Here is a 72,089-nt window from a genome sequence, read left to right on the forward strand (position 1 = left end):
TCCTTTAACACAATCTGAGAAATCAAATGGGGGAGGGCGTGAATTTTACGTGAGAAAAACTAGTAACAGAAAGCAAAATTAAAGTGGCCTTTAAAGAAAGCAAGAAATTGAGGGAGCAAAATATGAACCAAACCAATGATCTGAATGCGTAAGTAAATGAACAATCTGCACTATGGTTGCAAGTGTTACTAAATCTGTATGTGAGAAAAAAAAGGAAAAGGGTACCATTAAAGAGAAAAAAGAAGAAAGCTAAATGCTTGCATAGTATGAAATGTTACGGAAATTCACCTGTTGTCCCCATTTTCAATAACTTAAATGAATATCACTTAAAACATCACACAGATTAAAGACATCTGTATATATTTCAGATTTCAATATTAATGCCAAAAATACATAGTATGATTTTACATAGGATTTATGCTACATTAGAACACTAAAGACAAACATCACTTGAGTATTAAATGAAACATTAAATATTAAATAACTGAAAAATAAAATAAAAAGTGTAAACACTAAACTAACTTGGGAATTTGCTATTGCAACACATCCAATGAAGTGGTTTTAAACAGTACAAAAAGATTAGATTTAAGTATGTTTCCAGTCTACTTGGAATACACAAAGCTCATTCCAGAAACCTTTTAAAAACTGGTCCAGGATCACATAAGAACCTTCTCTCTCGAGCGCTATTTTCATTCCTTTACAGACTTAACTTCATACTGTCATCTCTACCAATCTTTGTTTGTAAGGAGTAATCAACAGTAAAACGAATACTTTAGTTTGCCATTGTTTGCTAGCATCTTGGTGAAAACTGAGGATTTGTTGGAGATTCAGTGTAAGATTTCAGTTCATATGCAGCGCCGCTATCAACTTCCATGGATTTCCGAGAGAATAGGAGCCTTACATCTCTGTGGAGGTAGATCTTTCCAGATTTAGAACTCTGGAACCTGAAAAGATACAAGTATCTGTATTATCTAAAACAAAAGATCGATCTTTAAATATTATTGAATTAAATGTGCTCCTTTAAGAGATTAAGGCCTAAAAACATTTGAACATAGAAAATTAGTCAGTTAAAATGAAAGGAGAAAGAATAACCTAACAATTTCAATCTACTTTGTTTCCTTCAGCATTTAAAGCTTCTGTTCCTAATTGCCAAGGTAGTGCACAGCTTTGAAAGTGGCACGAAATATTTGAAGTTCGCACTGCAATTATGCACGTCGGAGATTAAAGTTCTCAGCAATCTAGAAAGGCAAAAAGTGCTCTTCAGTGAGCACTCCTGAAAATGCCCAAAGGGTGGCCTAAGCACACAGAAAAGGGAAGGTTCAAATATCAACAAAGGCATATACAGGTATCAAATACATATTTCAGTGCTAGCTATCATACAGATTTCATTGCTCTCTTTATGAACATACCAGCAAGAAGTTTATTACTGCTTTATACCACACACCAAATTTAAGTCCAACTCGAGAAGCAGTAGGCATGGGGATCTCTGCAGGCAGACAGAAGTTTTTTGCACAGAATACAGAGCTACTTCAAAGAGACTATAGTTCACTGGCCCAATCACCAAAGTAAACAGCAGCCAATTCCTGTGCCCATTTATCTTTTATGCTGCAGCTGAACAGCCTAATTCAGGTCCTCCAAACCTGCCAGCAATGTGCCAGTTCCACTTCCTCTGAGATTTAACAACTATATATTGAGAGACGAGATCTGCATTTCAGAGAACTGTATTCTATAGTCTTCATCTGGCAGAGCTTCTTAATTTCCTTCCCTCGACCAGTAAAGGCAGGAGAGCCTAAGGAGCATTTCTTTATGGCAATTGAACTTAACGTCACTATCGCTACGCCATGGTAAGGGAGAAAAGCTATTGCTACTGTAACAGAAATAGAAACAGAAAGCTATTGCTATTGTAATGACAGAATGACACCATTACAAATGCTGAGAGCAGTGCACACTGTTATTATCACATGTATTACAATTTGCAGAGATTTTTAATAAGCATTCGCACTGAACCCCCTGAAGTGAAAGTAGTATCTCTAGAATAAACCTAGCCATAGTCAGACTGAAATTCTGAGAGGTGAGAGAAAGACAACAGAAGATCCACCACAGTTTCATCATCTGGGGCAGGCAGGTTGTAGAAAGGGATTCTGTGCCACCATTTCATTCAGACAGGTGATGCAGAATAGCTTGTAGTCATCCCCACAGCCAGACAAAGGAAAATTCTCCTCTCCTAGATACAGCTGTCAAGGGCATTAAATGTGGCAGGGTCCAGCAGAATGCTCCTACTGGCTCCCACAGAGCTTCCATCCATCACTATTTATTTGCTCAGTGCTGTCAGTGTGAAAGCCCTTTACTGGGTAGGCAAAGGGGAGAAGATTCTATCTTAAGAGAAGACTCTGGAGGAGAGCACAAGAAGGAAGAGTGAAAGAGGTGACAGACAAACTGAACACCACAAACAGTTAATTCAGCAGGTAGCTTATAAGACATTTTAAAATGAAAAATTTTATTGAAAGATCTTTTGCAGCAAAAGTATGATTTAAGTTAATTCATATAGAATAGATAGATCTAGTTATCAAAGCACCATCATGAAGTAGAGCTCAATTCCCATTTTACACATGGATCTATCAGAAAATAATTAGCAAGGTCTATTTTTAAACTTCTCAAGCTTACTATTTTCTATTAGTGAGAATCCTGCAAGACTCCCTTTGCTCAGTAAATAATGCTTCCCTGTAACATGGCTTTTGTGAGCATATTTAACAAAGATTGAAGGAGGATGAGTGGGATACAGCAACAGCATTCAGGAGATTCTTCTCATCTCAGCTTCCATCACCTAATTTTTTCTTTGAGAAATGTTTATTGTAGTAATCGGAATTTAGAAATGTTGCTTTTCATACATGCAAATGCATTGGAATAATCAAGAGACAACCATTACATACACTTTTGTGGGGTGGTGATGGAAGCGGCCAGCATGGGACTGACTCCAGAGCTGTGGCAGCTCCAGTAGTTTTGTGTAAAGGAATCAAGAAAAACACAACAGAGGTCTCTGACAGATGGTGTCCTAAGAACAGTAACAATAGACAAATACAGGAAGCCTTAAACACACAAATATCAGATAAGCTAGAAAGTCTGGCAGAGGAAAGAAAGTGATAAACATTACTGAAGAAATTAAAAATACAAGCACAAAACCCCTATATCATGTTTTGCAAGTAGAAAAGACTACACAACACAAGCTATAAAATCTGTAAGTAAAATCATTAGGACAAGGATACAAATTTCTAGATCAGGAAAAATGCTGAGAGATCAGAAAGATCAAAAAGCACCTAGTAAATCAGTAATAGCAGGTATCTTCAGCTTCCACCAATAAATGTATCACATGCCACATTAGGGGAAAAAAAAAAAAAAAAAGGTGTCTCAACACCTTAAGGAATCACTACTTTAACAACCAGTTTCAAACTTACCCTCCACCTAGCCTTCAGTAACAACCCCTGTTTAGCTGTTAAGCAACAACAGTTGTGCTCCATGCAATTAAAAGAGGCAATATGTCAGTAACTAAAGCTGTTGACCAAGCTTTAAAAACTTGAAAAATGCTGAGCTGTGGGCAGGTTAACTGTTTAATTGCCTTTTACAGGGGTGCCAGAATGTGACCTAGAAACCATCGATGGTCATCACCCTCACAACACTAGGCAGAAACGAGGCGTGAACAGAGCTGGACTCACAGCTTTTTTGCTCATGTAGATTAATTACAATGCAAAAATCATTGCTTCACATGTAACAAAAAATTTATCCCCAAAGCATCTTCAAGAAATTACTTAAACTGCCTGTGCAACTCCTGATTTTCTTGTAGTGAATAAAGCTCTGCTGTCCGTGCAAGCTACGTTTTCTATCTCAATACTGTAGCTGTGGGTACAAATACAGTCTAATGGCATATTGAACAGTATCTCAAACATAAAAACTGCATGCAGAAGCTGCATACACAACAAATCTGACACTTTAAAAGAGTGTTGTAGAAAATCTAGCCGCCAATGTTAAGTTCCAGACCTATGCAAGCATTTTTGCTGAATTACCACTTGAAAAGAAGCTGTCATGATGTGAGTGCTGACAACTGTGATTAAGGCCTTGCAAGCAGATGCGACCACAATACATCTTACTGGTGGTGACTTCATTTGGGTTTTTTGAGCAAAAGTTCAACATGTAAGCTTAAGATGCCTGTTTTCAACAACTACTGCAATTAAAACTGAAAGGCTGTTCTAAGCCAACTTGAGTAACAACAACAAAAAAAATCTTAATAGTTTAAATTTTTTAGGTTTGTATATAAGTTTTCAGTAAAATGGGTTTGAGGAAACATTGCTGCATTTAAAAATGAAATTTTAAAACCAACTTACATATGAATTAACATATTACCAAGACTTTTAAGCTCTCCTAATTAAAATCCATCTTTAGTAAAGAAGGCTACGAGATTGACAAGTCTTTTGTAAAATCTGAAGTACTCTGTATAATAAACCACAAAACAGATCAACGTAAACTACTGTAATATTTCAAGGACTTTTGCGGTTCTTCCATTATGAGAAAGGACCTGCTGTTTGGGTTAATGTCTGAAGCAAAAAACTTCTGGCAACTCTGCAGCTATTCACTTTCCAAAGTAAGCAGCTGAGCATCATAATTATCAGTTTGTTTTTCCAGCCAGAAATGGATGCATTTCCAATTGCACATTATAAATCCATGAGCTGATCCCTACCAGAGGTCTGAAAGCTGAGCTAAATTGTACAGGTATTTCAAACTCGTAGCATCAGAACTGCTACATTTCTGTCTCTCAGCAGGTATCAGAAATAGGAAGCTCATGAAAGAAGACTTCTAGCTATAAAAGACGACAGAGAAGAAAGCAGGCTTGCCTTCACATGTAAGTAATTATTGGGTCTGTCTACAACAAATTTACAAACTACATTAAAGCAGAAACTGAAAGGGGACACAAGTCTACTACTCTTCATGCCTGTACACCAGACCCAGCTGGCCACACATTTTTGCCCACCTCTGCAGCTGACACCTATCCCCAGCTCCTCTGCATCATATCAACATGACAAGTGAATAGAGCTTTTTATTTGCGCTACACACTCTTTTTCAGAATTTACCCCAGAAGAAAATTTTTGGAAGGCAGTTAAGTTAGACATGGCAAGTTAGTATGGCGTGAAAGGACGAATTTCAATCTAGGCTAAAATTCAGAATGAAAACACAATTCAACAGCCTCATCGTGATGCTGTTTTCACACTCCAGTAAACGAACACACATTTTTTTATGACTGTCAACTTTCATTTAACGGGAAAGCTTAACCTGGAATCGCTGCCCTAGACAAAGTTGTGTTTCAAAAGTCTGCTGGGTAGAAATCAATGCCGCTAAATAGGGAAAATATGTACCAGAAGGAATTCTACAAGAAGTTAAACGGAAAACTGTTAAGAGATTTGATTTTGTTCTCCTTGCTCACTTCAGAATGTCAGCTGCTGTTGGGTTTCCAAGCGCTGCAATGAAAGCACTGGATCTGGACGTACGTGGTTTATTTACTACAATAATGCAGGCAAAAGTCTGCAAACTGCAGGACAGAGTATATCTATCATTCCTCCTCTGTTTTGAACTGCAGTCTCCAGAATATCCCGAGAGCAGCAGCACAATATCTGGTTTCAGGCAGTGCTTTGTAAATCATTTAAGGAAGATTGTGTGAATATTTCTTAAAGTGAAAGGCATTATCAGTGGTACTGTGCCATGAAAAAGGTATTTACGTTTTTAGCACTAAAGACTGTATTTTTAGGAGTAACTCAGAATGCTTTTCCCATTATAAGCTATTCTGGTGAAGAGGCACATGTGTAGGACACATGGATCCTTAGTTTTGGCTTTTGCCCGTGTAACATCCACACTCACCATTTCCTGTAACCTCAGAAAAAGTACACTGACCCAGCCAGAACTAAATCTCTCTTGCTAAGAAAAGAATTAAGCTTTACAAGGCTATACAAAATACTTGAATGCCAAGAAAGAGCTTTATATTTTAACTTTATTTCTCCCAAGCAGAATCCAAATTATGTATTAGCTCTTCTTCCTCTACTGTCTAGCTTAAAGACCAAGTTAAAAGCATTCTTTTTTAAAAATAAGTCTGCATAGTGCAATGCTGGCTGGGAAAGAAATCATGAGATAAATTTTGGCAGGTACTTGGTTTTTGTGGTTTTGTTTGGTTGGTTTTGGGTTGGGTTTTTTTGTTTGTTTTGCTGTGTTGGGGGTTTTTGGTTTTTTTTTTAACTTTGAGGAGCTTACCTCAGATGTATGAGGTAGCGTAGTAGCCTTTCTTCAGTCTGTTGACTATTTTCTTTATTGAGAGTTCTCTTGATTTCTCGTCTCACAGGAACAGAAAAAGTTCTTTGCCGTAGGAATGTTTGATGATTAGCTGGCATTTCTCTCAAGTCATAGATCACCACAAACATCTTCACCACAGTTTTGTTAGGGTTAAATAAGGTCTGAAAAGACAAACAGTTCAATACAATATTCTTTAAAGATGACAAATTTAAAAACAAACAAACAAAACCAAAAAACCTCCACCTGTCAAAATAGTCACCATCCTCTATGCACTTGTTTCTGTATGGCACGAGAACATTTTATGTAAAAAACATTGTGCAGTTTTTCTGTTTTTCAACACTTCAGCTACTAGCAATTCCCATTTTTAAATATAATACTAAACACAACCTAATCTGAATGAAACACTACTATATGACTACTGTTACTTTGATAATCTGCATCTCTATTTTTGCATATTTTTCCTGTCAGCTTTTTTTCTAAGCTGTTTTCTAGATACAATATGCTCACAGGAAGCACAGTGGTGGGCTTCGCTTTTAAACCTGAAATTGCCAATGTGTTACCCTGGACTGGGTTCTTAAAAGAAAGAGGCAGATCATTGGTTCTAAGCAATGACTGTGATTTACTTTCTGATTTTATTACAAAAAATAGGTGGTGTTAAAATTTTACAAAATTTAGAAACAACTGAGTATTTAATCTTAATGCCTTTAGAACGATTTCAGAATTTGGACTGTAGCCTAATTACTTCTCTGTTACTTCTTCAAAGCCACCATGTCCCCAACTATTCTGAATCTTCAGTAACTGATTTTAAGTCTCTTCGCAGCACAGATGGGTTCAAAGGCTGGGAGTCTTTTTTGTCCAACAAATTACACACAGATTTCTACTTTGAACTAGAGTACCTACAGAGATGCACATTTCCACCACTAGCTTCATGCTCATCTCCAATAACCTCATCTCCTCTGTGTGACTTTCTTGGTTTTAGCGGTTTCAAGGCACCCGTATCTGCCGAGTACGTACCACTTGTATTGTTCCTGAAGGCGGTACCCGATAACCCCTTTTACCAAGGGACTCTAAAGTAATTACACCCTAGAAAAAGACAACACACATTTAGTTCACAGGGAGAGATATAAACAAATCAAAATGTTCTATTCATGTAATTGTATTTATTTGAAAAACAATCAGTAACGTATAAAAACTAAAAACAGAGCAGGCAACGCATTTAAAATGCAGTTAAAAATCAACAGTAGGGGCCTTACAGATACTTTGGCAGATCATTAAAAGCTGTGCAATAAGGGGTTCGCTCTCCTCTTGAAACAAGATCCAAGTAGTTTCCACATCTTCAAACTAGCAGTCAGGGAGCTATGGTGAAAGAGAGCTTTCTTTTCAAAATGGCTTGTAAGTTAATATGGAAGATTTGTCTCCTCCCTTCCATTTTCGTATCACCTACAATCGCACCAATAATACTCCGAATCTCACAGAACTAATTTCTGCTTTTCAGAGGCAGCAGATGCACTTAAATCTTCCATTCTAATCCAAACTTTAGCAACCACGACATCTGCTTTTTACCAGCTGTGATCTACAGAGCAGCCCAGTGTCCCACAGGGCACCGTAAGGCCACTGAGGCCACCCTCAGGGTACTGCCCCAGGGCACGCGTTCCATTGACCTGCAGCGCACTGCACTGGGCTTCACAAAAAAAAAAAAAAAAACAACCACCAAACAGCCAAACAAACAACCAAACAACAACAACAAAAAGACCTCAGAGCAGAGAAACTAGCTATACAAACAGAAACAATGTTTCTGATGAGGGAGGCACTACAGAAATGTTGCATTAATCCTGGGAGACTCAGCCATAATAGCATGTTTAGAGCACGTGGAAAAGCCTGAAACAATGAAACCCAGCTAGGAAAATAAGCAATGCTACTTTAACCATTTGAGGAACATCGGAATCCCTTCACCTCCTGGAAAATCATGTGAAATAATCTAGAAAGATGAAAGCAAAACAATAGATACTTCTTTGCAGTGGTTAGGAGAAGACATACACAAGTTTAAACTCTATTATTCAAACTTAACCTGCAAAACCATTTCGTTTTCTGAATACTTTTAAAAACAGAAGGTCAGAAATACGGTAAGTGCTACGAATTTAAAATCTAAATATTGGGATAATCAGATGTTCAATGCTTTACTCACATGTTTAAACAGACTATTTACCATATTTTAGACAAACACAAATGAAAACCTTTAAAAATTAGATCTATCACCTAGGTAATTAGATCTGTAACCCAGGCATTCAGAACATATCTAGCTGTCTGATTCAATGCTAGTATACAAGACATCTTTTGCTTTTTACAAGGAAGCACTTTAGAATCCAAAACGCATGCTGTTATTGTAGAAACATGCAACAGAATTAGCAGACAGATACCGAGAACACAAATACCGTGTCAGTGCGAACATCAGCAAACCACGCAGCTTGAGAGAGCGCCGCGTGTCATGCTAGCTCAGACAATATTTGCTTTCAAAGAAAGGGCTGAATAACTCCTGAGTCTAAGGTTGCCATCAGCAATTGTACGTTGGCCTGCACCTAAGCCACTTGCTGGCAGAGCGGTTAGTTGCCCAGGGCAGCTGCTTGTTGGGACAACAAAATGTATCCCATGAAGTCCAGCTATTGCGTCACTCCCTATTTTAAGTTAGATGGATAAAAAGAGATGGGGAGGGGGGTGATCAGTCCAGTGTGGAGGGAGACAAATATGTTCAATATCCTAAGATGAGAGCAGTTGGATAATGGGGCAGAGCAATGGGGGGAAAAGCACTAGTTAGGGAAAGGAAGAAAGGACAGGAGAACTCCATCGTAAGCAGTTGAAAATAACCCAGGTCCCTGCAGATCCCCATTTCCTGAACCCTCTACTCACCAACCTTTTGTTCTTCACCTCCACCTATCAGAATTTATTTAAAATAAATCCAGCCACACACTTACCATGTAAGGAGAGGGTGCATTATCATCTGAAACGCTGTAGAATGACACTTCAACTGGCAGAGTCATGTGCGTGGGACAAAAGACTCCACTTGCTCCCACTTCTGCTGTGAAACCCTCCACAATGCCAAGCGGGTCTAAGCGAAAATTCAGGACAGATTCCTGGAAAACAAAACACATACAGTTTAGGTTGGGAACACCTCAAATAAAACATAGCAAAACTAAGCCGCAAACAAGGAAACAAGTGTATATAAGAACTTGGGTCTTTCATAAGGTGACCTGCCAAAAATCAACACTGAGGCAAAAATTACAAAGAACAGCAGAATGTTTAGCAAGATGATAGTGGTTTAAGAGAAAGCATCATCCAAATCCAGTCTTCATCCTACTGAAACTGGTGCAAAAGCCCACAGAGAATTTTATTGCAGCAGGATCTATGCGTGATTTTCCTTGACATATACTATCTGAAAAAAATAATAATCTAAAATCTGTAACTTTCCTCAACATATTCATTCTATATCTCACAAATATGGAGTATGATACAACCCATTAACACACTAGCTGTTAGGTGTTGATAACTGATATGCTACGTGAAGTGAAAAGCTGGAGGCTACACTTCAAATACGTTCTGTTTTAACACTGATTTAACACAGCTTTTGTGACATATTAAGTAGACTTTAAGAGTGAAAATGTACATCCCTTTTTCTAGGGATATACATTATAAACATGAGCAATTACAGATTGTTAAATCTCATTTAAGTCAACAGAGCACCTCCCAACTTGATCATAGTGGGAAATAAAGGTTATAAGCAACTCATTGTATCTGAATCTCTGAGAGAGAAGATGTCTGGGGCATAAAATATGTGCCTTTACAGCTGGAAATGAAAACAAAGTTTGTTCAATTTAATTATGAACTTTTACATTGTAATCAGGCTGGAATTATTCACAGTAATGCGCTTTTAAAAGCAGTACAGAAGAATACTAAAAATACCACAAGAATTCTAGAGAATATGCAATACCTCAAAGTTTCCCAGAAGGCTAAGACTTGTTACAGGTGGGGCACTAGAACTTAGAAATGGTTTCCCATGGCTCTCTGGATCACTGTCTCTGTTTATACATTGTTGTGGGCTATTGAAAAAAAAAGACAGAATAAATATAAAGGATAAACACATTTGCTTTTGTCTTCTGGGTATAAACAGCTCTAGAAAGAATAATTTACTTACTGTATTACAAAATGTTGTCCTAAAGAAGTAACAGTTGAACATCGCCTGTTAATACTTTAGCAAAACATTTTCTAGTTAACTGAAAAAATACCTTCACAAGGTTTACGTTACAAGGGATAAAGACAATAAAAATTTAGGTTGTTCATTAACTCCGTTAGCAGGAACCAAATTATCAGATTATTTTCTCTTGTATGCAGATATTTTTGCCTCATATCCTGAAGTTTCTAACAGCAAACTACCATACTAAAAGCTGTTTATGTTACATGTATTAATGTGTAAAAGGTCATGGTCAATCCCTTTTAAAAGATAAGTTCTCTGAACAAGTTAAGGCAGAATGTTTAACCCGTTCAACACTAAAACCAAAACATAACACAAAAATAACACTGATTTGAAGAAGACTTAACAATTACTATCTTTTCTGTTTGAAAATTCAAGTGTATCTTACAGCATACCTACCCCTACACAGGACAGAGCTCGTCCTGGCAGCAGCTCTCGTACCATGGTTATGTCCTAGAGCTGTGCTAACCCGGAGATCCCTGGGGTAACTCGGCTGCCAAGCCGTATTTCAAAGTAAGGATTCTTTTGAAAGGCACCCATTTTTTATCTTTGCTAACACGCTTTGTTGTTGCATACAGGTACGTATATACATTACGTCTCCCCAAAAATTCTTAATTTTGGGGGGTAAATAAAACATACCTTCTTGCAGACAGACATTTTAACTGCAACAGTGATGAATCCAGATCAAAGCACCCAGACTGTGTTTTTCTTTGAGGAACCTCAAGAGGGAAAGATGATGTTAATTTGAAAACGGCACCTCTAGTAAGGACAATTTTGCCAAGTAAGCACGTTTGCCAAGAATTTTCATGACATTACAAAATTATAAAAACAGAGCAGAAGAGAGTAATTCCTACACATTCTAAACTTAGTGAAGAAAATTCTAAAATTATTAATAACAAGACTATAAATTCTGATTAACAGGAAGTACTTAAAGACTCATTCAAGAGGCTGATGTCTCTTTGGAATGGTACAGAACATTACTAATAAACAGGCTGTAACAATTCCCATCCAAGTTTCATGAAAATATGACAGCCTTTACAAGCACTGAAGAATAAAACGTATCATGTGTTGATTACAGAACATTACTGCTTCAGTAGTTTTAATTGGGACTGCCTTTTTGTTTACAACTCCCAACAACCTACCAAGAACTGTAACACTTCCCCAATGTCTTTCTGTCTTATCACAGCAGCTCTTTATCACTTAGTCATTCAATGACATCTCTGATTGCTGATGAATATACGGTACAAACTGTTCACAGAAACAAAAGCTTTGGAATAATAGGCAATCAGGCATTAATAACTCACACAAAAACTCTTACATGACAAAATATGTTAGCTTACACTTAAAACACTAATCTTCAAAATGCTTTCTTTTGTGCTCTAAAATAGCACCAAAGCATTTTTTTGCTATAGAATTTTCTAATGTCACCTTCTGTTAATCTTCATAGGATCTCAACAACTACCTCTTTAATATTTTCTTTTCCAGAATTATTGTTCAACTTCATTTGAGTGTTAACTCTCAAATTTCCACTTGCAAGAGCATTCACTCTGACATTGAAAGTAAACACACGCACTTCATCTAGGTAACTTGTCAAATTTTCTACCATACCCCGATATCAAAAGAACAAAATACTTCCTTTCTCATTTAAAAGATAAGTTATCATTTCAACAATAACTTACAGGACTTGAAAGCAGAGGCAATCCAGTTCTGGGATGAAAAGCTTTGGTTGAAGTTCCATCCAAGGATCGAAAATTATGTTTCCGCCATATATTTGTGTGTTTTAGAGACGGTGCTTTCTGTCAGCAAAACAAATTTACTCAAGGTATCAATGGGATATTTCAATGGCCTATCATGGTAATACTTTGCTAATGGAGAAGACTTCTGAACCGGGTGGATCTGCATCACTCTAGGGTATTATGAAATATTCAGTATAAATTCCCCTTGACTCCATCTACAATCACACAGATTGCTCACTAAAGATGGTATATTTATAAAAAGACAGGAAGCCTAACTGCCTATGGAAACTGTCATACATAATGCTATCACCACGAGCAGAATAAGAAAATGTTCTTCTCAATGTTAAACTTACAATTAAGAACGTATGGAGGAGGCACTACCAGCCAAACGTTACTTCAGACCAAGACAACAATAGCAACGTGCTGCTTCCTAAGAAGTCAGACTTAAATCCCTCTGCATGTTGGTCCTTAGCAGATATAGGGTACAAGCTATCTGAGTAAGAGCAGCTATAGGAATTGGTCTTTTTCTCTATGTATTTACCTGTACATCTGGGTTCTTCAGCCGCTCACACTTAACTACACCGTCTTCTGTAGGTTTCTTCTGAGAAGTGCTTTGGAAATCGAGGCCTATTGGGTCTTCATTCTCATCATGTGCACTTTTCATTTTATCTTGTTTGGTTTTGTTTTTGAAACTGTCATGGTCTTTATTTAAATAATTTTCAATACTAATAAGCTGAGTATTTTGCTCATAAATATTTGGTTTTTTTGAGTCTTTATCTAAACACTTGAGCTCATTTTTGTGCAAAGAGTCAGATACCTGCATCACAGTCGCTTTTTTTGTACCTTCAAGTATTCTGCATTTATCTATCTGTACATTGTTAAAACTGTCCGTGCCATTGTTCTCACTAACAACTGTTCTTTCTTTAAGTTTATTTGTGCAAATCTGTTCATCAATGCTGCTGAAATTTGAATACTGTTTAATTCTATTGGTTATCTGGTCTTTCTGTGCATAACCAGAATGTATTGTTTCCAATTTATCTGGCAATTCACACTTATTTTCTTTAATACTTGATGATGATGTGTGAATGTTAGTAAATGCATGAGAAGTTTTATTTGAAGTCTGATGAAATGCATTTCGGACAGCTTCACTGGGTTTTGCTAAAACCAATTTTCTTCTTGCTTGGAGTTTCAGAGAAGCCTTCAATTCTCCATCAAACCTGCAAGGACTGATAGGAGTATCAGGTGTCTTTGTCCTTGATTTACTGCTGTCTTCTAACAAAGAAAAATCGGATTTAGCAAAAGAAACAGAGGACGGTTCCTTGCCCTTCTTCAGCAAATTTTCATCTTCATACGTACTTCGGAAAATTTTTGAAGTAACTGGACTAGTCTCATGCATTTTGAATGGACGTCCAGTAACATGAGAAGTAGCTGGATCACAATGAATCAAGTGTTGGGCAATCCTTGCTATCACCTCCTGCCGCTCCTGGAGCAGAGAATCGATCAGGGGATTACTCTCTCCTGCCAACTGACGGCCACAGTGGTTCACTGGAACACGGGCGTCGAGCAGTGTGATCTCTGGTATTGCTCTAGTTTTACCTGCACCATCTTCTTGTACTGCATTGTCTAAGTTGGCAATAGAAACAGGGGAGGTTTCCTTGCCTTTCCTTGGCAAGTTTTCATCTTCGCAAGTACTCCGAAAAGCTTTCGGTGTAGCTGAGCTGTTCTCATGTATGTTGAACGGACGTCCAGCAACAACTGGTGAAGTAGCTGGATCACAGTGAATCAAGTGCTGAGCAATCCTTGCGATGACTTCTTGTCGCTCTTGAAGTAAAGAGCCTATCAAAGGATTGGTTTCTCCTGTGGGCTGATGAGAGCAATGACTATTCAAAACACGGGAATCAACTAGAGAAAAGGATTTAAAAGTTCTGACAGGTGTTTCATGAGATTGTGTCTTATTGTCTGCTGTAGCATGATAGCACGGAACTTTAGACTGCGATGCCCCAAAGTCAGATCCAAGTCCAGTAGATGGATGAAGTTTTAAATTTCTGATAGATGTAGTAAATTCAGGCGTCTTTTTTCCATTAAGTAGGCCTTCAGGTGTCATCGTCCACGTCTGTTTCCCACAGAAGCGCTGTGGACTGGAGGTACTGCATTGCTGTGCTGCACTGGAATCACTGTGCTGATGTAACTTCCGCTCTTGCATTCGCTTTTCGTAAAAGCTAAGGTTGGTGTGAATACTACAGGTCAAAACTGGGTAGTTCGATTGTCTCGGCAAAGACTGGACACTGACTCTCAAGGCCACATTGTGAGAAACATTAGGAACAGGAAAGACATGCTCAGTTGGTGTCTGGGAGAACGTCCATTGCAAGTCCACATCTGCAGCGCTCACCCTGAAACAATACAGAAGGGCATTTACAGAAATATCTAAATGAAGAGTCTTTAATTATCTACTTCACAACACAAATGTCTAAGAAAAAGCACTAGAGACACCAGCAACTGCTGTACTTTGCAAAGTATACAAATCCTATACAACCACCAAAGTACTGGGCCAACAACGTGGCACTTTCTGAAATCTAACAGGGAAACAGGGGGGAAGAATGGTTTTAAGACAAGTTGCAACGACCTGCAAACAGCAAATGAGGTTTTTTTTCCATCCCAGACATACCTGTACAGAATGTTTCGGGGAACAGCACCATGTGAAACACTCAGCCACGCACTTAGCTGAGAGAAGAAAACAAAAGAGCGAACAGCCAATAAAAGGGTCTTCTCTTCAATAAATCGATCTCCACTCCTAAAATGTATTAAGAGAAACACATGGATGTTGGTAAGAATATGCAGAGAACTATCAGAACTAGAACTAGGACATTTTCAGTTCTTCATTCTGAAAATAAAACACAGCTGAATCAAGCAAAACAATGAAACTCCTCAAACATTTTGAAGATTACAAAGCCTGATTTGTTTTTATCCACATAATTATTTATACAATTTAACATAACAAATAATGCATAAAAATGACCATTTTCAGCTAGGAGCATTTCATACTCTGCATTGCACAATGTGCACTGCAGAAAGTATGAGTACAGGAAGACTAAGATTAAAAGATGCTTAGATTTCACTGGTAAATAGTGGTTTTCTTAGATTAGTCCTCATGGCAAAGGGCCAGTTCAAAACCACTAACTGATTACTTTAAGGACTTCAGTATGACAAGATTCTTGCAACTATCATCTAATCCTAATATCCAACTTACTGTCGAGGAACTGGCTCCAAAATCCACCTTTCTAACAGCAATGCATCTTGTTTGATTGCAGGATCATTTAAATCATTCCCCTCGGTGGTGGGCCCTTCATCACTATAGCAACAGTCTGGAAGTAGCATCACTTCTACCATGATTGGAATATTGTTCTTCCACAGTAGCATAACTTCAGATCTGGTTCGCCTGGCTTGACGACACTGAGGGAAAGAAAAAATGTCAACATATGCAAGCCATAAAAATACTAGCCAGATTTAAATCTACTTTAAAAACATGTTCCAAAGTACTGGAAAAGGGTAAGGGTCAAATTCTGTAAACTAGGTTTTGCCAAATCAGAGATAAGATTCCAGAGCTATTAAATGAAAAATAATTAACAAATCCTTTATGGTTGCCGTTTGAGCAACTTCTGTAGAAAATTAAAAGAGCTCATAAAAATACATTTCTGCAACCACTATACTTTGCTACCTTGTACTTCTCTCTCCACAACTCATCCTCTTGGATAGACACACTCAAGCAGTATCTTTATAAGTTCTGTGTCTTCGAGCTGGCTAACTTCTGCATGAATAACTTAAATTCACACAGTACTCAGGAACTTTTACTTGAGAGATGGGATGCTCCAACCTTACTCCCAAATAGACTGGCTAGATTTGATGGGCTCATGTTTTTTGGATCACTAACTTTTCAAGAGTACCTGGAAAAGCAAAAAGTTAAGGCAAGTCAGCCTACATTTTCTCCAAAAAAAACCCAGACCAAGAATATTAAGTATAGCGCTTGCCATTTGCATAATAAAGATTCAAATAGCTACTGCATTCAGGTAGTTGTGCGGAATTTCATGTTCAAGGATAAAAGGCTTAATGATCTCCCATTTTAAGGACAGATCTATTATTAGTATGATACTGAATTACATACTCATTTAAATGCAGGACTGACAGAAAGCAACTCTTATTCATGCTTAACTGTGAATCTACTGTAGGGTCCTTGGCTGACTTTAATCATGGTAGCAAGGATGCACACAACGACACTTAAAATTAAATGGGTACCATCATACCTGAGCCAGTTTTTCGCTGCATTCATGCTTAGTTGTTGTTGGCTGACTTGATTGTGCCGGTGGGCAATGAAAGCCCTCTGTTCTGCCCTTGATCGAATACTCGGGCGTTCGACCTTCAGTGATCAACAAGGCCAAGGAGACCAGGAACTCCTCAGCTTCATACTCAAAGTATTCATCCAAAGTATCTGCCATTTAAAAAAGACAAAAAATAAATAATGACATCTGCTGTAGAACAAGCTTTCAACTGTTGGCTGACCCCACAGTTTGTTTCAATTTACACTTAAAATGAGAGCTATGGGAAATGGATCTTTGTATCAGACTGGCTGCACTCCCCATAAGGCCCAAGTTACTGTACCACCACAAAACAACTCTCCTCATCTCGTAACATCATCACTACAAGCAAACAGAATTAGAAATACCCTAAAGAAAGCTTCACATAGTAACTAGTCAATGTACCAGATTTCAGCAGTGCTGAGAAACAACTGTTTGTGTTGTGAACCACAGCTGGATCACAGCTCTTCCAGCAGAAAAAAAGTTTCCTGGGCTCTAGTGGGAGAAGTCTGACGGCAGCATGACTTGGCATTGTTAGTATCATGTGACAGAAAGAGAAGCCACAATACATCATAAAAAACATTAAAAATTGAATAAGAAAAAAATAGATTTACTTCTATTAGAAAAAGTGGGACACAACGTTCTTTAAGATTTTTATTGCGAGTCCCTCCTGCTGAGAGCAAGGCTTACTTGAGAAGTCCATTTTTAGTTACGATTAACACATAGGAAAGGTTCCCAAGGAACATACAGACTATTCATTGTTTTGTACCATGGTCAGTCTAAACTTGTGCAAAGAATTAAAACTCAACAAGTCTCCGTAGACAAAGCAGCAGCTGGCATTACTCTTCATGAATTACCTTGGCACACTTGATTCCCACAGAGGCAGGATGCACCAGTCCCCTGATTTAATGGTGTTTTGTAGAGCACCCTTCTCCTCCTCCTCCTCCCTCATAACAAGGATGTCACACATCATTCAAACGGATTCAAGTACAAGCAGATCATGTCATTCCCCTCTCTGCTTGGAAACACTTAAGCTTCAAAATGATTTAGTTACTGAAGAGGCTGCAGAAAAATCTCTTTTCCAAGACAGCTAAAATACATTCAGTTCAAAGTCTATTTTAAGAGCAGCAAAGAAAAGCAGGTGGAGGCAAGGCTGCCAAGCAGTTCTTTACCTTTATTTTTATGCTTTAGGGAAACAAAAGCACTTGACGCCTTCACAATTTTAACTTAAATGTCCTATGTCATCCACCAAAACAAAATTGCCACAGGGACAGAGTTAATTTCTATTCATGTTTTGATTACCATGCATAAAATACCTTTCCACTTCGAAAAAAAAAAGAATTCAGACGTCTCTTTTGTCTTCATTCCCTAATAGCAGAGCATTTGGCAAACATGGCAAGACAGACTTGAGAGATCCATACAAGAAGGGATGCATGAAACAAAAGTTCCAATTACATGTGCAATTACCTGCATACGCAAATTGTAAAGCGTGTAAAACTAGCTTTTGCATGTACACATTTATCTAGCCCAGGCTTGTACTCCACAGACCCCAGGGCTTACAGCCTATTTTGAGGGATATACCTAAGGTAAATAAGAGAAGTCAGCCCACTGCCAGAGAACTTGGTTCATTGCACAGGAGTCCTCCTCTTTACCAACCTCCCCCCCCCGCCCTTTTTAAAGGGTCGCACTTACAGACAGCTGCTTTGGGTGGCGGGGCGGGCTACAGCCAGGACCCTCTTCCCACCACGCACCCACATCTGCCCGTGGCACACGCAGCCAGCGGCGCGGCACGCCAGACCCCTGCCGTACATGCCACATCTGCGTGTGCACATCTGGGAAAAGGTGCCAGGCGCTGGACTGCCGCAACCAGCGCAAGTCGCATGGCTCCATCCTCCGGGGGGGAGCGGGGAAGGGGCTCTTCCGAAACAACTGCCCGTGCCAGCTGCCTGCCCCCTGCCCTGGGCAGCACCCCGACCAGGAAGGGACGGAGGGCCCTGGAAGAACAGGGTGCTGCCAGGACAATTCGTCCGGCCACTGCCTGCCCTCAGGCAGAAGAAAAGCCGGAGGATGGATGAATTACCCTGGAGGACCCCATATGGCACGTGAACGATACATTAAATCATCTGGCATGAGTTAAAATGGTCATCCATCTGACGGATGGCAGAAAATGACTAATAAAGGGCGCATGAAAGATTAAAGGAATGGTAAATAACAGAGAGGACAAGACACTTAGGTAGTGATATGAGTCACCTACAAAATTAGGCACCTGCAATTTTATTATTTTTTTTTCAGCTGAAAGTCTGGTGAACAATAGGCAAGTCATACTTAGGGATAGGGAAATGGGATTTGGAAAGACTCTGAAAAGGATTTGGATATTACAGCTGACAAAAAAAGTAATTGCAGCATTATCTTGCTGCCAGCACAAGCATCATGCTCATCTTTTTATGTCCAAAGGTCATGGTAATGTTAAGAAAGCCACAGCAGGAAGGATCACTACTGGAATATTTTTCCTACTCTGACAAGAAGTTCCAAAAATCTAGCAAGCGTTCAGCAGGAGTGATATTAATTTAAACAAGAATTGCCTCATGCTTGGCAGACTAAACAGAAGAGGAATTCATCCCTAAGAAAATGTATAAGAGGAATTCTGTTTAGTTAAAATATGTAAAAACATCTATGGTTTTAAAGAAAAAAATAAAGAGCTTGACCAAGACCTGCACATGCTTATGCAGACAGATCCTATTCTTGAACACCTTCTTATGTAACAGAAACGTGCACAGTAAGATGTGATACCTGACAATTTACAACAGAGAATTTTAAACGGCAAGTAACAGTAAAATAGATATGCCCTTTAATTAACATTAGTAGCTTACCATGTGAAGCAGTAGACCTTCTATTATTTGGCTCTTTTTAGAAAGAATCCATATTTGATCAAAAGCTTCTGGACTTGACACACATTAACAGATAAAACCTATGGCCTGAGTGCTTCTGCTGAGCTGGTTAGATTCAGGTAAACCACCCCCCCCTTTTTGCATTAAAAAAATCCAATACCAAAGCTTATATATATTGTATACTTAAAACGCTCATTGTCTTCACAGAAATGTACCACAAATTGACATACAAGCCGTAGACAGCTTAAGCACGTCCAAACGCAAGATCCAGTGAATTTAGTAAATAAGCAAGATCTATTGAATAAAGCAAGGTAATTAAATCTGAAATAATCATTACTCAAGATTCAGAATACATACACAATATTACTTCACGTAAACAGATAAAACTTACTTTTAAGTTCACTTTGCAAACACTGCCGCTGTTCCTGTATCAGACCTATTATTTCAGAAGCAACCAGTATCTCACCTTAAGGATGGAAGAGGAGACCCAACTAGCTAAAGAGACATACTTGTATTGGCTGCAGTTACAAAAACACAATGTTGTTTCAAAATAAAAACTGCATCTCATTAAAGGATGATAAACAGCAAGTATTGAACTAGGAAATGCTACTGTTTTCATAACACCATTATAAAGACAGGGCCAACACTTTAAGATTATGTCAGCAATGTAACAAACCACGTATTTGGTCTGGACTTTAAAAAAAAAAAAAATTTTAAAGCATGAACAGCAGTGTACATTGAGAAATATGTTTTCCTACAAAGTTCATGTGGCATATCTACTTTTTTTTAGCTCCACTAGATTTCTATATCATCTAGCAACTTTAAGAGTTCTCACAAAGGAAAAAAAAAAAACTATAAATATTGAGAAGCCTGGTAATTGTTCCTATACAACAGACACAGATGATACAAGTTGATGTAATTGAGGATGAGGGTGGAAAGACATTTATAGAAACAGCAAACTCAGTGTTTAGTTAAAAAAAGTGTTACTGTGTGTGCTGTAACTGTTTGCTTTTGTGCATGAATCAGCCCTGTTTAAGACACACATTGTGCATAGAATAACCTCAGTACTATAATCTGACTATACAAATATGACTATTATTCTTCTTCATCTCTAGCAATGGAACATGCAAGTATATAGCATAAAATACGCATCCCAGCAGTTTCTGGGTTTTATTCCCCTTAAAACAGCAAAAAACCCAGTTAGTTGACACAAGTGCACAGTAATTAAAGTAACAAGGCACTACAGCCCTTTAATCAATACATTGAAACTAAAGTTCATTGAGCAGGTGGTCACAAGAGATAGCAGCAGATGACAGACTACTCTAGGAGGGAAAAAAAGAAAAATATGAATTTGGACTGAAGCTACTACACATAAACCAAAACATACGATACTGGAGAACTAAAACCTAGAGGAACATCATTTTGTTTTCCTTTGTCTCCTGCACATACCAACCTCAGCAAAAACTGATTTTCTACATCTTCTGGACAAACAGAAAAGCCCATTTAACCAGAGACGTCATAAAGAGAGTCTTCAAATGCTTGTCCTCCCTCGTCCACTACGCACAAGTGCACAATCACTGGAGCGCCGGAATAAAAAATAAGAACTCAACCCCCCCAAAAAAGTTAAACTGGCTCACATCCCAAACATCTATCAAAGTTAGGTATGTGGTACTAGTGAGTCACAAATCCACTCAACTGTAACCCAGGGACTCTCCCAAAACTTCAGTTAATCCAGTTGTACCCAGCTGACTCCTCTCCCAACTAGGTCACACTTGCGTGGACCAACTCCCTTCCCTGTCCCATCGCAGCATTTTCTGTAGTAATTACAGAAAATGTTTTCCTGAAACATGGGTATAAGAACAGCATTTAATCTATCTTCTAGGCTTAGACAGGAAACGAAGGCATTCGGTATCGTGTAACCTGTTGTGCTCCAGGGGCCACCAGAAGATACACGCGCAAGGCACTGCCCCGTCCTGCCCAGGGACAGGGAGGCAGTGAAGGGCTCCAGCAGAGCTCCTCCGGCCCCGCGACCTCCTGCCACCATGGCCAGGCAGTGCTGCAACCGTCACCTCAGCCCATGCTTGTTTTATTGTCCTAGCACCTTTCATACTGCCCTGGACACCAAAAATATCTACCAAGCTTGTCCTCCTCTTCTCAGGAGGGGAGCTCATTTTGGTAAATTGCCTTTCTTCAAGGAAAGACGAATTTGTTCAGCATGAAGTATCCATTAGTCCTGACCTCCACTGATCTGGAGGGCTACTTTCTTAGAGCTCATGAAACAACTAATAATTGCTTTCAAATACGCTCTATAACAGTCCAGACTTGCCCTGGAAAATCTTTAGGCATCCATAATGGATTTTGAAGGCCACCGATTTAAAGTAATCAGATTTCTATTTCAATTCTTAGAAAGTTGAAACCCAGTAAGCAAAACACTAAACAAAATACAGAGTGCATGGTGTAGGCTATCCGGATTCCCAGCTGATGCAAGCCCTGCTCCTACCCTACCCCAGCCGTCCAGAGGGCACCGTGGCATGATTGCCCACCTCCTCTCTCTGCTTCCTTCGTGTGCTACAATTTTTTTGAAAGACTAAAAGTATCGCTTAAGTACTTGGATCTTATTTTTTGTACTTTTAGCAGAGGCAGCCCGTAAGGAGACGCTTCAGTCTAAGAGTCCCGTGGCAGGAGAGTCAGATACATTGGAGAAAAGCAGCTGTACTGTCAGCGTTCAGAAGCCATCACCTTCTAGCAAAGGCATCGCTGTGCATTTAAAAAATTACACCAAAAGCTCTCTGGCCCTTCCCCCAAACCAGTTAACTCTCAATAAGTTTTATTATCTCGCTACTCCAAGCAGTGGGTTAAAGGTAGTTCCATATTTTAAGAGTAAGGCAGGGATTCAAGAAACTACTGTAAAGGAAATGAAACACAATGTAAACATTTGACTAACAGCTTCTCTTCTGGAATTAGAAACACCTACGGATGCTTTGGTTAACTAATTCCACGTTGTGCTTCACTTCAAAAGAAAGTTGCCCTTGAACCCCCCCAAATTCATGATTTTCTGAATGAGCAGTCATGTTGTGTTTGCATATTACAAACCCGTAATTATATCTGAAGTCACACACTTCAAAAGCCTTGCAATATTAAGAGTTTAAGTATAATTTAAGCTATCAAGAGTTAAAGTCATGAGATGGTCTACTTGCTTCAAGAAACATGCTAGTAGTTAAGTTTACTTAAATTCAAGCAAATGCAATGAACTGGTTACCTTAACTTAGGAATACTCCTATAAAGGTATTTTTTTCCCCACATTGACTCCTGTTTTAGATTCTTAGGGCTCAAGATCTTTGAGCTCCAGGACAGCCATTATGAAAACAAGAGGAGAGCAGCACAGTACCTCATCTTACTCTTGCTTGTCTCCTTACTTCTTCCTGGGTACCAAACTGAACCACTACTTGCCTATCAAAGCAGTTCAGCTGTAGGCAGGAAATGGCAGCAGAGGAACTTTACATTAGGATTAATGCATACCTGCTATCCAAAGAAAATAGAGTATAAGCTATAAAAAAATGCTGGATCTACTTAGTTTTGTGTAGGAGAATAGGAAGAAATTCACCTGCTTTTGTGTTGTTATGCCAGTTTATAATTAGAAAAACAAAACAAAACACACCACACCACACCGTCTTATATGTAAGGGGGGCATTTTTAAAAATCAAGACACAGCTACACGGCAGCAGATGAAGTTACTCTGGAGCTCCAGAGCAATAAAAATCAATCAGTACCAATCAGTGCCATCAGCTCCACTCCAGACTGCAGTGCTGCAGTAAGTCCACTGGTATGTGTGCATCACTGCCTATCTACCGTACACTTCTGCTGGATGCCTCTCACAGCATCCAGAGCTAATCTCGAGGCAGCTTTACCATAAATAAAGTTACCAAAAAGAGACTGGTCTTAAAATCAAGCTGAAAAACAATACAAAAAATGTACAATTCACATTTTACTAAAACTTCTTTAGGTTCAAACAGCTTAATAAGCACAGAAATAAAATTCAGTTAAATTCATTTAAAGCATAAATTTCCTCCAGTAATCTCAGCAACTACAACTCTCAGAGAGTGTAAAATGCAGACTGTTAAACTGATCTGGGTGTTCCCATCTAGCTTCCTGCGTTTTGGCTGACATCCTATTTTCCCATCACCATACTGCTTACTGAGTCACTTCTCTTCTTCCAACTGTAGCTTTCTATTTTTATCTAAGCAACAACAGTTTAACCTGCTTCTTTTGATTTTTTGGCATTAAACCAAATTCTAGATCCAATATTTGCATTTTGATCAGGGAAACTGGTTTTATTTTCTCTTAACTGGACAAAGAAAAGGAATACTTCAGAACATATGATGTAAGCTGAATTGGTTTTTGCTCCACAAGAAAATCACGAACCATGAAGTACGTCAATCATTATGATTTCATCGTCTGTATTTAGTAGAAGGAAAGTAATACCTGAAAATGTGAAGTTTGAGGCTCGTTTCAAACCTCAGTTCACCAAAAATTGCAAGAGAACTCGTATATTCTAAAATACAGTTCTCCCACTGTATCCTGACATGGGTAAATTAAGTGCTGAAATGTCAGTGTAAAGCTGTAAGATTTTCAGTGCTGCAATGTTTAGCATTTTAAATATAAGCGAGTTAGAGGAACAGAACATATGCTTTTTGCTGATACCTAAACTTATTAGTCTACAGAATGGGTTACAAAAGATGCTACTTGTACCGACATGCTATAACCGGACAGGTGCTGAAAGCAAAGAGGACTTGTGTCAGCTAATGCCCTTACTTACGCACACATCAGTTTGTGTTGTCCTTTATATTATGGTTTCCTAGATTGTGATTTCATTAAATGTGACTACACAAAGATCTCTGAAGTTATATTATAATGAAACAAACATGCCTATCAGGAGTAGGCTAAGTAATTTCTGAGTTTTCCGTTCATTCTTCTCGAGCTTTTTACATTTTTCCCTTGATTAGCTGATGCTCTGCCTAAATTAATTACATTAGAACAAACTGCGTGACTCGATAAAACTACCTAAACAAACAAACAAAAAAACTTAAAAAAAACTGACAAAGCAATAGGATTTCTAATTCTTCAACTCAAAACTATTTTTCAGGTATGTCTGTTAGTCCATAAAAGAAAACAATTAGGAAAAAACAGCTCTTTTAGAATAAGTATGCAGCACTAAGTATAGACACTCAGCTGTAATTGGGAGGGAATAAAGGGTTTATATGTAACCGTCACTCTCACCATCAATACCATCCGTGATTTACTACCCTTTTAAATATGCTGATATAAATTTTGCAGAATTATATTGAAAACAAATTACTGAAATGCTGTTTTAAATCCCACCCTAGTTCACAGGAGGAAGCAAGTGCAATGTGGAGATCTGACCTAGGCTAGCTTCACAGTCACTGCCACCATAATGTGAAACCGCATCCAACATGCTTGGTTTGGGGAGCTGAAGGAGCCGTGTGTCACCCTAGAACAGAAAACAGAGCGCACTTAAGCTTACAGAATACGTGAAAATTTCTTCCTAAGGTGTTTTCTGGAAAAACAATTAAGCACTTTTACATTAAAATACAGATTTTCCAATATGAGATTTCTAGATATATATATTCAATCATTTGTTTTTTCACGCTTCCTTCACTGATGTTGATGATGATGACTGTTTCATCTTTCATCAAGGCTTCCCCAGCCAAGGGAACTTAGTTTGGAGATGAGGATGATGATGGCTGATGACCATCTTCACTATTGTTAATCAATTCAAGAACCAGCTTAGCAGCAACTACTTGGCTGAACACACACAGACTGAAGGCTTTCATCAACTTACTCAACCTTATGTTAGCTGTAAATATCATACTGCAGTGGCTCCATAGCTGTTGCTTTCTTTTCAAAGGAAGCCCAAACATGAATTAACAATGAAAAAGCACATGTATTTGGCTAAGCCTCATCTCTTTCTGAAGGCGTATCATCCATACGACAGTTGCAGCAATTGAGTACTGGGAAGTCTAACTGCATTTGGAAGCCAAGACATCCTTCCCATTAAACAGGTTGACGGCAGCTCTGCATTAAATTCCAGCTGTGATAGAATTTTTATAGTACATAAATAAAAATGCATGCCAGAAATTTTATTTGAGGCCTTAAATACAATACAATTCGAGACGACAGACGTAAGTTTCCTCTTTAATTTGTTTAACAATCCAGCTTGACAAAGATTCAACTATTTGCAGACTTCTGCAGTATTTTATACAGAGACTGGTTTAAAGATGGCAAGCAGTAATTTGTGATAATAAATCACTTAGATATTACTGGAAAACAACACAAGACTATTTAAAAATCCTACAGTAAGTATTTCAATGCTTATGACAGCTGCCAGAGAGAGCAGCCCTCCACTTAAAACATGACATGTTTGCATCTTGTGCTGACCGTTTTTTTGCTAAAGTGTTACTCGGTTTATTTCTCTCTAGCTTATCATCTTCACAATATACGCAAGTATCTTTGGGAACAGCATTCACAGCGAGGTAGGGTTACACTTGCCAAAAAATGCTGGGTTTTAAAATTTCCCCACTAACACTAAAAATTAATCTCTTTGGGGTATTCCATGCTTTATCTCATCACCTTAAATATTTATTGTGCATAGAAACTTTGACAATATACTTTCAAGTGTTCTTGTACTTATTTTCCTGTTAATGATGATAAAATAACACATTTTTTCTGAGGAGGAGTAAAGTAGCCTTCAGGTCTCAAAAAGATTTTGAGTGAATGATTTGAAAGCACCATTAAGGGCCTGAACAAAACTGTAATGGGAGCACACACAACTCCTGCTGGGGAAGGCCTGTGTGAGCACAGGTTCCGCTTTGGTTTATAATCACCAGGCACAAACTGGTATTCTTCCTCCCTAAGATCACTGCAAGAAAAAGAATGGTTACATCATGTGCAGTTTGCTTCAGACCATAGTCAGACTTCTTGAAAATAAACCAGAGTGAATTTGAAAAGTGCAGTGTGAAAGCACTGACTCATTTTGGGGTGGAATCAGTAGGGATGCCACAGCTGCTGGAGTCAGGGCCAGCCGCTGGAGTCAGGGCAACCCCCTGGAAAAAAGTACCATGTTGACTTATGGGACCACACATTATGGAAACCCTTCACTAAGCACTGAGCCTTCAACACAGTATTGCTGTCAAAGCAAGTGAAGTTTTTTAAGTACTAAAGCACTCAGCCTTCCACATAGTCCGAAAACTTTCAAACACCAGTAGCCACTTATCTTCACGCTACCATCAGATGCCAACAAGCCCAACCGATGGTTTTTGATAGCCATGATCTTCATGATCTTCAGACTCTGAAGTCAGGAACTACTGACTTTAATAAGCTAATTTAAACTTGCACAAATCAGACATCCCTGGTAATTCCTCTCTGCTTTTAATCTCTTGAAAAGTATCTTTTTTCAGTGTACAGAAAGATCCAAGACAACTGTTCGTAAAGACTGCTGAGGAGCCTCTTGTATGCTGAAAATCTCAAAGCTACCTATTAGTATCTATTTTTAATACATATTTTCTCAGTTTTACTGTGGTAACAAAAAACCCCAAACCAACAGTAAGCCAGAGAAGGCTGTGGGATGGGGATGGGCAGAAGTCTAGGTGTTTTGGGAAGAAAAACATCTATGACCTAGTCCACTTTTTGGTGAAAGTAGTCTACTCTATTAAAAGACTACTAAAAAAAAACCCAAAACTAACTGAGGCCTCCCACATGCATGATTAGCATGTCATTTCTTCAAGGTCAAGAATTTTGATCATAATCTACATGTCACATCTTCAAAAAGTTTTGGTATCATTACTAGCACTACAAATTTGCTAAGAGTGCAAAAGAGCTGCTATCAGCAACTCACCAGTGCAGCGATAAGCCCCGCACCCACCCAAAAAGCAACCCCTCTCCCTCAAGGGCGCACAGCACTCAACTTCAAATATGCTGCTGTTTTAGAGGAACCTATAAAAACTGCAATGTTATGAATGAAAAGAAAGGCCTAAGAATGCCAGCACTCTTACCCAGGTCAGCCGATATCCCTGTTTCAGTTAACCTGAGATCCAGATAGACAAAAGTTATTTTGCTTTATTTTTAAATTCTAGAGAAGATGACAGTCTGCAGTTTTCCATGAGGCTGAAAAGACCTCATGGGCCAGGAACTGAAAATCTGCAACAACAGGGGAGTAATGAACTTTTAGTTCAATCCAAACCATCAGAATAGTCATTTTGCATGTCTGGACCTATTTAGTCTGTGCAAGTACTGAATAGCTTGATGGATGCAGGTTTTGTTCCTCTTTGTTTTCACGCAATTTGAAGAATCACCAGGATCTAGCTGAGTGACATTTATCTTGTTACAGTTCAGATTTACTTTAAGATTTAAAAAATCCAATCAGACTAGTGAAACTCCAGAGCGTTCAGACCTCGTTAGGTTTCCCCCCAGACACACATGCATCTTGCAAAGTACCTTTTTAAAACTGGGCCCACTTGAACACTGAAATTTCAAATAACATACTTGTTTACTTACAAAAGTTAAGTGTCTGCTTTCCCTCTCCCCTTCATCCAACCACCCTGCCAGGCTTGCATTGCCGCTTTGAAGGCCACCAGAAACATCCAGGCACTGGGCACCTCATGGAACAAAACAAGTTTATGACAATCCTAGGCGCAAGACTCTTGCACAAAGTGCCAGAATTAACACTACTAGAGCAAGAATAATAGCGGTGTATTCATAGTGTATCTCTTCAAAACAACTCTCCCTTCAAGGGAAAAAGTGAGTTCACGGATGACTGCGCCGTTGCTGGCACAAAGCGAAGACAGGCACGGTGAGGGCCAGCAGGCAAAAGCCTCCCTGCACAGCGCTGACCTCGAGTCACCCATCATCCCTGGCCTCCGCTCCGCTTACTGGCTGCACGTGTGTTTTGTAACACCCTGTACTGCGTATTCTTAGAACGTACTTTCCAGAGAACCGAAGGGACAGGGCTCACCCCTCCAAGACCACTTCCAACCCAATCTCACCAGCAGCAGCATCCTGCTCCTCAAGATAAACTAGCAGTTTATACAATAGTAAAGGATCCAACCTCTAAGTTTGCCTGCTCTAAAATCAGGTGACCCAAGAGTCAAGAGACAGAGCAATAAATTATTAGGGAAAATAAAACACTACACTAAAAATAGCGTACACGAGCAGTGTCTGAGAAACAACAGGTTTTATCCAGTCAAAGCTCAAGGCCCTCCACAGCCTCTTTTGTGTTCTGTGCAAAAAACAACTGACAAGAGCAAAGACAGATAAACAAATAAAACCCAACTTTAGTTCCTCCTTGATAACTTGCAAATATATATTTAATCAAAAGCATAGAGCAGGGGGAAAAAAAAAAAAAGTTGAATTTGGGGCCAGCAGAAAAGGTATTAATGTCCAAAGTAAATATTCAATGAAACTTACATCAGAAGATGTCAAAATTACTTTCTTTTAGGGAAAATTGCTCCAAGCTGCCTTCAGCTCAGAAATGCCAAAAAGTCACGATCTGCTACACATCAGCTACTACCATAGTTCAGGCAACATTAAGGATTCGCCCACTTATCAGGTTTAATAGATTTAACAAATTATTGTGAATGCTCAAGTTAAGCATCAGGGAGAAAAAAAAAAAAAAGCCCCCACAAACATTACAGAATCCAGATGCCTGACGACCATACTTGTTTTGTCAACCCTCTCAGTTACCAAAAAGATTATACAGAAATTTGCTGTTAGAAATCAGTAAAGAAAACAAATTTCATTACTATCAAGTGAAAACAATGCATAATTTTGCTGGAGGAAGAGGATCTTTTTTTTAAGAGATAACAAAGAAGTGTAGAAGAGTATAGTCAAAAAGATTTTAAGTTTACATTTAGGAACATACGACTACATTGGCTGTGACTGTAAACAGCCCATTTTTGCAATCACTTATCTTCAAGAACTAATAAAAAAACATATCTGAGAGATTTTTAGCACAGAACATTTTATTCTTACCATCTGAATTAGTGGCTGATCTTGAAAGAACCAGAATCTGGCACGGGACTCCAGACAACAAGCAACATGCCCTCTTTATCCCCACAAAAACATGCAAATTGGGTTCACTACGTCCTTGTTGCTGGGCTGGATCCCTAGGAAATAGCATTTAGAGAATTGCTTTCAGTGTGAGCTGGTTTTACTCTTGACTATGGAAAAACACTGTCTGAAATCCTAAGGTTTTCCTCAGATAAATTCTTCACAGTCCAAGCTTTGATGAAGTTGGAAACATGCCTTGCCAGTGGGGACCTCTGGGCTGGGCACAGCCCACATGAATGCCACCCGCGCTTTGGCTAGCAGATGGCAGCGCCTTATCTGCCTGCTCTGGGAAGCACCAGCAGTGCCCGCAGGACTTCTCATGGAATTCATCACCGAAAAGGACTGTCAAAAAAGACATAGAAAAGATTATGCCTCACCAGCATCCAGACTTGTGAGGAAGATATGTCTGGTCGGTGTCTAACAGGAAACCATATTTTCCTGTTGTCTTTTTTGCCTCTCAAAACATCGTCTTTCATAACAAGCAAGTGACTTTTTTCCTTTTTTTTTTTTTTTTTTTTTTTTTTAACTTTCAAGATCTTCCACGGCTTACCGTCATTCCTGTTGTCTCCCACTCACTACTGCAGTAAACTTCCAATTAGCCTCTGATTACTTTAATCACTTGTACTTCCTCTCCCCTGGGTTGTCCTATAGTGGGGAAGAACACACTTGATGCAAAATGAGTCTGCTTTCCAGCTTCTCTGTTACAGTGATAAAGGCTTGTTAGCCTGTAGGCTGGGAGCAGAGTTTATCTGCCTCATCAGTATTATCCCTTTGTTTCCTTACAGCCCTCTGTTGGAAGTCATTGATTTCATGTTTGATACTTGCATAAGGTCTGAGGTGAGGATGGTCTTTTGTTCCATGCTTGTGTAATACTCAGCAAAACATGATACCTGAATGTGCCTCCTAATTTATATCACAGATAACAAATAATTATCTTCAGGTAAGAACTCCAGGAATTTGCTTCCTTTCTCTTTAAAAGTAATATTATGACTGAGTTATACACTTGGAGGCTGAAGAATTCCTCGATCCATCTAGACAATCAAGCACAGCAATATGATACACTCTGGAAATACAGTTTGAGAATATAGTGGCTTGGTACACATCTACATGAAGGGCTTCATTCTGTAAAGAAGCCACTGTTGTAGTGTAAGACCCACAGGCATAGGTGCACCTCACAAAAACAGCAAGCGCTGAAGAAACTATGTGTTCTTAACAGCATTGATAAAACAGACTTACAACAGGTTGCTTATGCTTTATGAGAAGTGACCTGCATTCAGTAATATCCACAGGTCTTGTTCACGGCTTTCCCAGGGGACCAGATCAAAACCCGCCTCGGAAGTGCTTCCCTCCAGTAGTTTCAGTGCCATGAAGTTCAGTCTACACCAACACTCCTTCAGGTGTCCTACCTGAGAGAGAGATATTGAACCTTCTATTTTGCATTTCACTATAGTAGGTACAGGAACTGTAGAGTAACTTTGCTATAAAAATAAAAAGATAGCACGCAGGGTCCTTCTAGCATCCTGCTCAGAGCAGGCAAGGGCAAGCACCTTAGCAAAAAGAGCATGGACAAAGGAGGGCTGTAGCGCTATTTGTCCAGAATACTCCTCCAGTCTTTAACAATTGAACCAAAGGGGCAGAGAAGGTCCACCCCCTCCGTGGCCCCCGCTACAGACCTCCGCTGTCCTACAGTGACATTCCCCTACTCCCACCGAGGAGGACAAACGCCTGCCTGCAAGTCAGATGAAAGGCCACATCCACCCCACGAGCTACAGGTTCTTCCTTGCTCCTCCGTACCAGGTGCAGGCCAAATACATAGAGCTTCCTACCTCCTTCTCCCTTTCCCCTTTGCAATACTACTTGAGTTGCAGTAGGTGATTTTCACATTAAATTAAATGAAAAAGATTCAGATAAATCAGCTCAGATTATAACCTTTTGTATTTAAACTAATGCTTTAACTGCTAGGCATTTTAGAGTGTACCGTACTTCAGACTTCTTTTAGAAAGATCTTATAGGAACTAAAATACACAAGGCCTCTAGGAATTCACATCCACATTCTCTCCTCCTCCTGCTGGTCTGCTTTGCCTCTTAAGATTTTTTTTTAAAGTCGTAAAACCAACAAGTTATCTTCAGTTTCATAAACTCCGCTAAAACTGGAGAGAAAAAAAAAGTGTTAGTTGCCATGGCAGCAGTGAGGAGTCCCCGGGTCAGGATGTAGAGAACTTCTCTTGTTCTGTCTGATCATTTGCATCAGAAGTTCAGCCATCTGTTATTAACTATTTAACAACAGTCTTGCTTATTAGCACTGGTGCTTGCTACTTAAGTTTGCAGAATCTATCTCCCCAGCTTCAGCCCTTCTGTAAATCTTCTAATTAATGTGGAAATTCATCCGAGAGCTCAGTTATCTTTCAGGTAGGATGACCACCATTACTTAAACTTGGTCAATATTCTCCTTTCTCACCAAGGAAAAAGCATAGACTTATGCAGACACCAACCTCTGGAAGCAGTAGCTTTATTGTCAGAGACATCAATTTGAAAACAATTTCATCAGACAGTAGATGATGTGACTGAACTGCAAGACAGGCTGTATTCATCCCATTTAAGCATACTCCACTATATGTTATATTCCCAAGTTCCACAGCATCCCTCAATCTTCTACATCCCATCTTGTCAGCATTGCAGAAGAAAACAGGTTTGTAATTTTATTTAAGAGTATGAATAGCATAGACTCAACTATGTGTTACTAGCAAGGAAATACTGCCTTTTATCCTCTAAGAGAATCTGAAATCTATTCATCTACTAGCTGTACACATTAAGAAAACAAAAACTTAGTTCTCACATTTCCAGGTTTAAAACTGGAGTTAAAAATCTTTCACCTTATCTTGACTTCACTATCTTCATTCAGATCTGTATGACAGAATAGAGTAAAATACTGTTTCCAAGCCTAGTCCTAGGAAAACAGGCCAGTCTTGCTGCTCCTCACTCATCATGCTCTCAGAAGAAAGTGGGAGGCTACACAACGACAAAAGGGGAACAACATGACTGCTTCTTTTACTGTTCCTTAAAACTACTTCACAGGAAAAAAAACACAACAAACCAGTACTATTAGGAGCAAGTAAGGGGCCTTCAGCAGGAAGTTCTTATTTCAGTCATTTAACACCTTAAATGCTGTATCATGGGTAAGAGCATTCTGTTCACAGGTACAGCCAGTAAAGCTCAGATCCTCCAAACTTATCAAAGTGGAAGAAAAATTTGAGAAGTATTTATGTGGGAATATGGAAAGAGAGTTGCAGAGCATGAGAACACTAATTCACACATACAGATAACAAGACAGTATTTTCCAGGCCAGTCTTTCATGCAGATGACAAGCAGACCAGCAGCCTGTTATATGCACTAGCAATCTCAGCATGGCAAGACCTGGTGCAGAGACAGCACTGGCTAAGATGCCTTCTCAGATTCTACAAAGATGAGAGATTTGGTAGCTACAACTGCATGCACATAGGATAGATCTGATATAATGCAATGGTTTAGAGACCCATGTGATACTGTATCAAAACAAGAACCCAGACAGTTTCATTACTTCTGGTTCCAATGAGAATGATGGAACTAAAGAGTCCAGAAGTGTCTGAAAAGGTTTTTCTTTCAGCATGTTCAGGAAAAAGTCTCCATTACAGATATTCACTTCATATGTGAAAGGTTGACGAATTACATCCAGGGCAGCCTTCTGACTATCAAGCTGTATCAACTCCAGAGACTTGCTTCAACTCCAAGAAGATATGTGAACACTGATAGCATACCTAAGCCCAGGATAAATACAGTCAAACGGGGGAAGAACTGTTAAGCACATTTTCTACCTACATGTGAGGCACCTACTAATGCTACTGAGCTGACTTTTTTTTTTCTTCCCCAGAATAACTGAAAAAGAAGAAAATGAGAAACAAACCAAACAGTGCAAATGCACTGTTAATAATAAAGCTTTTAAAGAATATTCACAAGGAGAAGAGATAGAAACACTCAAGAATTCAAGAATTTTATTGTAATGGACAACACATTAAACATTAGATATATAATATGCAGGTTCAATAGGAACTGATACTCTTATAACTTTATTACAACATCATATCAGTTAGAAATCACGCCTTACAACCTGGAAACTTTGCAGCACTGCTGCTAGAACAGAACTAGCTGTGAGGGTACTTAAAAAGGCACACAGGAAAAAAAAGCATAGGACTTGTTAGGAAGTGTCCTCGGGTGAGGAATGCAGATTAAGAATCCCATTACTTTACCTGAAATAAAGAAAAAGACAAAACAAAAAGCCCAGAGCAAACTATTTTCGTGACATCTGACCTCTTCTACTGCAGTTTCTTTCTGTATTCATCTTCTCTTTGTGCTTTCCTACTTCATCTCTCAAAACTTTGATGTTACAACCTGTTCACTGTCATCTAAGTGGTGGGTAATTTATCTTGTGGAACTTTGTCAGAACACGTTTGGCCACCCAGAATCCTCCTCCTAGCTAGTGAGGCTACCTCCAGCTTCAGTAGGTTTGTGTCAGTATTTGCAGTCCAGATTATTGAGAGGCTGGGGTGGAGGGAAAGGAGAAAGGCTAGCAGACCCAAGGCAGAGACTGTACTTCTTCATCAGAAATGCAAGGAGCTCTGAAAGAACTGAGATGAAATTGATGATGGTGGAGCAGCATGAAGCTCCTCTGGTAATTTTTCCAATGCTATTAACCTTCACCTACAAGGCCTGCCCTTAAGCAGTTAAACAGTAACCTGCAAAAGTAAAAAAGTTACAAAAGAGACAATATATGCTTCTCATTTGAAAAATTTCTGGGAGAATGGCCAGGCCCATAAAATTGTTTTTAAAGTTTATTTGGGAGGATAAATGAGGACATTACAACTCTCAAGCTGTGTAAAAGACTGCTCATTTTAAAATGGACACCAGAGCCCACTACGGAATTTTGAATGCATAAAACAAAAGAACATTTTTGATAGTTTTAGAATTGAACTGTGTCACACAGCACAATTCAGCTATTTACAAGTTTCCACATTGTAAGTCATGTTATTAAGCTTTAATAGTCTTCTGGTACTCAAAAGAATAAAATGTTACATAGGGTCAAAATTTAAAGGCTTAACAGAATTTCAGCCAAGAATCTAGTTTGCCTCCCTCTCTCCTAATATGTGGTAATTTTCTACATAGCAAAATGGCAGACATTAAATTAACACATTTAAAATTTCATATAAGCAATTATAACTTTGTCCTCTCAAAAATTCCTTACTACTTTATAAAGCAATGCTTCAGTGATTCAAAACTGATATTCCCACACAAACCATGAGAGTACACTAGTGGAATTGTTCCTCCTCCTGCAACAGGAGGTGAACATCTAATGTCAGCAGGCTCGCTTAAGCTAGAGCTCCAGTACCTTTTGGAGGAATACCAACAAGCTCTAGACCCAGGATGAAAATATATGTTGTTTGGAACAACATTTGCATTTTTAGAGAACAGGTTTGCATAAAAAGGAATGGATAATCCTCAATTCAGCATTGAGTTCAGTATGCTATTTAATTAGCTTTAAACATAGCATATAGTTGAGCAACCAGTAAGCTAATTAAAAATACATATTTTTAGTTACCTCCAAAGCTGACATATTTGCATCAGCTTCATTTGCCCCAAGACAAACAAGTAGTGGCAAAGGGCTGATAATGCTTTCATGCATTGTTTCCAGCAGAAATCAAAATACTGTAATAGTTTCCTCCTGCTGGAGGAAAGGGGGAAAGAAAAAAAAAAAAGAGAGAGAGAGAAACTTGACCTACATAACAAGGCACAGAAGAAACTCAGTTAAGCTGCAGGGTGTTTTTGGGAGGGGATGAGGGTTTTGGGTTTTTTTCCCCTTCATAACAATGAAGAGTCAAGCAGTTACATATGGCTACACTAACTACAACTGTTAGCAGATTTGACATTTAACTAGATGTCTCACTTTTAAGGCTTAAAAATATCCCCCTCCTGTTCCAGGCCATTTCATACTCTTGCCCTAACAATGTAATGAATTAACAGAGTTAATTTTTAGGCTCTCCATTACTTTCCTTTAAAGGGAGGTTGGGAAAAAAAAACCCCGAACCTCACAAAAATCCAACCTTTCATAGGCTCGATACACAGAACGAAAGGAAGAACATAGGGTGAAGCTGTTTGGTTTTTTTAAAGGAACTATTTACCGACTAAAGTACAGCACACTTCTTCGGCTCAACCGGAGAGGCACACTTTAGCACAGACGGATCTAAAAATCACCTCTCGCAGAAAAACACCAACAAAAATTGCAGATGACTCCCACAGCTACGCTGCTCGAACTTGCTCCGAGCCCGGGAAGACCGTCCGGCCCGGTGCCACCGGCCTCCCAAGCCTCCCCACCGCCGCTCCTCCCCGCGCCCCCCTCCCGGAGCCCCCCGACCCGCCCGTTCAAATCGCATCCTCGGCCCCAAAATCCAAGGGCACCCCGCCTCTGGGAGAGCGGGCGCCGCAGCCAGGACCCGCAGCGGGCCGCCCGCACGGCCCGGCCCGGCCCGCCCGGGGGAAGCGGGAGCGGCGGGGGGGGGGGCCCGGTTCCCTGCCGGTACACACCTTCTCTGCGCGGCCCTGTGCTCCCGCAGCGAGCCCCGCCGGCGCGGGTGGGTGCCCACGGCACCTTCCACAAAGGAGGCAGAGTAGGGGCGCGCATAGCAACAGGGCCGGGCGCCGATTGGCCCCGCCGGGCGAGCGCCGGCCTCCTCGGCGGCCCGGCCTCCCCCCGCCCCCGGCCGGCTCCGCCGCCCTGCCGGGGCAGGTGAACGGGGAGGGGGGACAGGAAAAAAAGCCGCTCGAATCGGCACCGGAGCGCTGCCTACTGCCGCGCGTGGCCCTGCCGAGGGAACAGGCTGCCGCGGAACCGCCGGCGCGCGTGGGCGGGCGGCAGGGCGGCCGGTGCCGGGGAGCGCGACCTGCCGGCGGGCCGGGGCACCCACCCGCGGGGCCTCGGGGGCGAGCGGCCGCCCAGGCGGCGGAGGACGGAGCCGCCGACGCCCAAAGGCGGCCGCGTCGTCCCCGTGCCCCCCGGGAGGGGGATTTTAACGCCCGCCGCGGGGAGCGGGCTGCCCGGCGGGCACGCCGGCTTTCTGCTACCGGCCCCGGTACCGGCCAGGAGCGCGGAGCCGGGAACGGCGCCCGAGCGACGCGTCCGGCGGTCACACGCGGCACCGGTTCGGAAGAGTCAGCCCCGAGTGGCAGAGCATGTGAGGCGATGAATATTTACATCTGGAGTGGAAAAAGACGTCAGCCCGCCCTCCCAACTTCCCGCAGCGCTTTTTCCACTGCTCGCCTCAGACCCCTCGGAAGCGGCTCAGCTGCCTCAGCCCTCCAACCCTTCCAGCGTACGCAGCGGGGAGGAAAATCCCGTCACTAGCTCTTCCTCGCATTACTGTAGCTCTTAAACCCACCCCACGAGCACCCTACTTCAGCATTTTTTACGACCCCCCTCCTCAGTTTTTTAGCCGGCGTGCTTGGGGACTAATTTATGAGGTTGTTTCAAGCGAGTAGTCTCAAAACCGCGTATTATTCTAGGTGCAGTCTAAACTACATGTTGTCTCCATTAAACAGTTTCATCCAGTTCTTACCTATTTACAGGAACTAAAGTCAGATGACATTCACCATATTAACATAATCAGCACCAAAAAAAAAAATAATCTTACTCTCAGCCTAACCACGTCACAAAACAAGACTAAAACTGTTGTTCTGTAATTAGATGCCACGAAACCATGAGAAGTCCAGATCAAACTAGACTTCACAACCACATCCAAAATCCAGTAGCACCCACTCACGCATTCAAGAGCATGGAAAACATGCTACTTACTTCACAGAACAACGGCTTTTCCCCATTCACATTTTACATAGCAGTATCATTTAGCTGTGGTTGCGAGAAAACATAGCCTACACGAGATTTTAAAGCAGACATTTTATCCGGGGAAGGTTGGATACCTTTTAGTGGTTGGTCCATTTAAAGATTGTAGATACAGATAGTGCCTTACAGAAAGTTATACACAAAACATACCATTTCATTAGTCACTGACATTCAAGCTTCCTGTATATTTTATCTCAGTTTGCTTTCCAAGTATTTTCCTTTCATGGAACATTTACTTCTACAAAAACACCATAGTTTACATAGTTGTCTGAAAAAGCAATTTCAAGTTTTCTTAATCAAGCAACCACCTAGTCTTTGAAAAAAGTACTCAGATGATTTTCTGTGAAACAGTTATTCAGTATCTATGGGAGGAACGGGAGGGGTAAGAGGAATATTTATCACATTGGTAAACACAGTATGTTGAAAAGCTTTGCTAACAAGAGGCAGAAGCAACAACCTCGAGTCAATTCCCACGGGGGCCAGCAGAGACAGTATTCAGGAGCCACCAGTTGTTTTACAGCCCAACTGACAATGTTTTAGTGAGGAGCAGCTGCCCCTAGATGACAGGCATACCTACCCACCATAATGCTCCTGAACAGTCTCTCCATATTGGGCTCCTGGAGTGCAATCACAAAGATCCTTTTCACACCTGATACTCTTCAAATACAGTAAAAGTAGGACAGCATGTTGACACTCCAGCTTTTAAGCTTACAGTCCTAAGCCAGCCGCAGGTATGCGGAGCTGAGATCTGTGTCTGTTCATGGAAGAACACCCCAGCAATGAATGCATCGGGCCTAGTAAAATGCTAAGTTTAGAAAGTGCAATATTAGAAATTCCACCAAAAAAACACAGCTCGAAGCATGCTACTCATTTATCGGTTTGATCTCAAACTCTTCCACAAATTCCAGCAGAGGCACAAAATGCATACAAGAACAGGACATTGCTAGCGTGACTGAACATAAGAGAATACAGTAGCACAGAGATACACATAGGACTTTATCCTAAGCTGCATATTCCATCATCATCATAAAGTAGCTGCACTTAGAATACTAATACCCTTGCAGTTTTAATACTGTGCAAAATGACGAGTAATAAGCAAGATAAACAGACTGTATTTTAACCCACCTTCTGCCACAAACAGGATAACACTTATTAAAATAAAAAGATGAGGTCTTGATAAGAATGGATTTGATCCTAACACAAACTTTAGGAATAAGCACTCCTACACATTTCACAAAGCAGGAAATCGCAGCCAAGTGTGATTCATCTCAGTATCAAGTCAACTACGCATCAATTCAGAGGCACTTGCCAGTAGACCTAATTGGCACCATCCCTACATTACAAAAACCGCCCAACTTCAGCCTTTGGAGGGCTGTGCCAAAGCACAGGATGTCTAGTAAGAAGCTAGCTCAGAAAAACACTCTAGTTCAGATTCCAGCCCTGCCTTGTGCAGGAAAAGCGAGGTGTGCAGACGACTCCCAAGGAGCAAAGCATTAGTGACTTCATGGCACCTCATGTTTACACAGCCTAGTTGTAGAGACAAGCTAAAAACAAAAGCACACTTCTACCAACACATCCCTTGCTTGAAACAATCATTTTGGATTGAGTTATTAATTTGCAGAATATAAAAACCACTAAGCACTCTTATGTAGACAACCCTATTCCCCTTCTCCCCCCTCAGATGCTCAATTCCTCAGAACAAAGCTGAGATCAGTTCTTGATGCTTACAATGCACATTAAAGAGCTGATAAGATATACCATTCACAGTCTCAATAATTTGTGTATAGTTTTCCTTTTCTGATGTTTAAACTCAAATTTCTTGAGTGAGAAAGACAACATACAGTCTACAGCACACCTAGAAAAGTCGTAAGCATCAGATGCTAACAGTTCCACTATGATTTTAAACCAAACCAAAACAAAAAAATCAGTGCATACCATAAAACTGCTCAAAATTTCACACTAGAAGCTTAACTGAGGATGAACACAGCCAGCTTACAAAAAGTGTCTTAAAACATTTATGAAAGTCCATTATATATTCTCAACATGAAGACAGGATGAAAGAACATAAAACGCATATCAAGCATCATCACTTAACCTTTTCTGTTTAGTGGATCCAAAAATACTTTCTCAGAGAAACTCATTAATTCAGCAAGGCCATCAGTAGGAAACATTCAAAGGCAGTACAATAATAGCCAGTTATGCCAATTTTAGTGAACTAAATCACTCCATGTAAGATGAGGTAGATGTGTATTCTAGCAGTTTTGCACTGATGTCCTGATCTTTACCTTCAGATTTTTCTAGTATTATCAACTATTCCTCCTGTTTCAGCTTCATAAACTGGCTAGTTGGTTTTATTCATTCACTGTTTAACGGCATGCACACTGTTAAAGAGGTCCTCCACACCTTGCTTGCGTTAGTGTGATGTAAGCAGTTACGCTGTGAATACTGCTACTAGTGTAGCTATGGTAGCAATCATTATCCAGACCTCTCCTCCAATTCTGGTCCTCCAGGTACTTTGCTTCTTGTGGCTTCTCCACGGTAAACAAAATTTCTTTGGCCATTCAAATAGCATGTGCTTCAAAAGGAAGAAGCTGTTTCCCCCTCAAAATAAAGCAAAACAAAGCCGTACTTTTCATTAAAAGGCATCTGAAGTGGGAAACCTTGCACATTAAATATGGCTGAAGACGCACTTTTAAAGAATTATACAGCAGAGAAAAAAGGATTTACCTTTGAGCAGCATGAGTGTTCATACTGATCCCTTCGACCTAACCATGCATTCCCGGTCCATATGGATCTTGACAATTTTATCCCCCCTGTTCAGTTCCTACAGGTAGGAAACTCCTCCTCTTTTACTCCACATCACTGGAATAATTACTAAAGCTCCTCTTCTCTTCTTGATGTATCTGTTCTCTTCACCCCTCCCCACAAGTCCAACAACTTTATCAGAATTAAAGGCCCGAGTAAAAGCTGTAACAAAAAAGAGCAAGTAAATAGGATGTCTTACTGGGGCTGTGTTGTAAATATTCACATCTAACATGCAAACAAAATGCACTGATACTTGCGACTTGAAAGAAAACTGCACAGAAAAAAGCATCACCCCAACATATCAAAAATTCACTGTCTGCTAAACACAGAAGTTATGCCTTCAGCAAGTAGTCGTCACACACATTTACTCAGATATTACTCTTAACCACCCTCTCTGCCCCTCCAAGCCTACCGACAAAGCCTTGTACCGAACTTGCTGACCTGCCTGAAAGTGTGAGTTTGAGCTGTGGCTTGTTTCACTTACGTTGTTGGGCTAGTGCCCTGGCAGGGAACCAAGGAGAACAATACCTGGCAGGGGAGAATGGCTTCCCATCACTCTGAAAAAAGAGCATGCTGACCACAGCAGCTCCTTCCTGCACCTCTCCTTCTCCTTCCCCTGACCCTCAGTAGAAACCACCACCGCCCTACCACCTCCCACCATGGTACTGACTGTACTGAGGATACGGGCTAATACTCACCATCCTCAACTCCCCTGAAGTTCTCTCTCTCTCTGCCCTTCCCTCCCCCATTATACCCAACAAGATGATACTTGCACAGCACCCTGAGAAAGAAGCTTAATTTATTGCAGCACAGAGAAGTGTGAAACATGCCCTAGAAATCCTGAAGGCTTATCAGTGGGCAAAAGAATCCCTGCGTGCACAGCACCATTAAGAGGTTAAACTAGCATAAGCGGTCACCTGCATGTAGTCTCACTAAAGAAGATCACAGTCCAAAATGGACTTACTTACCAACCTGTTTTCCCAGGGATCTTAACGGAAAAAAAAGTCACTAACTTCACAGGATACACAATGTAAAACAGATGACATGGCTCGTGCAACCAGAGATTCTTTATTTCAGATACGTTCTCTTTTTTATTATACCTCAGAAGAAAATCCAACTTGTTTTTTCCCTAGGAACAAAAAAAGTCATACTTGGCAATAGGTTTGGGAAATGCATTGATCACTGCTCAGAGAAAAGTCTAAGTGTCCCGTGGTTACTGGCTACTACTTGCCTGGACAGAAAGAGATTGGATGCCTTCCCACAAAAATGAAAAGCGGTCAAATCAAAATAAATGTGTATGGGGGGAGCTGAAGAACTCCCTTTATTGCTCTTTATTGTTATTTATTTTTATTATTATCTTTATTGTTTCTTTAGAAACAATGTTGTCCAGAAGACTTCTCAGTAAGACTATTTTGTTTACCTTTATTCATAATAAGGATTCTTACATTCAGAACAGACATGAAAGTGTCATTAGTGTTTCACATTTGTGGAGTGCTTCCTTGCCCATGTGTTCATCTGCCTCCGTTGATTCACGCACAGGTCTCCTCTCCAAATTATGCCCGAAAACATCCTCATACTATCCTATTACATCTTTGCATTTTGCGTCAACACAATGTAGTAATACCATCCCAGATAGCAACTTTAAATAGTTTTGGTCCCAAAGCTAACATGAAAGGGTAATGCAACAATCACTAGCCAAAAGAACTAGTCAGGCCAATTTAACAAGGAAGAAAATGTATTAATACAAGTTGATTTGATTCGGTCAGAATAACACTGAATTGTTAAGAACAGCTGAAGAACTTTCATGACTGTCTTACCACTCAATTGTACTGTTTACAAGTAGCCTTTATAAAAAAATATCTCTTCCAATCTTGGTACAGTTATGCATGCAGATCAAGAATAACTGCACGTGGCTTTGGCTGTGTGCTTATAGCTATAGTCATCCCACCCTGCACAGGACCAGCAGAAAAAAAAAAAGATTATGTAATGAATGTGAAGTCTCCCAAAGTCCAACCCAAGTCCAAGAGGTACTCTTCTGAATTTGCATTCACCCAGGTTTACAGATGACCTTAACTGCCTACTTATACATGAAGTTTTTGTACTCAGCAGTACAAAGGTAACCATGCAATTGTACATGCACTTCTAAAACAATTCAAACTTAAAAACTGGCTTCTGTCTAAACATTAAATACAAATGACCTGCAAAGACTGAACAATTTACTACCACCTTGAAAGACAATGATGCGAGACACCTTCAAAAATCTAAAAACCATAGTTTACCAAGTATCACTAAGAATGGAGGAAGTAGTTATTATAGGTATAATAACAGTTGAACTACAAGACCTTATTGACTAAAAGAACAGCTAGTAACTGCTGGACTGTTATCCTAAACTTGTTGCTGATAGGATAAAAGTCTATGGCTATTTCACCACCATTTAACAGTTGCTATTAGTAGACATTTGTCAAAATAGCAAAGAAACATTTTGTAATCAGTGAAGCAGACAAAGCAAGTTCTTTTAACAAATGTCATATAGCTGGTTTGTTCCCGTCAGTTACTCTGTTTTCACAGAAGATTTCTAATTTTAATAAGCAGAATTTCATTTGGCAAAAAACTCACATCTCATGAGAATCTGTATTTATAAATGTTAGCTTATTTTTAAAAACATTTACAAGCTGGCAGACCTCAGATCCAATAATAGTTTCAACACTGCCCTTAACAACAAAGTCCAATCTAATATGCTTCAGCCCAGGGATCTGATCTGGCATGCCAAAGTTTCTCACTTCAACAAGTAAAGAATACGGTCAGAGGGTCAGTAATATAGCCCAAGCCTATGGGTTTGGCACATCCACAGGCCCCAAAATATCCGCCTAAATGCCACTCCAGCATCATCTGTTTTAGCAACAAGAGCCCCTCTGAAGGTGCCTAGTATGGACGACACCAACTAAACAAAGAGAAAGTGGCAAAGTTGTTACTAGTATGGTTTGTTCTCTCTGAGGAACAGGCATGCATGAAGAACTCTCACTGCTGAACACCAATAAAAGCACTCTTCCAACCCAAGAGCTAGTTCTACAACAGGAGGACTTGCCTCACTGTCAACAGCTAGGTACAAGTTGCAGAACAGGTAGGAAAACTTTAACATAAGCAGGCATTTCAAACCAAAATTTAAGATTTTCAAATTCTATAAATTAACATCCTTAAGATTTATTGGGGGGGGGGGGGAAGAAAAAACGTTAAGCACCTAAAAGCTAAAAATTCTTCGAAGTTACATTTTTGTAGTAGAAATTTAATAAGAGCATATATTCCCATTTCATGGGTGCAAGGACAGAGCTGTATTGGAAAGCATCTCCATCCTCAATTAAAACAAACCAACCAAAAAAAAGGCTTATATTCCTGTTCACTCATCCTCATCCACTGCATCTATATATTACGTGTGATCAGGACAAATCTGTTCTCCCCAAAGATTAGAGCTAGATGGCTTCATGCCTTATAAATGGAATGAGTGTAATATCCTGACCACCTGTCAGTTTGGTTGGGGTTTTTCATCCTAAACAGTTTTACGTTTTCTTCCTTTTAAAGAATAAGCTGGTTTTATTTGAAAGGAAAAGCAGACACCCCACCCCCCCCACCCTTTCCTGCCCGTCAGAGCTGGAGTCCCTCGTCACACGCACCTTCTCGCACGTGCCGCCGCGCAGCAGAGCGTGTTTGCCAGCACGGCTTCCTCCGGGGCTAAGAAGCAGCGTCACCTCCAGCTCATTATCACCCAACCTGCACTTACCTGTGGCAACCAAGCCCGAAGCATTGCCCAAACGCTTTTGGAGTGACAGCTCCACTAAGCAGGAAGCACCTCATTTCCAGTTTATTACTTTGTTTACTGGCTACATCGTTCCACCACAGAAAAGTTTAAGTGCTCAGTGACATTTCGCTGAGGAAATACTATAAAATTAAAGCACCTGTATCACAGTGCAATATAGGACACTAAAATACCACTCATCCTTTTTCGAAAGATATTTTCACTTCCTGATCTGCATATCCTGTAGCACATGGTCTTTGCTAAAAACTTTTCCACAAAATCTTTCACAGAGTTAATACAGGGCATAAAAGCAAGTCTTGTTTTTAAAAACGAGGACCTTCTCCAGATCTCCTAACTTAACAACTAACTCCACAACTCCTGAACACATTGGTTCAGCTCACTTCCCCCCCAAACACATGCCTCCTCATCCTTCCTCCTAGGGATCTGAAGAAAAGCATTCAATCAGCTGTTCATCTTCATTAATCTCGCCTCCAGCTTTCCTCACAGACACATCCAGAAATCCTTCAGCTATGTTTCCAAGAGGAGGTAGTAAACAGACTTTTGTTGAGCCCAAAGAGTTAGCTCTTCCCATACCAAACCACCAAATAAGGTGGAAAAAAGTATCTTAACCCAGTTAACTACAAACACACCCAGAGGCACGTATCTGAGTTTGACTTGCAAAGAAGGAAGGAGAAGAGAAAAAGCAGTCTTCAGACTGATTGTTTCTCTCTTGTTGACAGAAAGCCATTTCTTTAAATTAGGATAATCTCAAGGAGGGAATTAACGCTTCAGAAAGTAAGAGACAACTGCTTTTTGCTTAATTTGTAAGTGAAAACAGAATAGTCTCTACACAGAGAACACACAGCAGAGGAATAAACAAAGAAAGGTAATAAAAAAGTAAGAAAAGACTAGAATAAGGTGGTAAAAACAGCCAGCATGCATTTAGAGACAAACAAGCCTGTCTTCCTCCTTTAACTGATCATTCATGCAGTGAGGGGGAGGGAGGAGGAAGGAGCAGTAACGCTGAGCTATTTAGACTATAGTAAGACTTTTGATATCTTGTAACATTCCCACAGTAAAATATGACTATACTGTAGATTCATCTAAACCACAAGATTTTTTCCAGTTGTGCACCGAGTGTACTCTAAGAGTACATAACAAGCCTTCTGAGTTTGGCAGTAAGCTATCACCCTGACATTATGCAATGTTTTCATTAACTCCGATGGTGAAACAGCATGTTTATACAGTTTATGAACAAAGCTGAACTGGAAGAGTTTGCAAGCACTCTGCTACGAAGTCTAGTTCTGTCTTCCAAACTCAATAAACTAGCGAAGCGATCAGAAGTCATTAGAACTAAGTTCAATAGAAGCAAGAGCAAAGCTCTGTACTTGAGGAAGGAAACAGCAGTCCAAACATGCAACACGAAGCAGCTGACTAGGCAGCTGTACTGCAGAAACAAAATCGTGATGGTATCGTGGATCAAAGCTAGGTAAGCTGATATGTTGTTACTGCAGAAAGACAAAAAAAAACCAAAACAAAACAAAACTCAAACATCATTCCAAAAACACTGTATGTAAGAAAGGGAGATAAATCATTCTTCTCACTGGCACTGGTGAAGCCTCAGCTGGAGCAACGTGACCACGGTATTTTAAGATGCTTCAACACTTCACTTTAAGAATGGCAGCATAGGAAAGGTAAAGCCAAGCAGCAGCCATCAGCATTTTAGTTACTGCATTCTCTAGACCCAATATAGAGGCAGTTATGTGAATGTGCTTAGAGCAAGCACTGCCCTTCCACACTGACACACCACCTGATGGGTAAGCCCTGAGCGATGCTCATGAGACACATTCTGTGAATGCCCTGTGCCTTTACATGGCAAAGGGGTAAGTCCCCATTTTTTACCTGTACTTTCAAACCTCTCTTCCTCACTTAAACTGCTCCATGGGTCTGCTATGCAACACTCCATATTCCATCTTCTCCATACCGCTCTCATATATTGCATGTTTCTATCTGTAATTTTCAAACTTTCCTTATTATAAAGGAAGGTAAGTACCTTAGGGCTAAATTTCCCTTTTTTCTTCATTTCTGCTCATCCCTCTCACCTCCTTAAATTAAAATATTCTATAACATTTCCCACTGTTAAAAAAAGCACTTGCGCATTTAGATCTCCCCTTTCTTCTCCTGAACCACCCACTTTTGCTGGTGATAACAAGAATCTTACTGGTAGTATGACAAAGGCTAAACCATACCTTCTCCCAACATGCCCGGGCATTACAATCTTAAGTATAGTTTTAAGCTTAACTCTAACTACAAGAACTACATCTCCCTGTTCCAAATGGATTCTGATACAGTTATTTGTAAGAATGAAAAAAACCCAAAATATTTCAAGTCTTTCTGAGAGTCTGTTTCTTTATGTTTCACTTCGTGGGCAGATTTGCAGTCTTCTCAGGATTTTGAGGGTCTGTAGAAAAGTGAAGACTGTGGCAAGCTGAGTGGTCTGCTTCTCTCCTCTCCTTTGCTATTAATTTGCGACAATTGGAAGCAGGTGACTGCACACTTGACTGCCTGTATCTTGTGGTGCAGCTGCTATGCAGAAAGCAGCACATTTAAACATTTGCATGATTCGTGCCTGCTAAGAGTCTCTGTGGGCCGCATGTGGCATTTAGGCAGCACTTTCACAACCCCCTTTGTGCATGGTATTGCTCTATTACATTAGCTCAGTTAAGCTAGAGGTATCTACTAAAATGGCTGAAGATACTCTCCAACGTTTGGCAAGATCCATGATTTATTTCAAGAGTTTTGTTAATTATCTTAAAAGAATTTCAAGATACTACTTCTGAAGGGTTTCACCCAGTTTGTGAGAGACATTTTACAACAGACAGGAATTTCAATTTATTAACGTCAGCTTAGGAAAAAAAACCCCAACACCACAACAACCCAACAACCTAATAACTTCCTTTCTTTATAAATTTGGTTTCCTCTACACCAGGTTGGTTAAAAAAGGCATCTGATCACTTATACAGCAACTAAAAATGTTTCTAACATTCTTTTTCTGCCTAAAAATTGAAGAAAAGAATAGACAAAGGTCATATAAAGCAATTAAGAAACAAGGAGGAAAGCAAAGAGAAAAGCCCATTTAAAACCCCTAGTACTTAAACCCCATTAATTTATGCATATGCTTATGATCGGTTCTGTACTCTCTGTGCTATCATCACACCATATAATTCTTACAGCATATACATACAAGAAATCCACCTAAGAGTGGTCATTTATGCAGTGTCGCTACTAGCAAACGTATCATTAACTAACTTAATTAAGACGTGTATGTCATGTAAGTGTTAGCGTTTAATACACAGATATCCAAGCTATCTTAAAAGTGTTTCTCAAAACACCAAAGTGATAATGACACAAAAAGAATGTGTTTTTAAAACTGAAAGCAACCAGGTAAACAACAGAATCATCAAAACTTTAAGAAATCCAAATATCCAAGCAAGATTTTTTTTAATTAACACTCAAAATTCTACGATGAGCACTCATGAGATTTGTTTAAAAAAATATCCTTGCTTTAACTAACAGGAATCAATAGTCACTGGCCCTGTGGATCAAAACAGAAGTCATGCCGTATTTTCAACTCTAGGGGCATCAGCAGCTGTTGCTATATTGCAAAAGAACTGAAGTGTTATAAACATATACGTAGACAGTCGACTTTATTTTTCTGTAAAACCAGATGTTAGCAATCCAGCAAAGACGTAACCGAACGACTGTGAAAAATGAGTATTTCGACACGCTTGTTATGATACATCTCCTTTACAACCGCAACGAAACCCACCGTCAGGTTATAAAACACCACAGATGGAAGTTACGGTTATTCTCGGGGTGTTTTTCAGCTCCGTTTTGACATCTGTGTACATGTGCCGACATTGCCGGCCGATGCCCGGTTCGCCTCGGACCGCCTCTCGCCTCGGCGCTGCAGTTTCGTGCTGACAAGCCGATCGTGTTTGACACACGAACTGCAGCATTCCCAGAGCAAAAGCAGCTCGCTACGGCGTTCCTCTGCCTCCCTTCCACCCAGCCGAGACAATGGGAAGCCGAAGGGCAGGCAGGACACCGGGCTGGTAACCACCTTCGCAGGGCACCCTCCGGTATCCCGCTCTCCTCGGCATTTCCCCAGTTGAACCCGAGTACCTGGATGCTCTCCCATCCCCCCAAAATGACCAGGGAGGGGATACGGGAACAGAGCGGTAGCACCGAACACCGGGCTGCTGCTCATCCCGGGAACAAAACCCGAAGGAGAAATACCTTGACAAACGCTTTACCTCGTTCCGGCTTCATCTTCCTCCGTCTCCTCCGCGAGGTCTGAAGGGAGCCGAAGCGCTCTGCCGCCCTCCCCGCGAAGCCCGGCTGCCGCTGCCTCCCGCCAGCGATACGAATTCTTTTTCGCGTGTCAAAACAATAAGCCGGAGGCCGGCCGCGCCGCCGGGGGCTCGCCCGACCCCGCCGCTAGCAGCTGGGCCCGCCGGCAGGCAGGCTGGCGGCGGCCGGCCGGGGGAGGCTGAGGGCCGGCGGCCTCTCCCCGCGCCCAGCCAGGGTGTCCTTCCGTGACACGGCGCCGAGCGGGGCTATTTATAACCTGCCGGGGAAAAAATCCCACAACAACAGACCTCGGCTCACCCCCGGCCGCGCCGGCTCTGAGTCACCGCGGCCCCGGGCGATGGCAGCCCCCGCCGGAGTCCCCTCCCTCCCTCCTCCCTCCCTCCGGCCTGCCCGAGGAGGGCAGCGAGCTCCCCCCCTTCCCTCCCCTCCCCGGCCCGCGGCCCCCGCCCCGTCACCGGCCGGCGGCTGGCGGCGGGGGGCTGCCCGGCACCTTCATCCCCGGCCCTGCCGCTGCCGCCCGGGCTGCCGGGCCGTGCCCCCCGCGCTTCGCCCCGGTCAGACAGCCCGCCCCTCCCGCCGCCGCGGAGCGCTGCTCTCCATGGCTCTGCCTCCTGCCCTTCCTCCTCCTCCTCCTCCTCCTCCTCCTCGCCGCTGACTAACTCCCCTCCTCTCCGCCGGGCACTCCCCGCCTCTCGCCGAGCGGGGCACACACATCACAGCCCGGCGGGCACGGCAGCTGGGCCGCGGGGGGCCCGCCACGCTCGGCCGCCTCGTCGGCCGCCGACAGGGGGGTAAGGGCGGCAGCCGCCCACCGGCACCGCGGGACCGGGACCCGGCTCCGCGCCCGCCCCGCGCCGCGCTCATCCCGCCCCCCGGGCCGGGCCCGGCCGCCCCGCCCCTCGCCCGCCTCACGTGACCCGCAGCGGCCAATCCCCTGCCCTCACTTCCAGCCTGGCTGCCCGCCCGCCGAGCAACTCGGTTGTCATGGCAACAGAGCGCCGGCCCGGCCGGGGCCTGCCGACGGTGGCGGGTCCGGCCCGGCCCGGCGGCGGGGAGCGCGGCCGCCGCTGCCCTGTCGGCACGGCCAACGGCGCCGCTGCGGTTCATCGGTTCACCCAAACGGCATCCTCTCGTCCTACCTCCCTCCCCCCCCCCCCGCCAAGTATTTTGGCAGGCAGGTTCCCGCCTCGTGGAGGAGAGCGGCCCCTCACTCACCGGGCTCCGGCGGAGGCCGGCGCGGCCCTTCAACCCGCTCCCGCGAAGGGCCTTTCCCGCACGGCCGTCAGCCGTGAAAGCTTGCCGGCTTTCCCTCTTCACCCTGTACAGCTACGCAGGTGCTCCCACGGTGGCCCCCCGCGTTTCCCCACGAGCGCGGGCCCATCGCTGTAGGGGCTTATCAATCTATCATCTATCTATCATCTAGAAATACAGGCGCCCGCTGAGCGGCCACTCGAAGCGCAAACTGCCCGATCCGCGGGAGGCTGTGCCCCCCGCCCGCTCACACCGCCCGGCCAGAGAAGCTGCGAAGGCGGGGAGGGGGCCGCGTTTGTGTGCCGGGCCCCGGGGGAGCCCGCAGCCCTGACGCCTTCCCCTCACACGCCCACCCGCCGCCCAGCCTGGCAGCGCCGCGCTTGACGCTCACTTGACACCGATAACTATTTTGTGCAGAGAAACAATGGAGCCGGCCGGGCTGTGGTTACACAACCGCCTTAATCCAGCAGAAATTCAAGATTCCCCGAAGGGATGGGCCTGCGCCATCCTTCCTTTCAAGGCCTGCGTGGCTGCCTGGCAAAGCAGGTCAGGAACGGGGGCTGCTGAACACGAACGTTCCCACGACTGCGGCCCTTTCTGCACCCTGAGCCCGAGTCCGTGGGGTGCAGGCACACTGCTAGTGCCACCACTGACGAGGGGGGAACGAGCTGCTGCGGTGAGAGGGTTCCCTCTTTCACCAGGGGCCCAGATCTACGCAGGCTAAAGTGGCCGTGGTATCATGGCCTCCTGACAGGAGAGGGAACGGGTCCTTTCCGAAGACCCTAGCTCACCTGGAGACTGGAGCAGGGCCAGGGAAAGCCCCACAGACAGCTCTGTTGCTCTGAGTTGGACTCGGTCGGAAAAGACGGATGAGATCATACGGGCCTCTCTCGCTTTAATGTGGTCCTATAGTTCACATACACACAGACACCGCCACACCTCCAGTCGTTACACTGGCAATTCCCTGCCACTGTGATTATTGTTTACAAACACTTCCGTCTTATAGACTGAGCGCTACGGGGAGCACTCACTCCCTACAATGAGATGATTTATAAATATGCACATCTTCTGCCCTTTCTTTAGAGAAACAATGCGCACGGGTCAGTCAACTAACTCCCCATCCTTTCTGGTGCGCCAGGATCCCTGCAGATGCATATACACCTAGCATCTGCGTAGCCCCCCTCTTCTCACAGCTAGCCGAGCAGCCACTGAAGATATTGCAAAGAATGTAAAAATCCAGAACAACTCAATTCGACGCTGTTTGGCTCATATGAACTATACCTATTTCCCTCTTTCATTTATCAGTTGTACATCCTTACACTGGGAGGGTGCTTCACAGAATAAACTGTCCAGTAAACATCTCTCATTTCAGTCATACCCCAATATACGTAGGCAAGTAGGAGGGTATCATGCAGTGCTTTGATATTACACTCGTAAGTACATGACTGTCACTTCTATTGCTGTGTGACTGCTGTAGATACGTTTGGTAATTACAGATCTCACAGCTCTCTGCCGGATGCAATATAATTGCAAATGTGGCAATCCAGAATTATAAAAGGAGGAATTTGGCTGAGCAATAAATACTGTAGATGTGTGTATATGTGAAGTGCAGCATGACTACCCTGGGCATGATTCAGCCACCTGTCAGATCCTCCTACCAGTGATAGTCATCCTAATGAAAAGTCACATCCTTTAGGCCACTAATTGTTGCTGTAAGACATTGCAAATTAGTTTGTAGCTTGTTCTAATATTGGTTTTACAATCAAAATCAAATCTGCCTTTCTACTGTTTAACTACAACTGTAGCTATTTAACTGTTATGCTTCACGTAGTATTTTTTAATAGTTTTAAAAGTCTTAATCTCACTTCGGCACCTTTTTTTTTTTTAACAGCTCACCAGACACAATTAGGCCCAACTTCCAAGAAAATGCCCTCTCAAAGCACTTTTTCCATAGTATTTTCTTAATTAATGAGCCAAACAGTAAGTGCACAGTTTCCTGTTACTTTATAGTTCTTCGGAGTTCAACCCAATGGGAAATGTAGGTGCCAGTCTGAAAAACACTTATCATTAAAAAAAAAAAAGAAAAAAGAAGTTCTAAGGGATACAACACGAGTAAGCCAGGTCGGGTGTGGACTCCTACTCCACGTGACGGCATAGGAAATTTCAGGATCAGCTTCCCCTCTTGAGTCAGACCATTTCTGAACCCAGAAAACAACGGGTATGTCTGAGATACATGCTTCAGGTCCTGCTTCACTTCAGACAAAGAAGGATGGTTTCCCTTTTGACTGCATAGACATATAACAGATCTGAAAAAAGCAGAACAGAAAATTGAGAATGATTAGACAGATCTAATTTTACAATATTTAATTTATAATATTAAAAGCAAAACAAGGATAAGTATCCCAAACAAATTTGTGGACTTAGTTTGGCCAAAATGATTCAAAATGGCCTTGAACTCATAACTTCCCTCCCAGTCACCAGCCAAACGATGAGCATTGCATGAATACACAGAGAAAATATGGCATAAGGGGCTTCAACCACGAGAATTTGCTTACACATACTTGGAAATTTTTGGGGAACAATGACAGTATTGAAATACATTTCTGACCTCAGAAGCTGAACATCAAGTTAAAACATCTGAAAAGCATATGGCTGCATTACACATCACACAAAAGCAGGATTAGCTTAGAAACACTAACAGAATTTTAACTGCCCTCCCACTGCTAAGTCTAGACCAACACATACTTCTGGGAGCACAAGCAGGGACAAAACCAGGTTTCTTATCAGTTTGTGTCTCATGGTTGATTAACTTTGGTGTCTAGACAGGTGAGAGCTTAGGCTGCAGCATCCCTGCAGTCAAAGCGGCTCTTGCACATACAGTCTCCAGTGCTGAAAAGTGGGAGTTTCAGTGGCAGCCTCTTTCTCAGTAGAAACCTTAACAGGGCCACCCTACCTCCCTTTCCTGAAATGCATCAGACCTTTCTTCTCTTATGAACACTACCCACATGTGAAGTGTGGCTGAAACTGGCCATTGGATTTAAAAAAAAAATAAATCCCTACTTGGGGCAGAGTGACAGAGTGTTGCCACATAAGCTTTGTTCATATAGAAATGAAGGTTGGTTTTTTTTTTTAAAATAAATCAAGATAAATGTATGGCTGCGTTTTCTTTCAGACCTTCAGCACTTTACACTTTTGGCATGGTCCCTGCAACCTGGAACAGAGTGTATTTTAGGCTATATCCCCAAGTGTCTTTTCAGCTTTAGCTGTCAAAGTGACATCTGATGCAGCAGATCAAGATTCCTGTGATTCCTGGAGACAATTACTGCCTGTTAAGTGATGCGGCACAACTACTTTTGACATGGCTGCCACCTCTATGGTATAAAGCCACCACACTTGGGAGAATATTATAGCCAAAGGATGAAGACAGTCAGAAATACACGAGAAGATACAGTATGCAATGAAACAAATTTGAAGTGTGCTAAAAAAACCCTATGAGGAATCAACTGTAATTTAATTGTCACCAGTAGTAACCACTTTGGAAAGAGCATTAAAATAGAAATGAGTTATGTGCTTGTAGGAATTTATTAGTCCGCAAGAATTAATAGATTCCTACAAGCTGTTACTGAAACTGAAAGAATTATAAACCAATATACTTAAAATATCAATATGTTCTAAAAGTTTAGTTTTAGGCGTTATAACCATTTGGGGTTTGGTTTTTAGTTCATCAATATATACAGATAAGTGTGTCTAGCTGAATGGAAGAGAATTCATCACAATTCTTTCTCAAGATACATATAACCACAATAGCAAGGATAGCTTGAGAAAACTGTCTTCTGTATGTATGCCTACCTTTGTGTTACCACCATTGGCTTCAGCCTCCAATACTTCTGAGTATATGTTTTAGCCCCATTCATCTTTATTTAACAGCTAGATTTAAGTATTTTAGTAGCATCAACCCAATCAGATTAAAAAATATATTAAAAATGCCCAAACTGCATTTCCCATCCTTACAATTTCCAGGTAACATGGTTTATTATGTCATGCAGAGATATCTGAGTGGCATTAAGGCAGTGCTTCCAGGCCTCCTCCACTTGCTTCATTTCACCCTGATCTGAGAGGCAGGAAGACCTTGATGCTGGGAGCCACAGAGGTGGTTTTGTTCTGTATTCCTCTCCAGCCCATGCAGAAGTTCCTCCACAAAGCTTCTCACCAGCGTGATTTTGAACAGCCCTTAGGCCTCTCTGTTACATTTGGGGCTTGCCTCAGGATCAAAGAGAAGAAAGTAAATTCATCTCATCTTTTCATTTTGAGTCCTCAAACACAGACGGTCATATCAGAAAGTCTGCAAGATGGGCCATACTCATGTTCTACAGAGTACTACATGGTGAGAACTCCGTGCACTGGGTACGTGCTGATACAGTTATACACAGGGATAGGAAATTAAAACCTTCAACCCTGGATGTCCAACATTAGCCCGTAACAACGTTTGGGCATTTAAATAAAAGAGCCTGATTTTCAAAGAAAAAAAAAAATCATCTCCAGCTCCCATTGATTTCAGCAGAATTTGTCAATCTGCAGCATTCTTAAAAACCAGTCCACCTCTACTCAGGATCCTAATTATGGAATTAGGCACCTAATTTTAGATACTTATTTTTCAAAATTTTGGCCTATCGGCTTGGTTCTCTTGTTATCTCAGCTCTCCCTGGTAAAAATGCATCAATTAAGTCAGTGGAGTTACTTCTGCAGGAAACCTGGGCCATGACTAGAAAATCAGGATCTGCAACAGAGTAGGAACAGCAATATTTTAGTTTTCTTTCTTAGAAATACACAAATCACAGTCCTGGTGCTAAATATTTTGAAGAGAGTAAACAAATGTAACAAGTGTAAATCAACAGGTGGTCTACTGTTAGACCCTGGTGTTTGCTAACTTACAGGGATTTATCTTTCCATACAGTTCCTACCAAAAACCTCCATTGCTTAATTTCACTACTAATTGGCCCTTTCAAAGTAAAAATATATAGCCATTTTCATGTTCTTACCTCCTAAATTCACTTTTTGAAATTAGTAAAATGCTATCTGTTGGCTTTTTTTTCCCCTGCGTGCTCTCAAATTGCTTTATTTTCTAAGTAGTACTGTCTCACTGGAGACACAGCCAAGACTTAGTTGAGAGGGAACTATCAGAACAACAGAGCAGTAGTTGCACTCCTCAAAAGGAAAGCTTATCCTCCCTGCCAGAAATTATTTCCTGGACTCAACACTTTGCTACAAAACCTTGTTTACATACAGGAGATTCCTTTAGTTGGAAGCAACCGAGTCCCTGTCCTGCGCTGCTCCTCCAGTTCCCCCGATCACATGGGATGCCCTGTGCCTTCTTCGCTCTTCTGGCAGCAGCAACAGGAGCTTAGCACCTCTCAGGATGGAATCTCTGCTTCTGCTGCTCTTCCAGAGGCTGAGGTCAAGCCTTCTTGCCAACAGAAATTAAGCCCTTCCTGTGTTTCCATAATTCACTTTGGAAACAGTAACTTGTATAACCGCTTCTCTGTTCGAAGCAACTCCTAAAATGATACTTCATAAACCTTGTATACTTCTTTAGTAACTGATGTGTGATGTGTAATTAGATACCAGCTCTGAAAGAGAATTGTGCTGTCTCATCCGAAGTGCTGACTGGTGGTAATAGAAATATAGAAGTATGAAGATAAAGACATGTAAAGGTTCTGCTTTACGAGAAGATTAACCACCAGTTTTGCATAAATGTCAATCTAAGCGGATACCTACTCAGTAAGATCACAACAGTTAAGTTTCATTGCATCAGCACTTAACTTATCAGGCAGTAATGCACTGAAAAGTAAACAATCTACTTGTGAATAGATCATTAATTTCTGAAAGAGAGGGAAATTATTCTCTTTTACATTGAAGATATTTTCTGTGGCTGTAATAGTCATTCTAGACTGGAAACAGTTTTGTTGGGTATTTTTTCCCATTATTTTTTCAAGGGGCTTGTACAAGTTCACTGATGAATGCTACCATTACACAATGTTTACCCAGGACTAAGCTTGATGGAAACATTAATCAGAAAATATATAGGTTTCCATATTAAAATTGAAGTTTTTGTAGCAACAACAAGTCATGACATTCCCTGAACAGAAACTAGAGATTTATGTTTGCCAAGAGAAACAGCAAGATGTCACCAACAGTAGAAGGTTTTGGGAAAATAGAAGCACAAGAGCTGTTCCAGTCTAGGTCACATCTTGCCACTCAGCACTCTGTTTACTTTTGAAGAGGTATATGCAGAAGCTATGCCCCGGTTACTCATTGCAGTGATCCAGCAGGAATCCAAGCACACCATTTATATTATCTCTATTAATTTCAGAGGAAAGTGAGTGCTTAACACTTGGAAGGAGGCGTTTAGAGTTTTGCAATGCTGTTTTTCTATTGATAATGGCTTGATCTATCTTGCAATAATTTCCAGTGCAGTGCTGCACAAGTAATGGCATCAAATTAATTGCTGGTGCAACTCCGTCTGGTAGGAGTTCATGAAGTTCAACTTCTGATGCATCTGCCAGCCCTGTTTACTTTCCCTCTCCTACCACAGCACCTGGGCTGTGGTTTAGCACTTTACGAACGAGTTGGCGGCACATCCCAGCCACCTTCTCCCAGCTCGGCCAGCTCTCTCATCTAGGGCAGGACTCGTGTTCGCAGCCTTTGCCCTCACGTGCCTCCACTGCTGCTGGCTGCTCACCTGGAGCTTGAACCACAACCACCTTTTGCCAAGTTTTTCTACACAGCTGTCTGCAGACTTGCTATCCCATTCGGCCTCTGTCAGGCAGGCCTTTGGACTTGCCAGTTTCAGGCAGTGCTCATCCTCCATCACATCAGTACCCGTTTCATAGAAGAGTCCAGCAGTCACAGGTGAAGCAGAGCCACCATCCCTCCAAAGGGCCACCTTGTCATACACCTCACCCTGCAAGCGTAGCTGTTGCACCTGGGAGCAAACCGACACAGCGAGCACGTTTGCAACACATTAAAGAATTACTACAGCTACACTGTTGAGTGTATTGAAATTACACACAACTTCCCACAGGCACTATAAATGAAAAGGGTAATTCGCTTATGTAGAGAAGCGATTACCTTGCTGGAACAACAAGTCCAGCCTATAGTTCTACCCAGGCTAAATTAATACCACAACTCCTACTAGACTTACGAGAGAGTAGGGCAGGAAAGTAGCACGTTGTTAAATACAGGGCAGTATTTAACATAACCACACGCATGGTTTACGAGAGAAGTTGCATATCATTTACTAAAGTAGTCAGTGAGTTGGCACTTACTAGGTAAATGCCAGAGCTATTGCAAAAGTGCCATGGCCTTGTTCTAAAAAATTTTAGTTGCATAGTTACTAGCCATAGCCCTTCTAATACATTCATGGCCATTTAGTAGCATATACTACATGTTAAAAAGTAAAGACTGAATGGAAATGGCACTGAGCAGAATGGGTTGCATGTAGTCATCAGGACTGATTTTTCAATACAGAAGTGTGAAAATCACCCAGATTCAGGTTTAAATGGTGACCAATTTTGGTTTGTGGTTGTTTGGTTTTTTTTAGATAAAAAGTATTCCCTAAAATTCCACTGATTAGCTGCTGTCCTGTAATTGCATAGTCCATAGTGAAGAATGCTGTGGCTCACGGCACTCATCGGCAGGGTCAGTTGTATCAATCCTGAGCCCAGTTCCACTCTTGTCATACACCAAAATTCCCTTGATAAAGACCAAGCCTACATCTCTCACCCCAAGCATAGTGTTTGTAAGCTTTACTGTACCTAAACCAAAACAATTTCTCTTTTCAGGAGTCTAACATCCTCTGAAAGTGAGAGCATAATAGCAACTATAGCAAAAAAATGAGCATTAAAAGCTGAGCTCTGAAAGGCCTGATTGTACTTCAGTGTGTAAAAAAAATAAAATATCTATCTATCTATATATAGAGAGATATATATCCTTGCCTGGCAAATGTCATCAGTGGTGAAATCCTTGGCCCATATACAAAGGTCAACTCCCTTTCATACAGAGGGAGCTAGGATTTCAACTCAGGCTATATTGGGTAGTGCTTTCTTTGCTACTTACACACTAGATCAATTATAATTTTAATCCTTACAGTTGATTTGTTCTCATATTGTATAACATTATTTGAAGGGGAAGGGAAGTTGACATTCATTCAGGGATCTCAAACAAAGGCATTAAAGTGCAGTATGTAGACTAAAAAAATAAATAAAATTGCAGTAAGTTATTAAATTGCTCACCTTTGGATGTCAATTAAAACTTGAAAATTAGAGACATCACTGTACATATTTATAGCAATGTCAATCTTCACTTAATTAGGCTAGGTATTTTTTTTTTTTAAACTAGCGATACAGTTGGAACATTGTAGCTGTATCTGTGCTTGTATTGCTTTTGGCTCCTCCTGCATTTCTTGGTTAATTTATTTTCCCTTTAAGTTGTTTAACTGAGTTTCTTTCTTTGCACAAGACATAAGCAGCTTCACTGCCTGGAAGACACAGGGCCCAATTGTTCTCCTGCTTACACCAGTGCAAATCAGCTATGATCCCACCAGTCTATAGAATTATATCAATGTAAAGCTGACGTCAGAGAGATAGCAATCAAAGCCCTTGTTTCCAAGTTAATTGTTTTTGCTTAAAAACAGCGAAGATGAGTACAGAACACATTTGTTCTCCTTCTCAACTGAAATGTCAAAGCAGCACTGCAGTTTTGGCATCCGATGTGTGTGGGATTTACACACATGGATCACGTTTCAAAAACAGGGCCCTAGTCACAACCCATCATGCCAAGAGTCTATTTCCTTGATCCGATTTTAAGGAAGGGGAGGGGTTTGCCCCTGTTTGTCTTCTGTCATTGAGACGACTTTTTCCACTGTCCAGAGCCAGTAGCAAACTGTCATCAGCTATCAGCAATAACGCTCCACCAACAAACACGTGGCCCATTTAAAGCCGTTCCTCAGCTTTGCTTCACCAAGTCAATCGCTCTGCACATTTAATGCTTTCAGATTTTTCCTTGGCAAATCAAAGAAGCATCATACCAAGACTTCCAATCTTTCCCCCCCACCCCCCTTTAAATAAATAAATCTATTGCTTGTGAAAGGGACTGAGTGGGGGAGCTGGGGAGAGGACACATCACGGAGCTCCTGGGCTCTGGGCTGCCTTAGGAGGCTGCCATAGACTGCAGCTTCTTCAGGGCTGCTCTGACTCATGGCAGGTGCTTTCCTGCCATAAACTGTGTGATGTCGCTTTTCTCCTCTTGCTCCATGGCTCTGGTCACTGCAGCACTGAATCTTCACCACTGCTTTGTTAGCAGCCTTCTGGATTCACCTCCCTTTCCTCTAAAAATCTGAAAGCCAGGTCCTCATTGCAATGGAAACTTGCCCCAGCGACAGCCATCCATCGCCAAAGCACGTTCAGTCGTGCACGGCAGAGGTGAGCTGGGCTCACATGGACACGGTGGCAGCTCAGGCACCGAGGGTGCTGCCAAGGCACGGGTGAACCCCCCCACACCGCTCTCACCTTATGCCACGCACCCACCAGCTGCTACCCGGCTGCTCCTGTTTCCGTTTCCCTCTGCAGATTTTGAGGGCTGACCGGGAGCACTGGCTTTTATTTGCGCTGTGGGACTTCCCCTTCTGATTATAGTCTCCTCCACCTGCGCAATAGGCACCCAAAAGCTTTACCTGGCAGCAGTTCCCGGTGGTTGTAGAGCACCAGCTCGACAATGCTTGTACAGCATTAGCTGGGATTAAGCCTGCACTCCTTACACAAGCTGGAACCACGCGATGTAACCGACATACCCTGCCCCTCAAACGACTTTCCTCAGAAGTTTCAAATGGAGTGATTTAGAAATGACACCCAAAGGTGTTGGGCTTTTTTTTCCACCATTACTCAAACACCAAAAGTACCATGGGTGGTGATCAGTTCTTTACATACATACTATCTAGCAAAGCAGTAACCTCAAATTTATTTATAAAATAAAGCACTTGACCTGCCACAGCATGTGCAGAAGCTACAGTTTGCCTTGAAGAGAAAATTCAGAGATTCCCTTGCATTTCTCCAGGGCGAGGAAATACATATTTTCAGTAATATAGTTACAAGGAGAAAAATGGGCAAACCAGAGGTAAAGAAAACAAGAGGGGAAAACACTGAGTTACAGATGAAAATAAACTGCTGGATCTAGACAGGAGAGTGAGACTGATCATCTCTGATCAGACAGTGGTGGTCCTCACTGACGCCCCCAAATTCTGTTCTTACACACAGTTGCTAGGAATTGCCAGGGCAGCACTGCCAGCACTGACCTCAAAACCGTGGAGCCAGAGAATCCTGGGTTGGCAGGTCTGCAGCTCTTCTCCCTTTCAATGGAAGCTAAACAGCATTTCATCCTTCTAGAGTATTCGTGTGAAACTCCCAGGCCATGTACCATGTCAGCTATCATAAAACCAAGCTTAGTTGAACTAGAGAACAAACGTGGGGGGGAGCAGAAAATGAACGCCTGCCTAGCACATATAGAAGCTATAGCTCTAGAAGGGTCCGTGAGGATGATGGACACAGTTTGGTTATAAACTTCCTCTACCCTTGACCCCGACCCAGCAGCCCAAGCAGGTGGTGGGGACTCATATCCCAGCTGACCCCTTCCCCTTTGCCCCAGGACAGTCCCAGGAGGTGACAGTGTTATCAGCACATTAAGGTGCCATGCCAGAGACCTTCAAGGAGGCTGAACCCCCAGAGGAGATTGCTGCCAGACATGGAACACTGGCTGCTTTATGCACAGGAGTGAGAAAGGCAGTATTTACCTACTGAAATAGTTGGAGTTTAATTATTTATTTTTCATGGCACGTAGAGTCTCTGTTGAGTAATGAGGCTCCATTGTGTGCCGCTTGCAGCAGGCATAGAAGAGGAAATATTTCCATAAAGAGGTGGTATCCTGGAAAGGCAGGGCAGAAACACATACACAAACAGAGAAGGGAGTTGCCAATGTTCATACTTTAAAAAAGAAAATCACTCATTCGTGATTTGCTATTATTACTTTGCCAGGTATTCAAGAAATTTGTTAAAACTCTTTCATCTTAATAATATTGCAAATGAAAAGCAGAGTAAACATTAAAAATGTAAAAGGAGTAGCTATGATTCTTGATGTTTACTATGTGGTAGTTTAAGTATCATTTGTCATTGACAGAAGACAAAAATAGGGAAAAAAAGATTAAGATCGGTCAGAACATAGTGTTCAGAAATATAGGTAGGAGATGAGGATTCACAATAACTACCAGAAAAGAGCTTCATATTTTCAGTCATTTGTTTTTTTTTTTCCTGGGAAGATGGTTTGAAGCAATACCTTCTCACTCACTTTTGGCAAAGAAGCAGGCATTACAGTATACTTGTATTCCAATGCATGAAAAGACAGAGTGTTAAAAATGTCTAAAATATCCATGTTAGCTGTACTGATGCCAGTGAACCTTAAGAAAAATGTGTGTTGCTTGGGATACTCTGTCCTGAACAGTATTTTCAACATGTATAAATGCAGAATCACAATTAGAGGGTTGTTCTAAATTATAATCTGGATTTTCTAAAAATAAATCCTGCCCTAACCTCTCCCATGCTGGCTTCATTTGCAGGCCTCTCCTTGGCAGCAGTTCCCTTGACTTCACTGAACTCCAGCTGCCTCTGAGGTTGGTTCCAGATTCTTTTCAACCCAATCAAGAAAATTTGAAATAAGAGAACAGTGTCAGAGTACAGTTTGCTAACTTATAAAAGACCAGAAAAACTGAAAAATTAATAGCAAAGGCTATAAAAAAGAATGAAGAATAAAAAATACATTACTGGAGAAACAGCCCTTTTCCCATTGCTTCTCTGAAGTCATACGCATCAGGTTTTTGCACTAAGACCCCTTAAAACCACTGACTTTTTTCAGATTTGGATTTGTCATCAGGTGTTTGCAGATTACATGGAGCACAAGGCTTCTAAACAGCCTCTTTTGGTTTATACACATTAATTGCTCCTGCTGTCAGCCAGAGGGAGATGTATCACCAGTAGGATAATACATGAAGCTAAGTGCGGTCTTGCCAGGGAGCATAGAATAATATTCTGATTTTTATAGCACCTTTTCCCTAAGGCCCACAAGGCACTTTACAAGTAAGATTGAATTAAGCTTGTCAGCACTCTGTATGGGAAGTAAATATTTCTTTCTCTATGTTGGAGAAGGGAAACTGAGGCATTAATATTAAGTCCCCAGCAAAGCATTTAGCTGCATGCTTTCAAACCCTTTAAACTTCTCACATGATTTAATTAAGCACATACTCAAGTGTTTTGCTGGATTAGTGCCTAAGAAAGATGCTACAGCCATGCTGCCAATTTAGTCTGCAGCTGGGAAAATGCCACAGGTTCCCCATCACTCATTCTTTACCAAGAACTTTTTTTAATCCGCTGTTTTCCCTACAAATAAGATCACATCTTTCAAGTCTCACCTGCGCGGCGTGTTGTCGGCTGAGCCTGGATGAGTCGTGGGAGGTGAGGTCCCAGCAGGAAACCTGGTCTGCGGGGCTACACAGGGCACCGACCTCTGCGACTCTGCTGCCTGTCAGCATGCTGCAATGGAGAAACACAGTTTACTGTTGGACAGTTTGGTGTTCAAAGTGCCAGGCTTGCACTGTTTTGATTAAGCACATTGATAAGAAATTCTTCAACACTTCAGTATACAGTGGTATTTCTAGTCTGTGACCATTTTTGATGATTCAGGCTCCCGTCTCTGGTTAAAACCCATGCAGCAGGACACTAAAGACAGCTCAGCTCTGTTTAGATCTAATCACAGACCTGCCCCGACTTCCTACTGCAGCTCAGAGGCAGCCATCATGTCTCAAACCTACTCTTTGGTGTCTCTCTTCAATCCTGTTTTTCCCAGGTCTGCCTAGCTTAACTCTGATCACACGGATGTGCCTTTCCAGCTCCAGTTTGGCTGTTGAAGGTTCAAACACGATCTTAGGTTTTAGTTAGGGCTGGTACTCGGCTGGAGGGCTCGTGACAGCTGGCAGCTCTCCGAGGAGAAACATACCCACTCCGTTCCTAACCACGCAGCGCTTCTGGGCTGAAATCCTCACAAAACTGGCAGTAAACCCACATGCAAGTACCACGTATGTTCTATTTGCTCTCTCTTTCTAAGGGGTCTAATGGCTATTTGCAGGCAGCCTGGTGGGATTGTGGAGATGCTGAAGTTTACAGCTGTGTATTAACAGAGACTAGAATCAGCTCTGGTTTTTTGTTACTACACCAAGCTGTGAACAGCGGAGACTGAGGAGCGGCTACACTTGCGTGGGAAGGAGGTAGCTGCTGATCTGTTTAGGTCAGTTTGAGCATGAGTGGGAGTCCTAAGGCCCTCGGGTTGGGGGACACAGCAACCACCAGTGTCACCACCCCTGCAACTCAGTTCAGCAGTCAGTGTCCAGGAGGTTCTCATTAGACACTGGATGTCAGACCTTCCTCCAGATGTGCCCTTGAACTAGCCATACTATTGCAATCCGGAACACGTGTGCCCAGGCCTCCTCCCAGAGCACGGGGGGGGCTGCAAACCTCTCTGGGGTGCCCAGCTGTGTCAGTGCAGGCACTGAGGGCAGGGCCACCCCCTTCCTGCACCCCCGCACTGTGCATGCTGCCACTGGCACCCAACACCCTGCACCAAGGGCGGGGGGACTCTTTCTGGAGAACCCAGAAGGGACGGCTTTTCAGACAGGCCTTCTGGGGGTAGCCAGCATCAGCTTCCAGCATAACATTGCTCTCGTCCTAGAAATACCTAAAAACCTCTGCCCAAGCTGGGGCTTTATTCTGCTGGCACACGCGGGGCTGTCCCAGCCCCAAAGTACCTCTTGTCTGGGACGCAACATTGCCTGCCTGGACCAGAGACAGCATATTTCATGCAAGATGTGGTGAGGCTACAGCAAACAATGTGCGAGCAACCCACGGGCTCCCAAATGAATACTGAGCTAGAGAAAAAGGGACCAAATGCTAAAGTGATCCCAGCAGAGGAATACATGAGCACATGTTCCTGAGCTGAGGGTGCCTATCTCTAGATGAAAGCTGAGGGTCCCCTCTAGCATTTCAGATGTTCTCATCTTCTTCCTCATCACACCAATGACTGGACTAACAGCCAAATAAAGTGAACTTGTTTCTGTCCCTTATTGTACATGACTTCCGGCAATTTAGTGTTTGCCAAGTGAGGCGCAATGTAAAAAAAAAAGTGAAGTATAAGAAAGAAGCAATCTAAACACTTCTAAGGTCAAGTGCTTTGAAAAAGCAGGGCTGTATAACTCTTCAGGGATTTTAAATCTGTTTTTAATGCATATTCTCATACTGATGACCCTACATAAGCAAGCCAGACACCAAAACAACCCTTTTAAATTAACATATAGATAATACATCATTACTGACATTATATATACTCTAATTAAAAAGTTAAGAAACATATCATTTCTGTTAGTTATGAATTACACTTCTTGGGAGCTAATTGCTCTAGGTAGGCCTCCTTTAGAAGTGAGTGGAGCTGAAAAAGCCGCCAACACCCAGCTGATGCAAAGCCCACTAAAATTAGTTGAAAGTCAGGATGCTCATGGTCAGCCTTGCACTAGCCACTAATTTCCCCCTCCAGAGGTGCATGCAAACCTCCACTGACTTGAGAAAACTATTACTAATCCCAAACGTTAATATCATGAAGTAAACCCTCAAAAGTCAGGGCACTGATTTTCAATGAAAAAGAATTACAGTTGTGAGAATTTGGCAAGTCTTATGTGCCTTCTGGTTCTGAGGTTTTTAGAGATTACCATTGTGACACTTTTTTCTGATTTTCATAATAAACATAACAGCTCAAAGCATCCTCCCCAGTGAAAGTTACAGTTCTCACTTGTGTGCTTCTAGCCGGTGAGGCTTTAGGGAAAGGCTGTTTTTCATGAGACTTCTGATAAAACTGGGAGCAGCCACTCAGATAAATCTGAAGGCAAGCTGTTCCTTTGAGCATCCGAAAAGGAATTCCATGAAGCAGGACAGGTCTGGGAACAGACCAGGGGCTGGGGTCAGCCCAGCACCTCATAGGGTTGCTCTTCAGCCAAGCTTGTACTTCATAGTCTTTAAAAACTCTATAAATAAAATACATGCTCATCATTAGGGAGCTAAGCTCATTGCAGAAGGTTCCATATCTGAATCAGAGGAGTTTGGATGACACCAGCTGTACTAAGAGAAGCCTGCTAAAATGCCTGATCCACATCCAACCCCTTTCTGAGCTTGCTGGCAGAGCTGGGGCTGTGGTTCCAGCCCGTCCTTTGCATCTGCCACTCGTGAATCCCCACCTATTTGAGCCGCTCACGGAGGGATGCTGCCCTAGCTGCACTCCTGGCCCGGCAGAGCCATCTCCTCCAGGCAGCCCTTTGCCTTCCCAGGAGGAGCTGGCGGTGGGCTGGGCAGCAGGGCTGGTAGATGGACCTGCTCCTGGGACGGGGGGCCAGCTTCAGCCTCCAGGAAATGTGCTGGGCTGTCATCGCCCGTTGCGTCCCCAAGCGCAGAAGCCTTTCCCGTTTGGAGACCGCTGTTTGCAGCCATGTAGCTGCCTTCCAAGCAGGGGGGCTGCCTCCCACCCACTCCCAGCACCCCCAGCCTGCTTATTTCCTTTACTGAGAAATGGCTTTAAGCTTAGTCATCTCCAGCCTGGCTGCAAGGGGCTGTCAGGGGGCAGACAGGAGCCCGGCGCCTGTGTGTCCTTTCCCACGTGTCGAGGGCCTGTTCCACAGCCCAGCAAAGCTGTGGGAGCTCCTCCTTGGGCACAGAGACCCAGGCTCCTTCTGCAGTACTTCTTCCTCACGCCAGTGTGAATCAGGCTCCAAAGCATCTCACTTCTCCTCAGTACTCTGAATATTTGTGCTTCCCCCCTGCTGCCTTTGCTGTTTCTACCTCCATCGTTACCTGCACCTCCTCATCTGCATGTTCCTATTAAAAATAAATGTGCAAAGTCTCCCTGCGCCTTTACAAAGCACAGGGGCGAGGTCCACACAAAAAGGAAAGACAATAGCTTTTCCTTCTTGTGTAAAGGAACACTTTCAGCCACATTTTTCCTTTGGGCTTTCATCCAGAATATTTCCTAACCAGATTTTTTTATCTTGTTTACTCACTTTGGGACTCCAGCGATCCAGGCAAGTTGGGTAACTGGAGAAATCAATCCTGCTGGTAACTCTACAGTGCCTCACCACAGCATGTAATCCTCCAAGGAGAAGGGGACAGATCACCAGAAACCACCTGTATGTCAGGCAACCCAAGCCTGGCTCTCAGGGGAGGTCCTGAGGAAACCCCAGGTTGTGATGCCCTGAGGAGGAACCACGGGCTTGGGGCGGTGACTTCACATACTTTTCAGCACAACAGTAACCCCCCATAATGCATTATTTGGGGGGCTCACAGTCTTCTGCAAACATGCAGATACTTCTACTTTATAGACCCACTCCTTAAGAGGAGTGCCTGGGCCCTGCGGCTCAGGTGTGTGCTGGGCAGAGTGGCACAGACGGGTCTGTGAAGGGTTGCCCCCAAGCACCTCAAGCCCCCGCTGGCAGGGCAGCCACGTGCACCCTGGGGTGCATGCCCGCTCCTGGCACGGCCAGGGATTTGCCCTTTCCAGGCTGCCGAGGTCAGCAGCAGAAATGGCTGGTGTTTTCCAATGTGAATCACAACAGCTCATTTTCTATTTTCAGTGACTGCTAAGAACATGACAAATTTTCTCTTATTCCTGCAAATCCAGCAACCGCAGTCTTTCACTACCATAAACAGTAAAGAAATGTCCAGTCGAGGATTTAAATTAGATCCAGGAAACCTCTGCTGTCTTTTCCTCTATAAAGGAGGTTTTTAAAATAAAAGCCTGTTTGAATGTGGCTTTACAGTCCCAAACTGCAGCCCTAGGTCTGTCATTAGGAGAAGTGTCAAATATCACAGAGGTTTATTTAAAAGGGAATTACTGAAGCTACTTGTGTTTTAGTAATATACTTACATATTTTATAAGGAGTCAAAGGTCAAAGTGCAGGCAAACAAAGACCTACATGGAGCCAGGATTTGTCCCAGTGGGTCGAAGTGGAAGGGTTGCAGCAAGGCAGGAGAGGGGTACCCCCGGGCTGCAGGCAGAGCTCTGCCCCTGCCTGCCTCGGCTGCTGCCCGAGGGAGCAGCAGAGGATTAAGAGGAGAGCTTGGGGGTTTGGTAATACAGGTGGAAGGTTTTGCCACTACTTAAGGCTCATCCTCACTCATCTGGTTTGAGCTCTTCACTTTACATAATTTGGAGAGCCTTCCCTCAGCAGATTTTGATCTGTACACTTTGCAATAAGATTGGGAGATGTGATGCATATTGGGGCAGTCCAGCAACACCATCCCCCTGTCTCAAGGCTTGAGGTTCTGGTTTTTTTCATCCCTTTCCCCTGGCGCCCTGGGATGTTTCCCAGCATGTGGCACACTGGGATGGCATTGCTGTTCATCCTGTGTGGCACACTTGAGAGTGCACCGAGCTGCCAAGGTGGCTATACTCTGTGAATTCAGCACAGAAAAGCCCCTCAAATCCACATGGATGATGTCTCCAGAAAGCTGAAGGAGAGGAGGACTGAGCAGGCAACCTTTGACAAGACAAAGGTCCTGGATAACCATCAGAGACACCTCCCTCCTACCTGTCAGAGGCAGGACTACACCCAGGAGCCGAGCCCACACCCTCCTCTGCTGCTGCAGGGCGGGCAGACAAGGCGGCTGGAAGAAGCACACAAGATAGCATCGAGGGCATCCTGCCTGCAGAGGACACGGAAAAGCATGAAGACACCACACAGCAGAAACAGCCCTGGACACATCAGAGTTGGAGGGAATAAAAGGTGCTTGGAGGGAGCCCTGTGGATTTGCCTAGAGAATGCAGCAGCAAAGCTGCAGCTGCTGCCAGTCGGTGTTAAAAACCCAGAGCTAGGAACAGTGCCATCGTGGTAATGGAAGATCTTGCACACAGTAGAATGCTTACATGTAGGTAGGCCATAGTCAAGGTCTTCATATCTGTACTTCCCATGCATAATCAGAGATTAAGGCCATCCAGGGGGTAAAGGTTAAGAAACTGCAACTAGTGATACATAAGAGGTCAGAGCTCGCTTGACGATATTTGGAAAGACGATTGGCATTGGTACCTAGCAGCGGTGAGCAGCAGTGGATGCACATCAAACATATAGCGAGTGCTCCCTCCACAACGCTGTCACACCAGTGCTCAGTAAAAAGGCAGACTTGTTTTTCTCCCAACCTTAGTAAGGGAAAAATTGTGAAAATAGTCCATGGAGTGCCAGCAATGAGCGTGGCTGCAGCCAGCCTGGAAAAGGAAGCATAGGTGACAAGAGCCCAACTTTACTTCTTCACGAAGAGCTATTCAGAAGTGTACTAGGGACTAACACAGGACCCAGACACAGCATGGTGCAGGCAGGGAGAACTAACCTGGGTGGCTGCATGAGGTGAAACCCACTTTCAGGCACAGCCCTATTTGGTGTCTGGTCTTGTCCATCTGGGTAGGAGACAGCCATGGGACAACAAGCCAGTTCTGCTGGCTGGCTGCTACTACTTCATCTTCCTTTTAATATTTAATTTCTTTCTGTTGGTGATGTGTGAACATTCTTCTCGGAGGAAAAATAAAAGGTGGTCAAGCAAGCCGGGGACCCTTCAAGACTTCTCCTTACCACTACACCGGCAAGCTCCTTCACAGTTCACTTGGCAAAAAATGTGCTTTGCCTAAATAGATGCTGCCTTGGAAAATTGGGGACTTCTGCAGACTTACGCTTGCTTAACCTGAGCCTGAAATAATACTGCAGCTTGTTCTGGCTGCTTTCGTGTTCCTGCAAATGATTAAATATTTTGCCAATGCAGTAAATCAGAAAACCTTGCTGTTGTGCATGTTCATCTGAACTAGTGCTCACCTGACAGCAGCACTTGATCTCATTCTTAGACCTTTGCAAACCAATGATTGGCTTGTAACATTTCTCCAGCACATTCTTGGATATTTTAATTACTTTATTTGGAACTAAAACTGTTTGACAAGTGACTGGGAAAGAAGAATTAAGCAACAGTATCCAAAATCTATATTAAAATAGCAAACTCCATTGTAGTCTCTAAAGCACTTGGAGACGATCTAAGATTTTTGGAGCCGGCACAGCAGCGTGTGCTCATTCCTACATGGAATTTCCATAATTCCTCAACCAATTACCTGGAAAAAGTGGCCATTTTAATCAAAACCCTAAGGGTAGATGAAATCATGAGAAAACACAAGCTTTATTGCAATGGATATTGACTGTAACTCATTAAGATGTTAAGGTATTGACATCCCATTTGATGAGAAAAATGTCTGATAGCAAGTGTACATAACTGTGTTACAGAGAATGCCGGTATCAACACATCATAATGAGTAACTAATGATGTCTGTGGCCTAACGAGGTGATTAAAGCAGTATCCTTTGATCTGTGTCACCGACTTGATTTAATGCCATGCCGAGATTGAATCTCTGTGCGCCACTGAGGAGATTCAAGTAATTTGAGTAATTCACTAGCCTTGTCCCCGCATCACTGGGGATATTTGCAATGAACATGGTTGCTTCTGTAGCCAAGTCATCCTGAGTGGCACAGGCTGCCAGGAAAGAGGCCACTGCTCCCTGTCTGCTGGCAGCCCCTTGCAGGGGTCTCACACAGCCTCCTGCCATGGCCACAAGTCTTGCTTTTGCCTCACAGTCCCTCATAGACCAACACCACTGGCAAATTTTGGAAGCATCCTCTGCCAACAGAAGCTCAGAGCAAGGTGCTTTCCTACCTTTCACCCAACCACTTCATGCTGAGCACAGCAGGGGAGAGTCACACTACACCGAACCACAGGGCTTTGTGCCTGGCACATGCTGATCATCTTGTTCAAACCACTGTGCTTGTCCAGCAGGAGAGAAGCTTAAAGCACCAGTTCTCTGGGACAGCAACAAGAGTGCCAGGAGCCCAAGCCTGCGGGTGCCACCAGAGATGTGAAAGCTTTGACCACGGTCACAGAAAGTGAGGTAACCTGGCCACTGGCTACCAGCTTACATCCTGCTTCCACTTACAAGCATCCAAAACCATTTGCACCCTTACCAGGGGAACGAGTGGGGGCCCCCCTGCCCTAGAGGTGGGCCCTGCTGCAGGTCCCAGCCCTGCAGGCAGCACATCCCTCCACCTCTGTCTCCCACCTCATTAGCCCTCCCTCGCGCCCCTGCTTTAGGCTTTTAGCACTTACTGTTAATGTATAACTTTGACAGCAGCACCACCCCATCCCACACATGCAAACACAAAGCCCTAAAGAGCTTAAATCTGAGCACAAAGCAGCCCATATTTCCCCCCCCAAACATACCAGCCCCCCTCACCTGATACAGCTCCTCTGACTAAGAGAGCAGTGGCCAGCTCGGGCAGCCTTTATTGGCCCGGGTTAATCGCATGCAAACAGGCTGCAGCTGCTGCATCACCCGTGCTGTCACCAAGAGTGGCCTCCTGCCGTATAGGGTGGGTGAAGGCAGCACCCAGCTGCTGCCGCTGCTGCCGTCTTTGTCCCTGGGAGGGTTTAGGTGGAACAGAGGCAAGAGCAACTTCTCTCCCTGTGCTGGGGAGCTGTTTCGCACTGCTCTGCTCGCTGTCCCTGTTCCTCAGGTTCTGCTAGTCCTCAGCAAACAAAGTTTGTGAAGCTCAGTTTGATGTTTGGGTTTTGGGCACCTGTGGTACGCCCGGCTGGCTTCCCCGGGCACGCTGAGATAAAGGGTGCACACAGCAGAGTTAAAGATAACACCAATATAAATATAAAGCTCTAATACAATGAGGTAACTGGGAAGCTATGCGGGCTCCTGGGCACCCTGGCCGTCCCTGCCTGCTGCTGGTGGCTGCCCTGTCCCTGCAGCGTGGGCCAGGCAGCCGGAGGGTGCCCAAGGACACGGGACAGCCAGCTGCTGCGTGGGATGGGGACGTCCCAGGGGCCACCCTCCAGTGCCTGGGGTCAGGGAGATTAATGACCAAAATGACTCGCCTGAGAGGGAAGTATGGGACGGGAGGCACGGGGAGGTCACAGCGAGGGGACCCGCTGCAACTGCGGCAGGCCTTGCCCGCAAGCAGCCCATCATCATCCTCTGGCCTGTGGAGCGAGAACCTGGGAGCCAGTCCCCACAGCTGCCTGATGGGCTTCAACCTCTGCGGCATCTCCAGCCTATTTTTTCTAGAAAAAGCGTTTTGCTGCGTCCCTGGAGGTGTTTTTCTCTTCTGAGCGAGGGTGCTGCGCACGGCGGGGGGTGCTGGAGCCCTCCCTTTGCACCACAGCCCTGGCCAGCACTGCCCGACGGAGCTACTGACCTGAGTCAGCGCCACGTTGTCCCAGGCCTAGCCAGTACCATGCTGTGGAGAGCAAATCCCACGGGCTCTCCTTCTGGGGATGGGGGACATTTCTGGCTTCCCATCTCCCCTTGGGCTGCTGGTGACGCTTTGGTTTCTGGCATGGTCTTGGGATACCAAGTCCGAGGGGAGCCCTCCGAACGGATGCAGTCAGTCCCTCTCTCGGCTTAGCAGTAAAAAGAAATTGGACGTGAGGGCACAGGCTGCAGGCGCTTCCAGAGATAAAATATTGTCAGTAGAGTCCAGACCATCCATCAGAATAAATGTAGCTGATGCCGTGATTTATGGGATGAAGATGAAGGTTTAATCCTCCTCTCAGCAGCGCAACCCGATTTGCCACAAAACCCTGTTAAATTTTGTGGCACATGCTTCATCACTTCATTAGGAGATAGAGAGAAAATGGTTCAATGCGTTGCTGAATCTTTTACGGCCAGGAACTCTCCTCCCACCACTCCCGAGCGATGGGTAATCTCTCTGATCAGATCCCCGGGAAAAGACCCCGTGGGATTACAGAGCGCGGAGGCATTAACAACAGTGACAGGAAAGGAATACAATATCCCTTTAAACAATTAAATATTGATCCTGCGGGCCTGAGGTGGACTCCATCACACAAAAGGAAACACCTCTGTGAATTAGTTTGGTGACATCCCTACCCTTAGACGATATAAAGGAAACCAAGATTATTTGCTTCGCTTATTTTCTTAATGTTTCTTCCCTCAATTAGAGAAGCGCATCTGGTATGAGCCGTGCTGGCCTTTCAGACACTCGGCGCTTGCTTCCCCGGAGCCCCCCGCGCCGAGCACCGCGGTGGGAGCTGGGACGGGGA

General features: G+C 42.7%; 1 protein-coding gene across 6 annotated transcripts; it reads right to left on the minus strand.

Annotated features, from left to right (window-relative positions):
• Positions 1 to 343: 343 nt before the first annotated feature.
• Positions 344 to 48,899, minus strand: ATOSA (atos homolog A). Of its 6 annotated transcripts, none has more exons than XM_075045299.1 (14): positions 48,501 to 48,899; positions 41,363 to 41,523; positions 40,317 to 40,556; positions 16,605 to 16,789; positions 15,554 to 15,756; positions 14,972 to 15,097; positions 12,848 to 14,696; positions 12,250 to 12,366; positions 11,210 to 11,289; positions 10,310 to 10,418; positions 9,297 to 9,455; positions 7,342 to 7,410; positions 6,289 to 6,488; positions 344 to 944 (listed from the first exon to the last, which is right to left on the minus strand). In XM_075045299.1, exons 3-14 carry the CDS (start codon positions 40,327 to 40,329, stop codon positions 791 to 793), a joined length of 3,264 nt encoding a protein of 1,087 aa, XP_074901400.1. In that variant the 5' UTR covers positions 40,330 to 40,556; positions 41,363 to 41,523; positions 48,501 to 48,899; the 3' UTR covers positions 344 to 790. The 6 variants fall into 6 exon arrangements, with proteins under 6 accessions (XP_074901400.1, XP_074901396.1, XP_074901398.1 ...); XM_075045295.1 differs by lacking the exons at positions 40,317 to 40,556; positions 41,363 to 41,523; positions 48,501 to 48,899 and adding exons at positions 24,965 to 25,052; positions 28,115 to 28,215; positions 29,588 to 29,620; XM_075045297.1 differs by lacking the exons at positions 40,317 to 40,556; positions 41,363 to 41,523 and adding an exon at positions 24,965 to 25,052.
• Between the last annotated feature and the right edge of the window lie 23,190 nt (positions 48,900 to 72,089).

Source organism: Buteo buteo, chromosome 13 (assembly GCF_964188355.1).
Source record: "Buteo buteo chromosome 13, bButBut1.hap1.1, whole genome shotgun sequence".
In the NCBI taxonomy this organism is placed as follows: Eukaryota; Metazoa; Chordata; class Aves; order Accipitriformes; family Accipitridae; genus Buteo; species Buteo buteo.

Coding starts and splice junctions, on each gene's coding strand:
- ATOSA (XM_075045296.1), bottom strand. CDS start 36,374: ATGCGCGCCCCTACTCTGCCTCCTTTGTGGAAGGTGCCGTGGGCACCC. Junction 16,790..36,277: donor CACAGGGCCGCGCAGAGAAG/GTGTGTACCGGC, acceptor TTTAAATGGCAG/ATACTTTGGATGAATACTTT. Junction 15,098..15,553: donor TTGGAGCCAGTTCCTCGACA/GTAAGTTGGATA, acceptor AATACATTTTAG/GAGTGGAGATCGATTTATTG.